At 41.8% G+C, this 72089-nt stretch overlaps 2 protein-coding genes across 4 annotated transcripts; both read right to left on the bottom strand.

Annotated features, from left to right (window-relative positions):
- Positions 1-6650: 6650 nt before the first annotated feature.
- On the bottom strand, positions 6651-20384 carry LOC115008267 (monocarboxylate transporter 2-like). Of its 3 annotated transcripts, none has more exons than XM_029431754.1 (5): positions 20187-20384; positions 19175-19395; positions 15067-15210; positions 12101-12913; positions 6651-8174 (listed from the first exon to the last, which is right to left on the bottom strand). In XM_029431754.1, the coding sequence occupies exons 2-5, from the start codon at positions 19389-19391 to the stop codon at positions 7867-7869; spliced, it is 1482 nt and encodes a 493-aa protein (XP_029287614.1). In that variant the 5' UTR covers positions 19392-19395; positions 20187-20384; the 3' UTR covers positions 6651-7866. The 3 variants fall into 3 exon arrangements, with proteins under 3 accessions (XP_029287614.1, XP_029287615.1, XP_029287616.1); XM_029431755.1 differs by lacking the exon at positions 20187-20384 and adding an exon at positions 19676-19837; XM_029431756.1 differs by lacking the exon at positions 20187-20384 and having other exon boundaries at positions 15128-15210; positions 19175-19339.
- A 2682-nt stretch (positions 20385-23066) lies between these two features.
- kbtbd8 (kelch repeat and BTB (POZ) domain containing 8) lies at positions 23067-29615 on the bottom strand. The gene is made up of 5 exons (XM_029432048.1): positions 29600-29615; positions 27838-28045; positions 27314-27620; positions 24637-25456; positions 23067-23926 (listed from the first exon to the last, which is right to left on the bottom strand). Exons 1-5 carry the CDS (start codon positions 29613-29615, stop codon positions 23463-23465), a joined length of 1815 nt encoding a protein of 604 aa, XP_029287908.1. The 3' UTR covers positions 23067-23462.
- Between the last annotated feature and the right edge of the window lie 42474 nt (positions 29616-72089).

The raw sequence follows: 72089 nt of genomic DNA on the forward strand, positions 1-72089 counted from the left end.
TTCTTGCTAGATTTAGTGACTTCTGGAGAGAGTGCTGCGAGCTACGTTCACTGGAAAAGAGTTGGCAACATTGGGCCAAATTGATCATCTTATTAATGCTGATGAAAGCAGCAGCTTTCTGAGAGAAAAATGGTCTGAAGAGAAAACCAGGATCAAGAATGGTGTGTTGAATACACCTAGCCTTTTTCTCTTGTCGAGTTCTTCTTCCCTAAAGCTCACAAAATCGATGAACCACAGTCTTACTGTTACTTGTTACTGCAAACTCCTGTACAGGGGACTCATTTTCATTGTCTAATTTGTGTTTGTGTAATGTTTACTCCTGATGAGACTGCTTCGCTTCTACTTTAATCATTACATGTAATGCACACTGAAGCAGAGTATATGAGCAACAAAGCGGCTCATCACTGCAAGAAGTTCCTGGTTCTCGACTGGGACCTCTCTGTGTCTACTTGTGTGTTCTCCCCGTGTTCGTGTTTGAAGACATGTATCTCAGGTGAGCTCTAAATCGGCCTGTGAGATTCAAATGTGTATGCTGACGGTTTCCTTGTCACATATGAGGAGCAATAAACAAAGTAGTTGTGTGATGCATCCACAGTGTGAAATAACAAACCTCTGGATGAACTTGAACCCTGCAAAACGGAACATTGTTCAAAAATAAATTTAAATGAAAATAAAATTCTGACTGGCACGCAGAGGGTTAACATATGAACCCCAAGAAGAAGAAAAGAATGCAGATAGCTCATGGTCAGCCAGGACTGAACAGTCTCCATGTTTCTGTAATTGCAAGCGTGGGAGTGAGCATTTTTTTCTACCAGCGTGGCGTTAGCAAATAAATGTAAAGGTGTGTGTGTGTGTGTGTGTGTGTGTTAGGGTCAGGCCTGCTGAATGAAGGTGTCCTCTGATTAGGTCCACTGTGAGGTTGGGGTCAGCGCGACAGACAACTCAGCACCTGTCACCGGCCGAGTCCCACTCATCAGTCACCACCTCCATATGCTGCCCATTAAAATCAGACATGTGGGCACGTGGCTGGCAAAGTTCACACACCTAGTGGCCGTCTCCACATCTGTTGACAAAGCCTTAAACACATGCAGCTCAGAGAAGGGGGAAAGGACAGTCATCTGGGGAAGGAAAGCAAAATGAAAGAGTGGCTGCATTTACATGCAATGACAAGTTACTCTTCTGGACACTAGTAAACTAATTCTTGGGCTATGAGGCTGTACACCTTGTCACCTCATGCTATAATTCAAAAGCTTAATAATTCAGCATTTGGTTTCCACATCTACAAGAATTCACACTCTAACATTACTCACTAGTTTGCTGTCAAAATATATAATATAATTGCCTTTCGAGAAGTCATTTACACCTGTGCGGTCAAAGAGAGGAGAAGAATGTTTTGTCAAAGGGTCTGTTTACTCAAACTACACCGTTTTAAAGGGTGAGGGTCTTATTCTACAATGTTCTACTGTTGACCCATCCTATGAAATGACCAAAACAACAATGTGTCCGTGTCTCAATACTTTCTGACCTTCCTCCCCTGACTGTAGCCCTAAGCCATTCACTCCTTCTGAAGATGTAAAACAATATAAAAACAGGTCTCAAATATATACCTTTATATATATATATAAAGAAATAGAGGTAAATTGTGTATTTTCTGGGGATTACTTTGAACTGTGGATTAATACATTACAGTAATAATACAGTATGTCTGACAGCAGAATGGTTTTGAATAGTCTTTTTTAACAGTGGAGGTCTATGACACAAAGGCTGTTTATCAGACTTTGTCTACACAGACAATACTTGTCATTAACCAAAATAAAATAAATACAAGACGCAACACCAGATTTATTCTTTATAGTATCCTTCTCTGATATTTCTGCCACCACCCAAATACAATTTAGGTGAATGGAATGTAGATTGTGGTGCTCACAGCATTGAAATAGTATGTTTTTCCAGAAACTGTGTTAAACTGCACATAATCCAAAGAGCTCACTGTGAACAGTGGGAGTACGTTACTTATAGCTATCAGAATAACTGTATCGTCAGACGCTAACACTGCTGAATGTAACACAATATGATGTTTTACATTGAAACTTCCTTCGTTCTTTATGTATAAATGTTCTTGTACGTCTGCTGCTGTGTCACTTACATTTCCCTGTCATCCGTAAAGTTTATCTTACCTTATTTTACTTTCTATAAAAGAACAAGCCCGTTTGAAACATGGTGACAGCATGTTCTAGATCCATCTAGTATCCAGAGTAATGGTTACATTGTCACCAGAAAGACAAGTTCCTGGGCAAATAAATCTATCTGCGTGGCTCAATACTGCAAGAGGTAGATAAACATTTGTTATTTGTAATGTGAGCGAACCTACCCCTTTACTGCTTTATTCAAGGCAACAACATTCATTTGCAGTTATAGGGTATAAAGAAGCATGTAGGTGGATTAACCTGAATTAGACCTTTACTGGAGAATGGCCAGTAGCTGGAGTAAGGCCATGCATATAAGTGTAGCCTGAAAGAGAGAGAGATTAAATGAGGGAGTATGAGTTCAAAGTAGATGAGAAAGTCCCTCTCTATAGCAATGACACTGCTGAATGTTGATGTAGGTGTCTCTGCATGCATGTGTATTTTGACGCGAGTTAGTGTGCATTTGTGCATGAGCGATTGTGAGACTAATGTGTTTGTGTTTGTGTGAAAATGCAAGAAAGTGTGCGATCCCACTTGAGTGACTGTGTAAAAGAAATGCAGAGGACATTCTCTTCAAACGGATAGTATTCAAAGAGCAGGGAGTTTCAAAAGGAGACAGCACTGAGGGCAGTCGGGTTTGAACTGTGTTTGTGCAAAGCAGTCTGCCTTTAAAAAAAAGAAAAAAAGGAATTCCTGAAGTGCATTCACTGAGTTTTCTTGGAGGAGGAAGAAAGAATATTAGGAGAAATATAGAGAAAGACAGGGAGAAAAGGAGTTAGGAATAAGAGAGAGGAGGGAGTCGTGGACTGGAAGCAGGAAGAAGAAAGTCAGAGGGAGAAAGAAAGAGAGGAAGAGCAGGACACATAGAAGGAGAACATTGGCCCGGGGCGCTGCTACGTGCTGCGCCTCCTTTCCCCCTTTCTTCAGGAGACTCAGAGAGGAGGAAAGAAAAAGAGAGGAGACGAGAAAGAACAAAAACCCACTTTCCATCTGTACCTTTGGGAGCGCTGAAGCCGGCGGTGCCCCATATAGCTGCACCGATCTGACCTCTGCGCTGCTGGAGGGATGGCTAGTGAATTACCATGTCAGTGGCCCAGTGCCCCGTCATGCAGGCTCTCTAACACACACATAATAAACATACTTCATCACTTGTTTGGCCCAACCACACCGCCCGAAGAGAGCATATTAATTATAGATGTACGTTAAATTACTTTCATTACCTCCTCTGCTCAGTGGACGAGACAGAGACAGGGATGATGGATGGAAAGGGGTTTGCTAAACCTCCCCAAGTAGTAAACGCCCCCTCTTTTACTTTCTCCAACCCCTTTACCTGCCCTTTCAGTCTTTATTTTGCACCAATTTCTCCACATTTTGTGGTTCTCTTTCAGTATTAAATGGTAAACGGACTGCATTTATATACCGCTCAAAGCGCTTTTACAACACCAGTCATCATTCACCCATTCACACACACATTCATACAGAGGCAGAAGTGCCACCTGCTCATCAGGAGAGATAAACATTCACACACACACACACACACCGTTGGCTATGCCATCGGGAGCACAGTCTGTCTTCCTTCCCTCACATGTTCCCACACTCAAACTAGTTTTTTCTTGCTGTGACACAGACTCGATAGTGGGAGGAAACTAGACAGGAGGTGGAGGAGGTGGAGGAGGTGGAGGAGGTGGAGGAGGGGTCCGAAGGTTGTTAAAGGAATACTCCTGTGAGTTGTTGCAGATGTATTGGTGTGGATCTCCGCCGACGAGGAATAGCACTACAGAAATGCCAAAGTTATTTAGAATGTGTCTCCATTAAATTGTTTGTTCACCAGAGGGCAATGAAAAGTAGATTTTTCAAATGTAAAATGTCACGCTCACTGCACATCTGGGTCACACACACAACACATTGATATGGAGCTTTTGATATATTCAGATCTTTCTGGGCCATGAACTATACATTTTTGCGTGCCACCATTAAACTTAAGTATAGTATTTCATACTCGATGGGTGGATGTTTGGTGGAGTATCCCTTCACAGCAATAGCTCAACATTCTGGGAAATACGCATATTAACTTTATTGCCAAGTGTTAGATGAGAAGATTAATACCACTGTCATATCTGTGTGGGAAATGTGATGGATAGCCTCGCTCTATTTGTAAAAGTAAAAATATTCACCTACCAGCATCTCTAAAGCTCCCTTAAGTAGGCTATCCATGATAATGCTCTCATTGTGAGGGCAGGCAGTCAACCTCACATTCAAACATTTTGTTTTCCGTCCTTTTCTTTGCTTATTCATAAACAGATTGTTTTAATATTTGAAAGGAAATCAGAAAAACAAGGCCATGATGTAACCGCACACAGTGCAGACGTGACAGTGCTGGTAGGCTGAACAAATCAATGTGTGACGAAGTAACCGAATCAACTGCATCCGTGAATGTTAGGACATTAATATGGTTCAAAGTTTTCGAGCCTGTCTTGTAAATTCAATTTATTTGTGGAAAACAAACATCACCTTCTCCAAAGGAACATATGATAGATGGAGCTTGATGAAACTATATAAGCTCTCTTTAATGAACTTTTGCTCAAATGTTAATACAAACTCTCCGATGGGAATCATATGATACCGGACATGTACGCGATCTAATGAAGACGTGGCAAATCTGGAAATACCACATTTCTAGCATTATCCCTCAGTGTATTCCCTGAGCAAATAACAAAGCATCACATCTCTACTTCAAATCTAAAGGCCACTGTGTGTGTGTGTGTGTGTGTGTGTGTGTGTGTGTGTGTGTGTGTGTGTGTGTGTGTGTGTGTGTGTGTGTGTGTGTGTGTGTGTGCGTGCACTAGTCCTTGCTTCAAGTTTGATCTCACTCCGGCGAGGGAAGCATTACATTGGTAGCCTGTGCTTACTCAACACCCTGGGCTTATCTAATCTCTGCTGCTCTGGAACATCCCATTCAATTTCTTCTGTTGATAGATGCCAGTGCTCTTTGAGCCCTCTGGGAGCACATTCTTTCCTTCCCGCTTGTCTCCGACTCTTCGCTTGTGTAAAACCACTCCAGATTCCTCAGGTCAGCAAACCATTGTAAACAACTGATATCTGATTCTCACAGATCCAAAGGTCAGGAGAAGGGGCTGATAATCAACATCCAGACACCAGTGTATTGTCCGCACTCACTCCATTCACGTACGAAGATGCTGATGAACAAAAAGTGTTTGGTGCGCAGACGGGATGTTTTTTTTTTTTGACTGATACCCAATTACAATCCCACACTCCCAAGTTGACTACTAGGTAAACAAGGCCTGACAGTTAACAGAGAGCTGTCAATTAGAGTTAGTACACGGTGATACATTCTAATTGTAGTCTTCATTAAGAGATAAGGAAGAAACTCCATCACAGCTCTTCTTGTTGATGAACGCACTTGTTTTTAATTTGCAGACATGGATGCCACTTAGTGTGTTTCAGGCTATTTTGCAATTAAATTAAATTTTGCAGCAACGTGGGCACCCGCCCTTCTGAGGTGTCTTTAGCAAAGCACCGAAACTCAGCATGCAAGGGCTCCTAACGCCAAAGTGAAGGACAATTTCCCTATTGAGGAGGCTCATGTTAATCTCAGGGGAGATGTGACTTTATTGACAGCATAACACTGCAGCCACTTTGAAATTACTACACAATAAAGCAGAATATAAACATACCTGAAGGCATGTTATTCACATTTCTGAATTTTTGGTTTTGGCTCCACAAGAATTGCCGAGTCACCCGAACACCTAAAAGACTCTCTGGAGACGCATAAGCCTTTTTTCTACCATCGAGCATGGAGGACAGCGGTCATGAATTTCATAAAGAACACACATTGTAGGGAGGGCAGGATGTAGAGGAGGGTCAGCAAGCCAAAAGGGAACAGGAGAGGAGAGGAAAATATAATAATGATAAACAGATTTCCGGTCACAGCGCCCATCGCCTCGTCTCAGGGGTACCTTTCCACCTTGTCGTGTCCAAAGACCTTGCCTTACACTCAGCGAGGGTGCAGGAGATAGCACTAACGTGTGTGTATATGTGTGTTTGCGTGTGCATTTCTAATTTATTGGACCACTGATTTGCTGATGTGTGCGGGGCTGCACGCAGCTCAGAGCACTAGCCTGGAACATCCGGGCCTTGCTTCATTAGGTGCTCACGCCCTTAAGCTGCTGACATTTCAAAACTTGTTCCCCACTCTTCTAATTGTCGTGAAATATTGGACACGGCCACCAACATTGAGAAGCTGCGTGTTAGATCTTGATTTTGACGGCATTTCTCTCGAGCCTGAGTGTGGAATGCAAAAACTCTACAATAAGTGCTGAAGGAACAAGACTGGACTATTTGTTCTCATTAGCAGAACAAAACAGATGGGTCTCACTTTACTGGTGCAAGCCACATTTATGAGAAAATCATCCATCAGAATATATAAAAATATAAAAAGCAGAATGAAATAGATAGGAGTTTTATTAAGGTTAACAATATAGGATTATCCATGGTGTCTACGGTACAGTGTCTACCACATGTGTGTATAAGACGTCAGAAGTGCAGCTCTAATAAACGAGTACACTAAAGCGTTCAGGGACACAGAAGCCAAACAGCTGCCATCACCTTCAAATATAACCTCACATAGATTCAGGAATATTTGTAATACACACTCTTTATGTCACTCACTTCTACAAACACATTCATTGACGTGCGCAAATACACAGAATCAAATCCATTCTCTCCCAAATAACAAATGTCACTGCTAAATGATTACATTACTGTGGAACACGCATCATAGTTTATAATGCGTTTCAGCATTAACGTTCAAATTAAATAAACGCTGACGACTATTTAAACGCTTTAGAGGATGTTCAGAAGTCTATATCACACTTCAGGTTGTGTTACAGACGTTAGTAAAGCATCTAGTTACACTTTACACTTTAAACACGTCAATGTCTCTGCTGGCAGCTACAGTATTTCATGAACATAACCAAGTGTCAGTTTTATTATGTAAACAAGTGCAAAATATCTCATGACAGTCTCCTGAGATTACATGCATCACCACAAGAACAATTAAAACTTCATTTATCTGCAATGACCAGCAAATAATCACAAGACAAGAAGTGTTCTTTCATGATCCTGTGAGAGAAACCGTTTCTGCAAATGTTCACTCTCAGATATTGAGGCGTGTTTCAGCCTCCCCTAAGAGTTGTGAATTGTGTACAAACATTCATGGTGCGCACAGGATGACGCCGACTGAATTTTGAGATTCTGACTTTTCCTCAATAGCACCACAAAACAGTTGACATGTGTTTTAGTGAAACATCTCAACAACTATTGGATTGCCATGAGATTTAGTCCAGACATTGATGTTCCCCTCAGGATGGATTGTAACAACTGCGGTGACTTCCTCACGGCAAAATGTTCAAATATATGTTAAAAATACTTGCTCGGTTTAAGAGGAAAAGTTGGTTTAACGATAAGAAGAAAACATAAGGAGAAAGTAACCGTTCTCAAATGTATAAACAAAACAGAAACAGAAATGTCATATGTCCTACAGTGTTTCCCACCGTTCCAGATTAGACTACCGCTCTTTTAATTGCAACATCTTGTTGCGCCCTCTTCTTCTGCAGTGATTTAATAGCATCATGACTGGAGAGTTCAATTTAATTCCCGTTTAATATGGTGTTTCTGCATTCTCCGGCAGTGGATCTCTCTGGGCTCCGTCCGTCTCTTTAGCCTCAGGCTCAGTTCGTTCCATCGCTGCCTCGGGGGTCTGTTTCATCTCTACCTCTGAGGCGCTCACCTGGTCCTGGCTCTCTATGCTTTTTTGGTTCTGCTCTCTGTCCTTTGCTGGCTTCTCCTTCTCCAACATGTGGTAGTTGTAGATGTTCATGACGAAGAGAAAGAGCCCGCCGGTCACGATCACTGAGCCACACATGAAGAAAAGGTACTTGTAGTCACCAAAGATGTCCACCAGTAACCCTGTGTGAAGAAGGGCGCAAACAAGTTATGATATCTCAAACCAAGCAACTGTCATTTGTACCCATTTTATGCCCCATTATGTCTTAACAAAAAACACACTTGGAAATGTTGTACACTATGACAAGCAAACCGCAAATGTGACACTGAATTGCATCTTCATTCGACCACTTTACAAGTTTGAAGGTGAAGAGACCGAAACTCAGATTTGGCTTCTGTGTGTGTGCGAGGGAGTGAGAGTGAGCGCAGCCCAATTTGAGAAGAGCCATGTCGGAAATGACAGAGGGCCATTACACCCTTACTGGCTCTCCCGGCATCTCTGGGAAGGCAATTTGCACGGCTGCTACCAAAACGAATCAGAAGAGAGGCCCATTCTCAGAGCCATAAATATCAAGCCCAAGTCTGCAGAAAAGTGACAAATGTAGTTTAGATCAGATTTAAGCCTCCAGGTTTTCAGAGTCTTAACCGCAGCCCGACCCCCCTGCCTCCAGACATAGATCGATGGGCGAGTGGTGCTATCTCTCTGTCTCAGCATGTATGACGACAGGCTGTCTATTTGTCCATCTCACTATATTACAATCCCTCATTTACAGCCTTTTAGAGCCTTATTGAAGCAGTGGAAGAGCGTCAATATCTGAAACATTTTGAGGAGGAATGTTTTCTCTATGGCCCTTAAAAGTCACCAAACAATATCCAACACACATTAAAATTAAGAGATATCTTTTTCTCAACATCAACCCATAAGAAAAAAATACATATTTTGTAAAAATGATTGAATTACTTCTTTATCACATTATCAACAACTCATCATTTTTCGTTTCCCCCCAAACCTTTATGAGCGGCGGGCTCGATTACTTAACAGCATAGAAGGCGCTTTTATTGCATAGCAAGTTACAGGTTCTTATCAAATCTATCCTTAAATACGGCAATCACCATCTTTACGACAACGATGACAATGTTTGGGTGTGCCTTTACTGTAGGACACTAGGAGGGGTCACTTTGTTTTTGGATGTCAGTGCGGCCTGCACCATCTGATTGATAGCACTCATCTGGCGTGCGTACGACAATGACCATCACCCTCATTAAGACAGCCCTTGATTGGCTGAGCGGTAATTAAGTCCATCTGGCACAGTCACCTCTTTACTTTTTTTTTTATGTATTTACAGCTTAATTATGGCCCAGGTACAGGACTTCAATGAGAGTTTGAACTAAGCTTCATTACACACACAAAGCAAAAGGCTAATTACACCCACATACCTCAATTCCTCCTAATTGGATTGACCCGGAGGTTTTGTGGGTGCAGTAACAAGCAGACTAGTTGGGGAGACATAACGATTGTGCCCTCTGGAGGAGAATGTTAGATGTGCAGGGAGGCACTTATTTACCCTATTAAATGAGCGCCTAAGAAAAGACCAACTGGGGGGCCTATACATTTTCACCTCATTAAAACTGAGGTTGGAGGCAAAGGAACAGTTTGTCAGAGTCCTGATATGTGCAGCTACAGTACTGCACGTCCTCAGTGTATTTATGTAGGATACTAAGCAGGCCTGTTGAAAGTTAACATTTTGATTGATACACAAGCACTAAATAAGAGCTTTGATCGTTTTGATAGCTTTTTTAGTCTGTGTCCAACTGTTTTTAAAGCACATCACTTATTTAACACTGGCATTATGTTTGAGAAAGATACTCTGTGTTAGTGAAACTGCATAACACATACTGTCTGTGTATGGAGGAAGATGTTAGGGGGTCACTGTGCATGTGGTTATTGTAATGGCCAACAAACTGGGCTGAAACTCACAGGGACTAAGTAGAGGATGTCGGAAATGTTTGTTTCCCATAAGGATTAGTGTGCAATCAACCTCAACTAACTATAATTTGTTTAGGGCAGGGGTGCCCACACTTTTTGAGCTTATGAGCTACTTTTGAAATGACCAGGTCTAAGTGATCTACCTGTATTAAAAAGAAATGCTGCGACGGGGGGGTTGCTGGTGCGTAGTTCACTCCACTCCTCTCCTTTCCTCCGCTCTGTCTCTGACTTTAGGTGTGTGTGCGGGAGCGAAACAGTGGTGAATGCGCAAGGCAAGAAAAAAACAAAAAACTTGAATTTCTCGGGGCGCGGGGTTCCGTTGGGGGAATATATATGTATATTTCTTTTAATGGTGCGCAATCTAGCCCGCACTACACTCGCGATTGATCTAACTTTTGGGCACCCCTGGTTTAGGGTAAGGGTGATTTCCAACCAGGAGATCTATAAAAGGGTAGAGGTTGTTTAACAGTATGTTGTACAGTATGTTGTACAGAAGACCTCTGAGGCAAATGTGTGTGTTTGGGCTATATACATAACTTATATACATATACATATATATACACTATATAGATCAAATTTAGTTTTTTGGTAAAAATAGTCTAAAAAATGTCAGAAACTGTGAAAATGGTCTGGCCTCTATCAAAATAGTTTGACTAATCGTTGTACAAGTAACACACTTTCTCAACTTATTGTGCTACATCTTCATTATCAATCCCAAGTGCCATGTTCAGTGACTACATCTCATTTTGAAATGTGAAAAAATAATTTCTTAGGCTTCAAAACGATCCCTGCAAAGCCATACTCAGTTTGCTCCTAATTTCAAAACTGCACTGGCGGTGAGGTACTTTCACTTTTTATACAGTTTGTTACACAACATGTGTCCAGCAAAGGGACATTTCTACATTATTGCACAACAAAGTAGCTACGTCAGCAGAAAGGGTTAATACATTTGCATGAGAGAAGAACTGTTTTTCTACATGTCACTTTGGAGGCTGTTACAGGTCCTGAAGACAACAGCAAGACCTCAATTCAAAGAGTTTTAGTTCTTTTAATGACAAATTGTCAATAAAAACTATTTTCAGAGGCAGTTACGATCATTAGGTTCCATGAAGAGTGTTTTATAGTGGGGTTCAAAAGTGCACTAATATTGAAAATGACAAGGAAGCAGAGAGGGTAAACAATATCCCTTTGATTACACAGTTATTTAGACCATGAAGGTAGCTGTCCAACACTTCAATCTAACGCTCTATCAGAGACAGAAGAATGATGGAGCTACAAGTCATCAAATGAAAAAGGACTTGTTGTTGTTTTTAAAGGTTTGGTAAGCAAAAAGAGCTCAGCTTGTAGGTCGATGCTGAGAAATAGAAACAAGTGAAGGGAGTCTGACCAGTTACATAAATCATTACTCATAACATTAATCAATGGGAGTCACTTAGTTTATGACTAATATTGTCTTAATTATTCTTATGATCATTTGAAGACTAAAGATTAAACCAGAGTAGTCTCATCAAGGTAAGGTGACCTCTGGTGCACATGCCTTTTAATATCCGTCACAAACACTACATATTTTCATAATAGGGTTATTTAAGAAAGGAGCACAAAGCTACAGTTTGTACATCCTTCCAAAATATTTTGGCTCAAACTGAAATCCTGAGAGGCTCATGGAGCCATAACTTAGCTTTAATCATTGGATCCAATGAATGTTGTTTTCAATATCCTACAGTACAGTAATGACACCCTAGCAGGCAACACAATGCAACACAATGCACAGCCCGTGATTAAGAAAAAGAAATCATTTCTCTTTGCTGTAATTCAGTGTGCTGCATTATGTACAATGTGCTAACCTGGCCATTTATTTCTTCTGTAACAATGGAGGTTTTTCATGCGTGTCTGTATGTTCAATATTCTCTTACTATTGACCGTTCAGTTGCAGAAAGGTTCAGCGTAAGGCTAACTAAAGTGAGTTCAAAGTAAATACTTGTGAACGTGCCTGGCTTATCGGACTCAACAATCCAGACCAACATGGAAAAGTATTTTTCTGAAAGGTCTTGTTTTTTCAGTGAGTCAGACTGATTCTCTCATGTGTGTAAATGGATAGTTTGTGGTCAGTGTGCATCGTTACCTGCAGTAGGGGGTCCCAGTAGCATGGGGATGCACTCAATGATGGTGACCAGTCCAACAGCACTGGGGAAGCGTTCATTTCCCATTAGGTCCATCAGACATTCGAATATCAGGGCGAAAACCATGCCGAAGCCCACGCCAAAAAACACTGCATAGGTCACCAGGAAGGTGTAGCTGTTGAGCAGTGGGCACAGTAAGTGGCACGTGCCGTTGAAAACCATGGCAAAGCTGAAGAAGTACTGGATTCTGGGCCGGATCCACTTGCTGCTGGCTATCAGGCCAGTGGCAGGCCGAACAAACATGTCTACAAAGCCCATGATAGTGAGCAGATAGGCTGCGGAGTACTCCTCTACGCCTTGGTCAATAGCGTAGGCCGACAGGAACACAATGGGCCCATAGGCACCGAAGATGAACATCACGCTTCCAATGAGGTAAATGACAAAGCCTCTATCCTTGAAGAAGGTCAAATCCAAGAACTTCTTAGCATTCTGCATACGTCCTTTTAGTTTGGTGTTGGATTTATTTGGCTGTTCCTTCACCTTCTTCTGTGGTGCACTAGAGAATGGCTTACCAGGTGGAATGACAGGCCTCATCAGGGCCCCAGCAACGCAACAATTGAGCATCAGACCCCCGAGGATAAGGAGACTTCCTCTCCAGCCAAACTTGTGTAGTAAATATTGGTTGACAGGGGCCAGGAGACACAGAAACACTGGACTCCCGGCCATGGCTAGTCCGTTAGCTAAAGGACGCTTGACCAGGAAGTACTTGCTGATGATGGTGAGAGATGCATTAAGGTTTAAGGAGAGTCCACAACCTGTGTGTAGATAAAAAAAAGAAAGTCACATTTAAAAATTAAAACAATCTCAATAACAAAACCTTTTCTAAATTCAATCAAGACTGATTCTGCTCATTAAGGTCCCATCTCATTTTACTTTTGCTGGCTAAAATCTCATTACAGAATGCTGGAATTATTCCAGAAATAATTTCTCCATTTAAGTAGAAATAAATTAGATGGGTAATACATTCACTCGCTTGCCTTTTTACCCAAAAAATTCAATTTAATACCACCTTATTTTCTATGAAGTTGAAGAGCCACAGGTAGATTGTGAGGGTGCTATAATCTCCCTTTCCAATGTCAATTTAATCATGTTCTCTGGTTCCCTAAGCACAAGGAAAAAGGTTTTTTCTTTTTTGGGAATATATCAAAGTGGTTTCAAACAGAAGATTTATAAAAATGTACATTTATATGAAGAAAGTGTAGTTCAGCAATAGTTTTCTTCAATAAAAACAATCTTGATTTTACATTATCGTTACATTAACATTTAACACAGGAATGAAGAATTGTTTTTGCTTTACTCTGACTTTAAAATCACAACAATTCACCAAACATTTGTCAATAATTAGTAATTTAATGGCTATTGTAAGGGCTACTTTCAAGCACTGGAGAAGATACTGTGTGTGTTGGACATCTTATCAGGCTTATAGCAATAAAATCAACATCTGAGGACATATTTGGTCATTCAAACATCAAAAAGTGGCATCTTATTTAGTATTATAAAGATAATTTATGTTGAAAGAAAATTGTGAATATAGAAAGTGATGTTTATCATTAAAATGAGTGAAACACAAAGAAAGTCTTAAAACTAATTTACAAAATATGCCTTAGGTTCATTAAAAGAATGTTAACTGAATGATTTGGTTTAATTTACTCTTGTTAAAGGAATACTCAACAGCTTTTCAACCTTATCTCCATGCGTTTACTGGTAGTGTAGATTATTAACACAAGTATGAAGTCCTTCAGCCAGAGTAGCCTCTAATCAACTCTCAACTTTTTGTGTGTTTTCTCACAATCCTTGTCACCGCTAACTCAACTAGGCAGGGGCCCTAAGCAACCAGTAGGACTCGCTAGTGCACGACAGGATCCCTCACCAGCTTCCCACCAGCAAACAATGCCGAAGCCAGAGGAACCACCGCCTGGGATTTGAACCCTGGGTTTCTGTGGTAACAAAACAAATTATAAAACTGACCAATACTGAAGTGCCTGTCAGATAAACCATAGAAGGGCTTCCAAAGGGAGGCCCTATCCTTTCTACATCCTTGTATACTGACATTATAGCTGACCTGAATGTTCATGCCTACTTCAGAATGACAGTCCCTCCTACAAAAGGTACAGAGATACAAAAAAGAAAGCCAATCAATTAAATGTAAATCTGGGCAAGGATCTGCTTCAGGATTAGTACTTATTAAAAGCTTCTCATGGAATCTGTGGTGTTTTTTGAATCTTTTTGCCTATGTGTGTGTATTTGTGTATGCATGTGTGTAAGCATATGTCTGCACGTCTGCTAGGTGCGCCAGGGCACAGGGGAGCAGAGCAGGGCATACACATGCCCCCGGGCCCCACACATGGCCCGGCCACTTGCTGGGCCTATTAATCCTTCACAGCAGTCCTTGGCAGGGTAATGAGCCTCGCAGGGTGGCAGGGAGACCCCATGTGACGACCATGATCGGAGCCTACGGGAGAGTACAGAGGGCCACAAAAGACCATGCCCTCTGGGATCAGGGACGGTTCTGTCTTAATTACCGTCCTGGTCCCCTTGGTGCTCTAACTGCACCCCAGGAACTGGGGTAGATGCCCTGGGCCTCGACAATCACCACGACAGCCCAGTCAATGGAAGCAGATCTGGCAACCCAGAGATTCTGAAAGGATATGAAAAGATGCAGACTTTCCCCATCTCAGAGGGGCTTAACCCAGGAGGATAGGAATGGTAAGCAATGAGGTAAACAAGTCTGGGATCCATATCATCGAATTGGTTGGCTTATTAATTTGATTTTAACCACATGGGTACCTTGTCTTCGTTTTGGGCTGTGATCAAATAACTGTCTCTGGAAGGCAGTATGCAAATGGTAAAACCCATCAACCAGCAGCAGTGACATAAGATATAAAATATAAAAATCCAAGAACTGTACCTCCAATGACACCAATGCAAAGGTAGAGGTAAACCATGGAGTTTCCAAAAGAAGCGGTTACCATAGACACCCCACACATCAGTCCACCCAGTATGACTATTGGCCGGCTTCCAAAGCGATTGACCAACAGACTGCTCACTGGTCCTGCAAAGAAAAAGACAGAGAGAGCAATTTATAATCACATTACATCTCAGTATAAAGTTCTTGGTTAGCAATTAATTTACCCACTGCTTGTGATCAAGGGTTTACACAGCAGTTCTCACTCCAGGTCTAAACCAAGGGCAAAAGGACACAGCATCCACACTTTTGAGTCAACTGCGACACAACTTGGCCACTCATTATACTCTTCCCATATAATGTAAAATGCTAAAGTCTGTAATCAATCAGCAATTAAACAGCGTTTTATATGCTGTCAGTCTTCCCTGCATTCATAACCTTGCTGAAAGAGTGACATTGCACCACCAGTGCTACTGCAGCACGACATAATGAAAACTTCTTTCTTCTCCTTGCTATACAGACCAATCGTTTGAATATATATTTATTTGATTCAATCTAGACAGAAAAATGGGGAGAGCATCAATCAAACTGATGGTCTGCCATGATTATTGAAACCTTAACATGCAGCAGCTTTTCAATGCAGAGGTGGGAAGTGCCTGTGTGGATGGTAATAATTGAAAACAGCCCGGTGAGCTGTAAAAGGATTACATGTTTACCAAACACCTACTGTCTTCAAGAGCAAGTTTACCATGGCTGATGATTAATTCCTCTCTGCAAGAGGAAACAGTTTGATACTATGGAGGGAAAGTATGTAGCTTAAACTGAAAATGTGTGAACAAAAGTATGTTCCTTCAAAAGTGGATACATCTATATATCTATAGTTGTTACAGTCATGAAGGATCTGTAGGACCACATTCTTTATATAGGACTTTTTAAGGATTTGGCATCATGACAACATGTTTGTCAAACCAAATCAGGAGTACATAGGCCAAGCTAAGAAAAACAACATTTCAGATCGCACTAAAACACAGCTTTCCATCATCAAAAGAAAACAACATCTTAAATGTATTTCCCATGCTTTGCTTTTCCCTCAGGCCTCTGTATATCATGAAGCTATTTATTACTACACTGCAGTCTGTTAGCAACTGTGCCTATACGCTCGTTCTGATGTCATCAGGCTGCAGTGTACTCAACTGGTTCTTCCACTGACAACTACACTGTAGTTCCAAGATACACGGCTGCAAATAAAGCTTATTTTCATTCTAAAATGAATCAATTAATCGTTTGGTCTAGATAATTAAAATCATTTTGGGAAAAATCCAAAAGAACTTCAGTCACAATTTCCTAAACCTGAGGAAGTGACTAACAGTACAAAACCTAATGATATTTCATTTACTATAACATTTTTAATCCTCACAATTTAGACCCTGGAACCAGAACAAGCACATGTATTTTTAAACTAATGATTAATATAGTATAGTATAGACAGTTCCCTTTTTTAAAGGTATGTGCTTATGTCATTAACTGCATACAAAAAAAACACATATTAATGCTCATCTGCATAAAAAAAACAGTTGCATGTTCAAATTAATCACAACTCAGTCCCAATGAAGAGTTCTTTAGTGGTTTTATCTTTCTTTCTCGCTTCAAGCTGAACTGTCCTCAACAACTGTACCTGCTGTACCACTTGAACAGTACATGCAATAAAAATATCCATCCCCCAGTTTATACAGTTAACCAGGTGCCTGCGGGGGTCAAAGATAGATCATCTCTCTCACTGTAGCTGTGTCACAATAGGGCATCTCCTGCACTACCACCATTTCTACTTCCATTATAACTTTATCATTCGGACTCCTTGAGTCAGAGGTTCTCTGAAAAGGCTGTCATGTGTCTCCCATGGGGCCCTGGTGTCAGACCCAAGTGTGCTGAACCTTCCTCTGATATATTCCCCCTGTCTCTCTCCTCCACTGGGTGACATTGCTGAAGCCTCGCCAAGGACAATATGATAAAGCCCTGTGCCTGAGCCACAGAGGGGAATATTTCACCAGTTAGGCCTCTCTGAGTTGAGTGCAGGTGAGTCACACACCCTGTTTGTCCTGTAACCTTGAAAGCAGCTACTGAAAGCTTCCACAACACTTTTATTGTGTCAAATGTTGTTTCATCTAATGAGTTTTCCAAAGTACTGCACTCCACTTTGGAAAGGTCCTTTCAGATTTCACACTTTTGTTTTGCCTGTTTTAAAAAGCAGTGATCGGCATGTGCATCCTGTGTGACATGGGCCCATGTGGCTCAACAAGTAATATATCTAGCTGGAAGAAACGCACAGAAGACACCGACAGGAACTAGTAAAGCTGGGCTTGCGTAGTGCCAACTATAAAATATGTGAGGTAAGCAGTAGGAACACAGTAAACCCATTACAAAGTAATCTACCAAGAATGTGCAATTGCACATCTTTGATTGGCCGACGCAGCTCTCTGGTACATATTATTGCAGTGAGTTCCAGCAAAAGTTGAAGCAGGTACAATTGTTTTGGATTAGCCCTCAGTCACCCTCATGGTGCAACCATGCAGGCGTGCCATTCAAATGAAAAAGGGGGCTGCACTAATTTGTCTGCCTGAAGACAGCCGTAAGCGCTCACAAGATTTATCTGGTGACGCAATAGTAATGTTACTGTAAGAAAGGGGAAACTTCTTCTGGCATCAAACCCGGAAAAGCAAAACTACTCATAAAATACTCAAAATAAATTGGGTCAGTGTGGCTAGTCACATTTAAGTCAGGTGAGCAACACATGCTAACATCATTCTTCTTATTAGGCAGCCTGTGTGTGGAGAAACTCATGTGAAGTCAATTTATCAATTATCTATGCGGTCCAAGCTATACAGAACAGCTGACCCTTTCTTTGGAGAGAAGACAGACAAAAAAACTAAAGGATTTTTTTTATTTGCTATAAAATTGCAATTTACTTCTCTAATTTGAATGTCTATTCTAAAAAGGTGTGTACGTCTGCAGTCGACTGGCCATTAACTTTAGTCTTCGTGGTGTGTTCAAGTGCAACTTTCAAGAGATGTGAGGCAATTTAAGGAGTGTTTGATCAGCAGACCATTATCTGTGCTAGTTCTTGGAGGTGAACTTGAGGTGTAAGAGCCCTAAGGGAACATAATATAATACAAAAAGATAGCTCAGCCTGGTTAACCCGCAGGCCAATATTTAAGGCATTCTCTAGTCGTGTAAAGAGTATTGATTCAGAGGTGTTGACTACTGAACCTGAGATGGCTTGAAAGTACATGACCTCACACTGAATTCAAAAAAGCTCTGCAGCAACTCTGGATTTGAAGTTATTGTATTCATGGTACGCAGGTGGTTTATTGATACAGCATATATCTGCGGATTTAAGCTGATCACATGTGCACATGTAAGCGTAACAGTGGTTATGAGTACTTAGAAATTGCAGTAAGGGTATGCCCAAAGATGCCATAGATACGTTTGAGGAAATGGTACCATTTGCTTTGAGGTCTCGAAAAGCGCTATCTAAATTCAATTATTATTATTATTATTATTATTACTTTGTCCATCAGAGAGAACTGTTTTCAAATGTAAAATGTCCCTCTCAGTACGTATCTTCGTAACAAGTTTTTGATAAATATTTAGATTTGCACATATGTAGTCTACATTTCTCCTTCTTTCTTGTCTTTATCTTATTTATTTAAAGTCATTACATTTTTACCATTGCGTATACAATTCTCCTGATAGATGTGCTATATCAAACTTCAATCCAATCAGAAAAAAGCAACAGTATTTTTTTTTTATTAGGTGAAACATATTTTGAATTGTACTGACCACAAGATGACCTCATTTACTATGACTGTACTGGAAACGCAACACATTTCAGATGTATAGGGAAATAAAATGGGGACAAAAATTGGTTAAACTGAAAGTCATTGTATTTGGAGGGGAAATCTAGTGAAAACACTGATCAATATAAATGCTGTAGCATGAATGACAATGTGGCCCAGATTGCATTTAATGACAAGGTAGTCTGTGTGGTACCTCACTAAAAACGCATCGTGTGTGTTGTGTCGAGTTCTAACAAAGTCTGATTGAATCAACTCACCGCCTGCATACATGGCAGCTAGCATGATAGAGGAAATCCATGCTATCTCACTGGAGCTCGCCCCTAAATTCTCTTGGATCTCTTTGAAGAAAATGGAGAGGACTTTTGGTGTGGAGTATGCAAATCCAATGGAAATGTGGGCCCCAACCACCACCATCCAGCCCCAACCACCATCAAGGGGCTTGTAGCCCATCTCTTCTGCTGGAGCAGGGGACATGTTCCTGTTCAAAGAGAGGAAAACTGAGATGATTAAGTATATAATTAAAAAAATATTAATATATTTGAATGCAGACGTACTTAAACTGCACTGTCTGTGCATTCAAATGAGTTGCAATATTTCAAAATAAAGGACTGAACAAATAACTTTCAAATTAATTGGAAGGTATTTTAATAAATGGACTAAGAGTATTGGCCTATGCTAAGTAAATCAAAGTAACGCTGCGAAAGTTTTGTTTACATACATTTGAATAAACCGGTTATATATGGTCGTTATATACTCACTGCGCCTTTAAATAATGTGTAGTAGCCCACAGTTGAGTTCAGTTTAGTCTCTAGCATGTGACAGTGTAACAAGTAATGTGGCTCACTACGTTGAGGAAAAAAAGTGTAACATAAATCGTATAAATGCAGTATAAAGAGCTGAAGTTTCGGTTGTATTTGTTGAGTAGTGAGTCAGACAGATAGCATCCTAAGTTGTCAGATATATAACAAATAAGCGACAGACGCTAACGTTACGACGTTGTGACTGTCCTATCTAGCTTCCCCCTAAAACTGTATACGTTTACAACTGTAACACTAGAGGAGGTCAAGTCATCCTAAAAATCTACGTTTTCAATGAAAGAAAGGCTCGTGCTGTCTGCCACACGAAGTCGCACGAGAGGAAATACTTCACACGTGGACAAGGACCGTAATCGTTGATAAGACGGCACTGCTGCGTTAAACGTGTAACTTTCAAAACATTAAAGTCAGTCACGCTAATAAACATATTGTTCAAAGTCGGAGTACACTTTACCTTTCATTGAGCGTCTTCGAAGCCCGTTTCAACAGTTGTCTTTATACATCCATGGTTGCAACCTACTATTTGAAGTCACGTGTCACACTGATGGCTTCCACGCAGTTTTGTCTAGTTTCGGGATCATTAGTACAAGAGCTTTGCCTCCAAGTGCTCTAGCCTAAAGGTCAGCACTGCAGTGTCGGACCTTGTTATAACATCCTACACCGCTGTAAGTCAAGACACAGTGGGTACTGTCTTCACACAATACATGTGCACTTGTGGCTGTGGCTGCTGACTTGGGTGTGACAAAACATTAGCATACAAAAAAGGAAATAGACAAAACACATTTCACTTTTAATAGTTTTATTTTCAAATTATGTGCAATGTGAATTTCACAGTTGAGCTCAACCACCATTATAACCTGAAACCCAAAACATACAAACCAGCGAAAGGAAAGCAATAGCACCCTTAAGTGATGCATGTAAATGACCAGAATGGAAACTCTTGAACACAGAAAGCAGTTTTTAGCTTGTTGTATTACATGACTGGTGTTTGAAACGTGCCGTAACAATGTAGTTACTTGATCTGTAATGCTTAGTTTCGGTGAGATGTTACAAAAAGAACACTACTGTACTACTGAGGGGAGGGGGGGAAAAAAATCTAAATGCATCACTGGTGCAGGTAATCATTTTTTTCTCAACAGAGCAGGATACCATAACTACCATACTATCTACCATAACTAAATTAGGTAATTACATAAAGAAAAGAAAAAACAGCCACTGGAGACAACAAAAACAAAATCACATCTATTTTTTTCAAGTTATAAAAGAAACTGAAGAAAAGTTTTAAAAAACTGTGCAAGTACAGCAAACCTATAGTACAGTATATTACACATAACAAAAACATTTAAATACAGTACTGTGTATCAGTAGAAATCCTGAGAGTTCTCCGTTCCTGTTTCTCAAATGGCCGTCTGTAGACATGTGGATGAAGCTCAAACCTTCTCTCACACTTGACAAGGGCTGTATTGAGAGCATTGTTCAAGCAGGGTCAATTAAAAATGAGTCTGTCAAAACAGTGGATCTTCTCTTGGAGAAGTTACGTCATATCCTCAAGTCCTTACTGAATGTGACTCTTCCGGTATTAATTTCCATGTAAATCTCTTAGATGATTGCTATGTGGTTACTAAAACCTTTTTCGTGATAGAGGGGTACACTTTGTTAAGATAAGATACAAGAGAAATGTGTAGTGCAAAGATGACACAGGAACCTGCATGAGGAAATTGACAGCACTGAAAATGTCACACTTTCACAGGGAACGCCACTCAATGGTGGTATTAATTCTTCTATACAAGATTGTCAAAAAAAAAAAAAAAGCAGCACCAACAATTTGTCTTCTGTGTGATGGCGTGTGAAGACGGATTCATGGCTGTTAGATGAATTAGCACACAACCCGAGAGCAACCCTCACTTGTTCATATTGTCTGATTTTTCAGGAGGGTGCTCCGGAAGGTTTGCAGTTAAGGACTGCTGAAGTGGAGAGCGATTCAGTGCAACGCTGAGTAAGACTTTTCAGATATTCTTCATCACGAGCAACAGTTTTTGATACTGATGCCCCTTTTTTTCAAGCCACAGGCACATTGGCATCCCAAATGATCTGCACTAAATTACGCATCACTTCAAGCCTGCAACAGCCACACAATCATTGTAACTACTGTGACTTTCACGAGCAGAGACAAGCACACAAAAACAATTAATGCACTTTTACTAAGGTAATATAATGCAATATAGCCTAATCACAGTTCCATGACTTATTGCTACCACAAAATGATTTTACTATGTCCAGATCAACTATAGCAAGACCTCAAATGCTTTTGTTTTGGCATTTAAGAGGAAGGCTCTTTCAACCTTTTTCAAATGATTATAATCCAATGTTGAAAAACAACTTCAACAGAGCTCAATGCTGAACTGAGCTTTTCACACAGTTGCTTCATCAACACTATGGCATGAAATGTCCCTTTTCTCCTAATCAAACATATCTGAAGTGTCTGAGGTAAGCCTGTTAGTTGGTCTGAACTTTCCACTTAGTGTTGCCACAAAATTGACTCTGTCCTTATTTCTCCAATGTGGAGAGTGAGTATTCTGACATTTCACTTAAGTTGTCTTTGCATGTGACACAAAATGGATGTCAACTCAAAGAGTGGGAGGTATGAGCCCCTATGCAACTGGAATCTCAAACAAAACTTAAAAATAGCTCACATAGTGTATTGTTTGACACACTGACGCAAGTGAAGGAGTGGGGGGGGGCTTTAAAATGATCATACAAGCTTTAAGCTTCAAAAACACTAAGGTAATGTAAATAACCAGCGCACTTCAAATTAAAACTTGTCTATAAAATAAGCTGAAGAGACTTGAGAACAGAACAGAACAAAAAAAAAAAAGAAACACAAAACTCAGAGCCAGCAACCTACTAATGAGCAATGGTGATCATCTTACCCGTATGAATATATAGTTTATATAGTCATTTATATATATATATATATATTTTTTTATATATATATATATATTTTTATATATATATATATATATATATATAGATATATATATAGTCATTTATTTATATATATATATATATATATATATATATATATATATATATTTTTATATATATAGTCATTTATTTATATATATATATATATATATATATATATATATATATATATATATATATAGTCATTTATTTATATATATATATATATATATATATATATATATATATATATTTTTTTATATATATATATATATATTTTTTATATATATATATATATATATATATATATATCTATATATATATATATATATATATATATATATATATATAGATTTTCACTTTATGCTGACACGGAGCATCCATATCTCCAGAGGGCACTTTATCTTGCCAATACCCTCGTTTGCATGCTTATCATTTGTAAAAATCCTAGCCTATATGTATCTAAAACAAAAAATAGAACAACATGGCTCAACATCAAGCAAAAAATAGGATAATTGCACTTATGATTCATTGTACTGTTTGTTAAACAAGCATCCATGTGGGTAGTTGGTGCCATCTGAAAAAAAAAATACTGCAATCTTTAAAAGCACCCCCAATTTGATCATGTTAAATCAAAGTTTGAAAGACTTAAGACTTAACCAAAAATGGTCCTTGTGGTGTAAACCCAAGGTAACACCAGGCACAAGGCAGGCAGGACCACACTACTCCCTCTGCCTCAGAGATTAGGTTCACAAAACCAGCGACCTCAAAGCACTTTCTGTAGACATTGTGGGTACAGTTTGGCCACAACACATTCAAAATGGCGACCCAGATCCCAGAGGCGGTCAGGTGTCTCGTAGACTTTGGTCCATGCATCTGCCTCGTCGTCGTACTGGTAAAGGGAGTTCTTGCGGCTGGTGCGAAACACGTACTCCTCCACCATGACCTGTGTGGCTCGTACAAACAGGTGCAGCTTGCCTTGCAGCAGCATGGCCTTTATATACGGGCTTGTGGCTTGGTCAAAGGGCAGATCTCTCTTACGGCTCCATGTGTTCTTCTCAATGTCGTAGACCTCCATGGTGAAGGTGCGCTGGTGGTTCCTGCAGATGCCGGCAATGTAGTAGATGCAGTTCTTATACAAGGCAGCTAGACCCTGACTCCGAGGGACACTCATCGGGGCAAGATGACTCCAATAGTCCTTACGGGGATCAAAGCAGAAGAAATACTCACCTGCGGAAAACATAAACAAAAAATGTTATTTAGAGCAGTGGGCTTTAGAAAGGAACAGTTCACCTCAATATCAAAAATATCTACTTTTCCTTTAACATGTAGTGTTATTTATCTATTCAAAATGGTTTTGGGGCCTTCTTTCGAATACAACGGAACTAGATGGCACACTTGAGCATAAATACATTTGAAAAACTCATCATCAATGTCTCTTTCCAGAAATAAACTCAAGATAATCCACAGTGCTTGTTCTAAGCAGTTTCATGTAGGAACTATTTTCTAAATTAAACTGCTCGCAACAAGTTCTGAGGATTATCTTGAGTAACCGGGTCAAGAATTCTGGATGGAGACATTGCCGTTGAGTTTCTCAAATGTCTTATCTTGGCGCTTTGAGCTCCGCAAGCCGAGTGCCATGTAGTTCCATTATGTTAGAGAGAAGGCAGACATCTCTACGGCCAATATCTCCAACACACAGCAACTCACCAGAACATAGATTGATTAATAACATAGATTGATTAATAGCACTACAGGTAAGAGAGAAAAATATACTTTTTGATTTTGAGATGTCTCTTTAACATACCTGCTCATATATCTTTGTCATAGAAATGTCAAATGCTGTACATAGTTGCATAATATTTTTGAATGAATGAAAAATCTGACATCACATCCTCTTCAGTAGAGATCACAGTTTCACATAAGCAGCATTAACTCACCTTGGAGGACATAGATGCGGTCCCTGTACTCCACAGCACTGTGAAACTCCATGGCCGCTGGCATAGCACTCACTGCTGTCCAACAGTTGTCCCTGGCATCATAGCACTCTACTGACTTTAATGCATTTCGCCCATCACCTTCATATACTCTGCCTCCCAGTGCATAAAGCTTCCCATAGCAGAGCAAAAGCCTGCAGCCTATCCTCGCCCTCAGCAGAGGTGCGCGTGGAAGCCATCGGTTGCCTGCGTGTTCGTACTGCCAGAAGTCGCTCTCTGCCCGATGGTCTATGGACACTTCACTGTTGCTCGGCCTGTAACCTCCAGCAATGTAGAGGTCATTCTCTGAAGACACCAAGATACCGACCTCCCGGAGATCATTGGGTGGTTTGCAGAGCTTGAACACCCTTCCTGTGGCTGTGTCCAGGCAAGGCACTGTCTGCTTCTTCCCTGAGTGTTTGTGAGCGGCATCGAAGCAGATGACCATCTCAGAAGCAGTCATACCCAGGCGCTGTGGGCAACCATTGGTGCCAGTGAGGCGGGCTTTGGCCTCAGCCGCGTCAGTAGACAGGGATAGGGCACAAGCGAAGGGGGCAGGTACCTGACTTAGGAAGGCCTCATCCAACAAGGGCAGACGAATGCATTGGGTAAAAACTTCGGCTAGGTGGGCCTGCCGGCCAGACAGATCATGCTCAAGCCAACGGACAATGCTCTCATAGACATGCTCTTCTTTCTCCACGTTGAGGTCATCATTGTTTAAAATGCTGACCAACTGCTCCTTGGTCATCTGGAGGAACTCTTGCTCCCATGACACACACAAGAACTATCACAAAAACATAAAGAAAATTCATTAAAATCACAATGCAAATAACTAGGGGTGGGTACGGACACGCATAATTAAATGGGTCCCCCGGTCTAACTCATTAAAGATCAGAGTATTGATAAACTCTGACATCACCAGTTGTTTAAAACCTCTTACTGTGTGGACGGCCCACCGGCGGGCCCAGCAGGAGTTTTATTTTGCCATGTGTTGTGTACAGTCCACCATGCTGGATGTGGTACCTATGCTACATCTTTTTAGAAAGCTTAGAATCTCGTCTATTTAGATTTTGAGATCACAATCACAACAGCAGGTACAATCAGCTCCTCAAACTAGCAATTCAACTCAAAAATATAAATCATAACTTTGAGCCAACTCACCTATGAAGCCTCATAATAATCCTGTAATCAGTAATAATCCAAAAGAAAATGATCTTTTCTGGTAAAAAGATATCGATCACCAACATCGTCACGTCCATAAAAGCCCATGAACAGCTGTTGCAATGTTTGAAATCAGCTGATCGATGTGTGAGATATTTTGTTTATAAACGGTAAAAACTTTACTCCCGCTGCCTGCACCGCCAAACGCCGGCTTCCCACGTGTAGGGCGGACACTGAGCGTTCGATTTGAGCCAGTCGGAGCTTCCATGCGTTATCTACAGCCATCAAGAGCCAATCAGTGTCAACTTGATAAGGAAGTGCCAGCCCTCTTCTTTTGTTTACAGACTGAGCCAATAGCAACCGATTCTCCCGATGACTGGCGTAGCCAATGAATGGCTGAACGGTTTGATATGTCATTTCCTATGTTTTCTTTTTACAAATGTTATTTATTTTCAAAATTATATTTATTATATTCAAGTTCAGTAGAAAATACAAAAAAAACCACAAAACTATTACAAAAAAAATAGTTTATACTTCACTTACTCTGTGTCATTACTACTAACAGAGAATATGGGTATATAATAGTTATTTATGAGCAATACAAATAATATTTTATTAATAAACATTATAATATCTCCAAAGTGCACAGCTTGTGAACGCCTGGTGTTACTCTTAGAAAAACCTGTCTAATAACACTAGGTGCTGTTTCTATTGTGTTTTCCAGCTCACCACCACCAGCTATACCCATCTTCAGGCATCTTTGTCAACAAAATAATTCAGGCGGAGTGTATTCAAATTTCAAATTCAAATTCAGTATATTCAGACCACTATTACTCAGTGCCAGAAGCACTTGGGAGTGATTATTCACTCTTTTGCAAGCACAATAAGAGAGTCATCTTTTGAATGAGAACAAAACCATGCATCTGGTGCAAATGGTTGAAGAGCAGCTTTCAATATACTTTGGGTATGTCGTTTGTAGGTATTTTCGGGTAAATTCCCCCACACTGTAAGAGGTTAATCTGTACTTTTTTTTTGAAGTTATATTTTTGGGCTTTTCATGCCTTTATGATAGTACAGTGCAGATTGTGAAAGGGGGAGAGAGAGGGAACGACATACTGCAAACGCCACAGGTCGGACTCGAACCAGTGGCCGCTGTGGGCAAGCCTTTGTATATGGGACACCTGTGCTACCGGTTGAGCTACCTAATCTGTACTTTTGAATGTTTGTGTCATTTATTATCACGCTACAGCCTTTCCTCTGCTATATAGTGACATTGCTGTTTGTAATTATATTTAAAATATAAATAAATTCAAATCCTGTTCTGAATTCTTTTTTTATAATATATATTTTTTTAAAGCAAAGTAATAAAAAAAAATGACTGAAAGATATGAGTATCGATAGGAGTAGTGGTATTGATAAATTCCTAATGATACCCATCCCTACAAATATGTAAACAATCCTGTGCTCGTGTTAAACTGACCTTCTTGCGGATGTAGTCCTGTGAGCTTTCCTTAAGCTCCTGATGTCCATAGGCATCAGCGAACATGTAGACCCCAATACAGTTCTGGGGGTCAAGTCTGCTGATCATGAACTGGGCACACTGGTCCTGCAATGCAGGAATCTGGAAAATGCTGGCTGCAGTGAACAGGGCCTGGACATTACACTCTGAGAGCGTAACCCTGGATGTGTAGGCATAGTCTAGGACGAGGTGCATGGATTCAGATTCCACCCCAACAATTCGGACCTCACGCTGGCTGCTCTCTGTAAGGCCACTGGTGAACATGGACCTGGTGGTGATGGTGGAGAAAACACAAATGCTATATTCAAAACTATATTCATCAATTCTCACGCAAATACGGCATTATGTTTGAAACATGCCAAAAACTTGACAAAGTTATATTTTAACATTAGTCAGTTAACCCGTAGCCAAGCTGACTGTAGAACCACGTAATGTTTTTCAGCTACTAAATATTGAAAATACCAACATTTATAAACATTCCCCACCTAAAATACGGGCTGATTGCAGCAAGGACATTTCGGTGACATGAGAACGTCTTGCCATGGTCCACTTCTACGTCGATGTCTGTGAGCTGTGCTTCATCATACAAGGCTTTGAGTTGTTGAAGGATGTTACAGGCATGGACAGCATCTACCCCGTTGTAGTTGGTGCTTGGAGGTGTTCCATTTTGTACTTGTAACAGCTTCCCTACCTCTGAACAAAACAGTACAAAGAGAGAAAAACGTCACCATATAGCCCTTGGAAACAGTGTGGACACCACACAAAATATTGAAAGACTTGTCCAGACTCCTAAAAAAACCAAGTGATTTGACAGGTCATAAAATACTACCTGTCCTGTCAGCATTTTGAGAACCTTGATTCAATCACCTTTATATAGGTGTGCTGTTGTACAAAATAATAAACATAGTTTGATAATAACACCTGTACTGTGTCATACATTTTGGACAAAACACAAGATTAGACAAATGGCAGAGTTTGAGATAATGCAAAGATGACTATTTAAAAATACTGACAACAGTAATTATAAAGCAACACAATGCAAAAAAAAAGTGTTGTCAAACAGGTTTACTCTAAATGAATACTTCAAAAAGGTTAGAGACAGTGTTTTAAATTGAGAAAAGGTATAGGATATATTCTGGTTTTGTAATAAATTATAAAATCAATGTTCATTTAGGTATTATGATTTTGTGTGGATGAGCCAAGAGTATATTTGGTCCAGTTACATTAATGACTGTGGCAACTACAAAAACTTCTCATTTGCTTTACTTTCTTTTAAACTTCTGGTTGTTTCCAGCTTTGAGCCAAAGTTGTCCATGATCTCACTGACCGACTGAACTTAACATATGGGCCTTTAAACTCGTGGATTCAGTGTTTGCAAAGTAAACAGGTTTCTTATCACGCGTGTTATGGCAAGTCATACAAGTGGCAGCCCGACGTCATGCTTTCTGTCGTCTTATATCATCAGTTGCAAAGGAACTAAAACTTTTCCAACAAATACCTCGTGTTGTATGACGCTAACTCCTTGAAAGGACAAAGGCTCGCGATGAGTGCATAGAAAACTACTGTCTCACCAGGTGGTAGCTAGCTTGCTAATATGTCATCGTTGCCCGGTGACTGCAGTAACTGTGTGGGTGACTAAATGGACTGCAAGGCAACTGGAAGAACTATTTAATAGTTTACGATGGTTGGTCGGAACGACTGAGTATCAAGGATAACAGCAATGTCCGCGGTTACGTTAGCTAGTGGACAAGCAAGCTTAACTTTTAGCAGACAGCTAGGCACCAAGCTAATGTTAGCAAGCTTTCTTTGACACAACATTGCGAGAAAATAAGGGCGATAAAAACTCAAATGCTTGCAGTCTTAACGTTTCAATCTTAGTGAAACAAAACCGTATTTAGTGCTATGTCTCGTGTATTCCTACTGAAAACAGTAACTATAACCACCACTTGTCGAACCTTTGTCTCTCGTTATAAACAAGTGTTTACACAATCAGCTGTGGGTAGCAGGCTAACCGGCCGAAGGTTAGCCAGACAGCTAACATTAGCCGCATAGCGAGGCTAACGATAACCAACAGTTTTGAGGAGTCGTTTAGAGCCTGACCTCTTTTAACGAGAATGCAACATGTCACGACTCGTTCTGTTACTCTATAAGACGATACTCTACGAACATTTAAACACACAAATTATAACTTTAAAATATGTTATTTAAGTCTGATTACTACACAAAACAATGAAGATTTTTGCTAACCTCCACTGGCAGCCATTCTCTCCAGTCTATCTCGGGGCAGACCGAGAAACGTCAGTGAGGGCACAGCGGGGCCCCGGAAACAAGAAACAACCAATCAGAAGAAGAGCACGGATCTCACAGCCAATCATAGTCATTCAATCTGAAATAGGAAAAAAGTTGATAGCCGTATGGGTAAATTATTCACAGCAACAGAATCACAGACACCACTCGATAATCAACCAAAATAATCAAAGCAGCCCATCTGTTGGATAGAGAGTAGTTATAAACAGAGAGCAAGCTGAGTAAAGCAGCTGTGTGGTATAATAAATATATTGGAGCACTGGAGGTAGATTACAATCCGGGAGGAATCCATTTTCTTTGCATATGTCCCTTTATACTTAAACCCCATTCACACATGCAGTGTTTCCCAAAGGATTCTGAGAGGCTGTTGTGGGTGGACCTCGGACACTCTAGGGGGGTCTGCGGGTATGTTCCACTGAAGAAAATCGTATACATATTAAAGTTAAATGCATCTGGTACATGCACACACACGCACGCATGCACTCAGACATTTAGCTACTCACTGTCTGCAGTGAAAACAGTCTGTTTTGCAAAGATCTCTCTCTATTATTCGATATATAGTATGTAGCCTATATATAGGCTATATATAGGCTACATAATGTATGTATGTTCTTGTATTTATTAATTTATACTTCTTGTTTTTTTGTATACAGGGTTCAGAGTGAAAGTTAAATTAAGAATATAATTGTACAGGGAAACTTGTTTTCAACCGTGCATATGAAAATTAACACTTTGACTTGATATGAATGGTGATGACACAGTAAAAAAGTCACTCTCACAAAGCATGGATCAAGACAGGGACCGTGTTTCAAGATCTGGTTACCGACATCGCCTCAGATCGCTGACGCACTGAGAACAGTCCGGCCTGTGACGGTCACGCCAGGAGTAGGGGTCCTGTCACCCCCCCGGCGATGGGTGCTGTAAAACTGATAGCTGGAGCCGCGAGTCACTTCAACCCGGGCGGCAAGGGCAAGCCAGCCCACCGATTCATCGATTCATTATGAAACTCTGGCGGGACAAAATAGACTATGGTGGGCCACCACAGTCAAGGTAAGTAATGGGAAACACTAGTCTATCCCAAGAGGTCATGTGTGACCAGGGATCGAAAATATGTACCCCCAATTTCCCACCTCAAGTCATAAAGTGAGAAACTAAATATAATCAAACGGTTTCAGAATTGTATTTTATAATGAATTGGTGCTGACAGTTAAGTCCTTTCAATTGGCCTTTGGGACTGAAATTAGCCATTTGCACTTGTTGTAGCCTAAGCCAAGCAAACAAGAGTAGACAGTGCAAGCAAGAGTAGACAGTGCAAGTGTGTAGTGTAGTCCTTTTTAGCCAAATTTTGAGATTATATGCCAAGGGAAGGTAAAAGTCACTATGTCGTATATTTACCGGAAAGATGTTTCAAAACTGGGAAGCTCTTACTGTAAAAGTTGTCTGGCCAAAATATGTTTTCCTGATTATATTTTAAAGCCGCAGTGGGAAAAAGTATTCTGCTAAGGTACAATTTCAGCTTTATGGCGACACTCAGGTATTGCCAATCACAACCTTTTATTAGCATAGTGTGTTTGTGTTGCACATTTGGCAAAAGCACATTAGCACCACTCCAGTTCAAAGCTCAATATCCACTACAGGCCAATGAATTATATGTCTTACATAAATTAATGGTGCTGTGTTCCAAGGACAGTTTTAACAGGCTGTCAGAAGAGCTTTACCTTGATTGTGTTCGCTTGAAAGGCTCAGTAAACATTACTGTATTTCATATTGTCAAATATTATATAAATAGTTTTTAGATTAATTTATTCAGTATGGCATCATTACCCTTACCTCGGAGAGGAAGGTGCATTTTTGAGTAGCAAGACACTGACAGTGGATGGAAAATGCCCTCTGGTCATACCAAGCCAATTTATATTTCCTCCTGACTTTTTCTTAATTATTTATTTTACATCTTTTCTGTTTTGTGTATGTCAGAATTGACCATTACACCCGTGTCATGAGTTACATTAATAGGCTTATTTAACACAATTGTTATGGAAATTGTAATTGTATTATTTACTGAATGTCTTAAAGTTATTATTATTTTTCCCTAATAAAACATCCAAAATGCATTATATTTAAATGCCATTCTCTTGTCCACTGGACCTGTATTCTATGACCCCGATCCCCGTCATATGTGCTACTACAGTTTTTTAAAGATATTTTGTTAATAAATGAATTAGGCTTGAATGATAGCAGAACATTTAACAATACTGGCAAACATCCAACCCACACAAGTTACACTTACTTTAGCAAGTGGCATATCCACAGAAGAAGTAAGTTTTAGGCCAACATTTAATTATAATGTAAGTCAATACCATGCCCTAATTTATTACATAATATGGTCAACAGATCAACAATATACAATAACATTACTCACTTAAGTAGATGTACAGGAATGATTTTGTTTAAACAGAAACAAATAAGCAAGTGTTATTAAATGTCTCTATCCGAATGGAAAATGTAAGATTAAATATTAATAGTTGCTACGAGGAACATGCATTTTTCATCGACCAATTAGGTCAAACTTGAATGTTTCATTTGAATTCTCTATTATGTTGATTGCATATTTGAGGCTCGTCACACAAACTGTCAACAATAATGAGGCAATAACCTTTGTGGCGACGGCAGTTGATAATTCATTGCAATTTGAGCTCTCTATCAAAGTCGAGTCGGGAGTTTGGCTCAAGTGGTTCTTTTGACATTTACATCATGCGGGAGCACCTACAGCCTCATGCTGTCGAGAGAAATAGACTAATTACTGTTTATTGAACACTATGATTGTCATGTAATTTGTTGTGTTTTTACGTGCTGTCATCTAATGTCTGTTGCTTTTAATCAGAATTAATTTATTAATGAATTTGTAAGAATAATTACACAAACCTGTCTGCTGATTTTAGCATCACAAATTGTCCCTTAATATCTACTGTCAAATATCCAAAACATTAACCTGCTGCTTCATTTTCTTTGCCTGTTTTCCAGCCCAGAGTTCCACTGCTTTCATCTCTTATTATTTAACTGAGAGTTTCTGCTTTCACTGATTCACCTCAACTCCTTTCAATGCTTAAACTTCAAACAACGATTGAAACCCTTTCAGGTTTATTGTCTTCACTGTTGAACAAAGCTTCTTCCGCTCTTCCCACAGTCCCATAACTTCCACTGTTCAAACAATTCACTCCAACTGTTCTAACACTTCAACTGACGTCATCTTTCAGTTTATACACCTGAACTGGCACTAATTTCTTTCAGGACTGACATTTCTAGCTTAATTTGTCACTTACACTCTGTCAACGTCAACTTCTTTCAGTACTTCACTCAGCACTTACAATTAAATTGACACTTTTGACACCTTCATTCAGTGCTTGGACTTAAACTGAAAGTTCTTACAGCTCTGCCATTTTAACTGCCATTTCAACTTCTTTCAGCAATTGTATTTTAACCTCCACCTTCAGCCTCTTTTACAATTTCAGATATTTTTAAATGTTTCATCAGCAATTCTTTATCAGAAAACTCATAATTTTCTAGGTAGAAATATACAATTTACAAAGCAGTTTATAAATATTTAGACTCAGATTAAGCTCCATATTTCATTTTAGGATTGAACAAAAGTGCACAAAAGTGCGCTTCAGTCTAACCTTATTAAATCAAGGAACCCTGTATCTTCAATTTGATGGTAACAATTTGCATTATTCACTGTTCAGGACATGCTAGTTGGCCAGTCTTAAAGGTACTTTAATCAACATTCAGAGTCTGGGCGGGGATTGTCTGCACATGGCTCTTCACCTCTGACGTCACAATCAAACATGGAGGTGGTTGAGCCCAAATGTCTAGCAGTGCTAGGGGAAGCGATGCATGCACACACGGCCGGCCTAGCTACCAAAGCATAGAACAGCGAAGCTCATATTACAAGTTAGTAGTTAGAAGTTAGTTCAATGTAAGTCGCTCTGGATAAGAGAGTCTGCTAAATGACCTGTAATGTAAGGTAATTACAACACACACACAGAGGGACACTCAGGACCCCATTACTCCACTATTGTCACAACAAGTCGATGGTGGACCCAAGTGCAACACACAGAAAACCAAGGATAATCGGTAATGACTTTTATTAGTAGTCAGCAGCAGGTTATAGCTGAGTAAGCAGATCCACAGCGAGATGATAATAACCCACAAGTACCAACCAATAGGTAGCAGGCAAGGGGAAGTCGGGGCCGGGCAGAGGGTCGAGAAACAGGCGAGGCAGACAGGTCAGGGGCAGGCAGGGTCGGCAACAAGAGAGCACTGCAAAGACTTGCATGATGCTGATACTACCTAAGCTTAATTGTTTACAGCTGAAAGAATCAAATGAGCTGCAGAGGGGGCGTGGCTAGCAGGTGAGTTAGTTGAGTGGCACACTACTGGCTAATCAAGACTTAAAGGAACAGAACTGTAACAACTATATCTTTACATAGCAAAGTTGTTTACGGCTATATTAGTGTTCTGAATGTCGTACATGGAATATTTAATATCCATCCATCCATCCATCGTCTACCGCTTATCCGAGGTCGGGTCGCGGGGGTAGCAGCTCCAGTAAGGAACCCCAAACTTCCCTTCTCCGGGCCACATCCGCCAGCTCCAACTGGGAGATCCCGAGGCGTTCCCAGGCCAGTGATGAGATATTATCTCTCCACCGAGTCCTGGGTCTTCCCCGGGGTCTCTTCCCAGCTGGACGTGCCTGGAACACCTCCCTAGGGAGGCGGCCAGGTGGCATCCTTACTAGATGCCCGAACCACCTCAACTGGCTCCTTTCAACGCAAAGGAGCAGCGGCTCTACTCCGAGTCTCTCACGGATGGCTGAGCTTCTCACCCTATCTCTAAGACAGACGCCAGCCACCCATCTGAGAAAACCCATTTCGGCCGCTTGTACCCGTGATCTCGTTCTTTCGGTCATGACCCAGCCTTTATGACCATAGGTGAGGGTAGGAACGAAGATCGCCCGGAAGATCGAGAGCTTTGCCTTCTGGCTCAGCTCTCTTTTCGTCACAATGGTGCGGTAAAATGAATGTAATACCGCCCCCGCTGCTCCGATTCTCTGGCCAATCTTTCGCTCCATCGTGCCCTCACTCGCGAACAAGACCCCAAGGTACTTGAACTCCTTCACTTGGGGTAAGGGCTCATTCCCTACCCGGAGTAGGCAATCCACAGGTTTCCTGCTGAGAGCCATGGCCTCAGATTTTGAGGTGCTGATCCTCATCCCAACCGCTTCACACTCGGCTGCGAACCGATCCAGTGACTGCTGAAGGTCACAGACCAATGACGCCATCAGGACTACATCATCTGCAAAGAGCAGCGATGAGATCCTCAGGCCACCGAACTGCAACCCCTCTCCTCCACGACTACGCCTCGATATCCTGTCCATGAAAATTACAAACAGGATTGGTGATAAAGCGTAGCCCTGGCGGAGGCCAACATTCACTGGAAACGAGTCCGACTTACTGCCGAGTATCCGGACACAACTCTTGCTTTGGGCGTACAGGGATTGGATGGCCCTCAGAAGTGACCCCCTCACCCCATACTCCCACAGCACCTCCCACAGTATCGCCCGGGGGACCCGATCATACGCCTTCTCCAGATCCACAAAACACATGTAGACCAGTTGGGCATACTCCCAGGCCCCCTCCAGGATCCTTGCAAGAGTGAAGAGTTGGTCCGTTGTTCCACAACCTGGACGGAATCCGCATTGTTCCTCTTCAATCAGAGGTTTTGACTCGGCCGAACCCTCCTTTCCAGCACCTTGGAATAGACTTTACCGGGGAGGCTGAGAAGTGTGATACCCCTGTAGTTGGCACACACTCTCTGGTCCCCGTTTTTGAATAGGGGAACTACCATCCCCTGTCTGCCACTCCCTAGGCACTGTCCCAGACTTCCACGCAATGTTGACGAGGCGTGTCAACCAAGACAGCCCCTCAACACCCAAAGCCTTCATCATTTCTGGACGGATCTCATCAACCCCTGCGGCTTTGCCACTGTGAAGTTGTTTGACTACCTCAGTGACTTCCAACAGGGAAATTGACGATGGTCCCCCATCAGCTTCCAGCTCTGCCTCTACCATAGAGGGCATGTTAGTCGGATTCAGGAGTTCCTCAAAGTGCTCCTTCCACCGCCCGATAACCTTCTCAGTCGAAGTCAGGAGGGTCCCACCCTTGCTGTACACCGAAAGTCCTTCTCCATAGCTTCTCCGAACTTCTCCCACACCCGCTGCCGCCCTTCGAGTCTGTCGGTACCCTGCAACTGTTTCCAGAGTCCTCCCGGATAACATAACCCGGAAGGACTCCTTCTTCAGTCGAATGGCTTCCCTGACCACCGGGGTCCGCCACGGTGTTCGAGGGTTACCGCCCCTTGAGGCAGCTAAGACTTTGAGACCACAGCTCCTCACCGCAGCTTCAGCAATAGAGGTTTTGAACATCTCAGGTTCAATGCCCCCATATAACAATGTTTGTTATGACCATTCCATGACTAGCACAGAAGTCCAACAACAAACGACCGTTCGGGTTTAGATCAGGGAGGCCGTTCCTCCCAATCATGCCTCTCCAGGTGTCTCCATCGTTTCCCACGTGCGCGTTAAAGTCTCCCAGCAAGACTACGGAGTCCCCTACTGGAGCCCCCTGCAGGGCTCCATTCAGGGTCTCCAAGAAGGCCGAATACTCCGAACTGCGGTTTGGGGCATAGGCACAAACAACAGTCAGAGTTTTCCCCCCCATAACCCGAAGGCGTAGGGAGGCGACTCTCTCGTCCACTGGGGTGAACTCCAACGTAGCGGCGCTCAGCCGGGGGCTTGTGAGTATTTTTTTCATGAGGTCGTTTTGAACCATTCTTAGTCTGGCCCCCTCGCCTGAGACCAATTTGCCTTGGGAGACCCTACCAAGAGCACAAGGCTCCAGACAACACAGCTCTCAGGTTCATAGGGACACACAAACCTCTCCACCACGGTAAGGTGATGGTTCCTGGAGAGGATATTTAATATGTTATGTGTTATTAATGTTTTCTATGAAAGTGTTTCATTACAATCAATTCCACAAAAGGTGTACAAGCATGTGATCAGAGCCAACACTAGCAGCCGATATTAGCCTTACATTCCTAATCAGATTGTATTTTCTGCATGCAGAGGGAGATTGTTTCAATCCTTAAGGTAGCGCCTTTACTGCAGTGCGATTATCAGTGCTGTGCAGGCTGGGAATGCACTCTAAAACTGCATAACATTGTAAAATGACAGAAGGGGAGACAAATAAAAGTACAACTGCAATCTAAGCAATCTATTTTCTTTCCCCAATTTCTTCCCATTCAGCCACAGTGTGGCCTGTGAAATTGAGCCTACCTACTGTTGAGTGAAAGAAAAACGCTTTGCTGCTATTTGATGATAGCTCTGGTTTCTGTTTACTCCTCCAAAGATGTCCCTTTTGATACAGTGGAACTGATCACCTGATATCTGCACATTCTACTTTATCCCCATCTGGCACAAAATGTTCCAGCCACAGCACTCTGAACAAGAGGTGTATTATTTGTAATTTGAAAATGTGTGATATATCTAAATAACTTATTGCATATATGAATGTTTGTGTTCTGTATAATATGTATATACACAAAGAAAGGGTTTACATGTGTCCTAAGTGTTCTCATCTTCTTTCGTTTGTGGATCCTTCTCTTGGTAAGATGAGAGAAAGACTGTGCGGGGGGTTAAATGGTGGAGTTCCAAGTTGGCAACGTTTGAATTGCAGAACAGAAGAAGAAGAAGAAGAGCAGACTAGATGGGATGCATGAGGAAGAGGAGGCAGGGGGTGTAATTGTAGTTTAAATGTGTATTTTTGTCAGAGATAGAGGTAATGGGTTATTATATGCTTTCGGGGGCCTGTATAAGAATGCCTGCAGATGTTGTGAAGAGCCACGGGCTCCCCCACCCTGTGACTCAGGAGGAGACAAATAGAAGCGCTATGGGAGGCTGCTAGATATACAGACCTGGAGGTCCTTCTCCATGTTTAAAATGTCCATTTCTTGTTCTATTCCTCTGGCTTTCTTTTTCACTAACCCTGCCTGAGGAGCTGATGAGCAGATGGTCTGAGTCTCCCCAAAAGCCCCTTAATTTCCGCACAATCCCACCTCAAACTCAAACTGCTGACACTGCTGTTTGCTGATGGTAAGTCCAGATCCTTGAAGTTTTCCTGGTTTTGTTGATTGTAAATAAATAATGATGAAAATAAATTAAAAACATTTTTTAATACTTAGCTTAAAAGACTAGTTTAACATTTTGGGAAATATACTTACTTGCTTTCTTGCCGAGAGTTAGACGAGAAGATTGATACCACTGTCATATCTATACACTAAATATGAAGCTAAAGCAAGCAGCCTCTTAGCTTAGCTTCGTATGAAGACTGGAAACGGGGGCAAACAACTAGCCTAGCTCAATAAATAACAACACCTGCATACCAGCTTCTCTGAAACCTACAGACTAATATGTTATATCTGTCAAATCTAATCTAAATGCTGGACTATTTATTGGCCATGAACAGTTATGAACCACACATAACCCCCTATAAAACGGTATATGTCGTTTTAGACTCAGTTTTAAACTAAATGTAAATGTTTTGTCAGTGATATTAAGAATAGCTGTTAAGTGTAGTTTTACTTTTGGACCAATGTGGGAACTCATCAGCTATCGGTCTGATAACAATTACAGCAAAGGGCCACAAGTTGGATTTGAAACTGGACTACTGCGGTAAAGAGCATCTTTACCTGGGCCGTCTACTCTGCCAGGTGAGCTGCAGAGGAATCTTGTTTAGTTTGCATCAAACCTCATTGGCACCAAGGAGTTGAAAGGTAAGCGATAAACATTTATATTTACAATTGAATAGTCCAAACAAGACACTGCCAAGAATTCATCAAGATTGAGTTTGTTTGAGGAAAGATAAGACAGTACAAATATCAGTTTGTTTGGAGCTGCCTGAGTATTATTCAGTCTGTTGCAATCATAATGGGTGGTCTTTTTATGTTGTGATAATAGCCATTGATGCTTTCATTGCTATCAGATGGAAGGCACACTCTCAGGGTGAGCACAGATGAGCCCATAAAGGAAATGTTTCCTTCTCTTGTGCTGAAACTGTGCCGAAAAAATGTAACCGCACAGATAACACTGGATCAAAGCTCGTGTGCTTTGATCTGTCTGCCAAAAAACCACAGTGGCTAGTAGTAAGCCGAGGTTCACATTGGGTCTTTGGCAACTTTGGGGACGATTTCAGTAAGCTGCTGCTGGGTGACCGTGCATCGTCTGCCCTTCAAGTTGTAAAAGCAAACAAATAAGGCTGCGCTGCCTCCCACTGTGAGGTCGACTCATTTGTTCCACTTGTCCGGCTGATGGATTTAGTTTAATAAAATTTGGCTTTTTTTAGCCTCCCGCTAATTAGTTAAGGGAGAAAAAAAAAACATGCACTCCGCACATTTTGTCCAATTTGACAAGCCTCTTTTTTCTCCTTCTAAATCGTTCTCCTGTGGTCTTCTTCACAGACCTATGTGTCCACAGCATGGTTGAGCTCTCCCTGTGTCAGGGTGAACCTGAGTGGCCGGGGGGCTCAAGACACCCAGCGGGGAGGTCTGGGGCTCTAATAGCAGAATCGGATTAGAGGACTCCCCCGGTGTGTGCTGCCACGCATCCGTGTGTGAATGCTCTGCCTGTCATCAATATAGAGGCGGTGGCGCAGGGAGATCTATCAGCAAATCCGATTGCACGCAGAGAATTCTGAGGTCCTGGCAGAAAAGGCTCGGTTGGGCTTTTTTCCCCCTCTCTCCCACTTTCCTTTTACATTATTTCAGGCCCCAGGAGAGTATTCTCCATCATGTCAATGTAATGTAGCACACAGAGGCAATCATGCAGCCTCTCTGGCCTCAGGGCTGCCTGCTCCGAGGAGAAAATGCAACTTTAGCACTTAATCATCTCACCCATAGCTGCCGCGCCAGTCTATGGGAAGGTTTTCCACACAATATGAAACCAGATCCCTCATGGTGGGCATGCTGTTGTATATCCCCCATGGTTGGGGGCTTTCCATATCCCCCCTAGCCATGTGAAGATCAGCGAATTCTCTGCCTAAGACCTGTCTTTATATGTCAATTCAGTCCATGCGGAAAAAGACCTCAGTTGGGTGCGATGTTACCTGTGGACACCTGCTGAAACATTTGGATTCATGAATCCCATCTCCACACTGAGGAGTGCACGGCAATCAGAGTCATTCTAGTGTGATCAATGACGTGCCACAGAGGAAGACTGTGCAGGCCAGAGCAGAGTGATGTGTGGTTTTATTGATATTAGCTTACATGCGTACCAGACGTTACTGCTTCATGTTTCAAGGCCACGGAGTTCACATTTGATAGGAAACAGATACAGTAAAGCTCTAATGTGATTGTCCAAGCAAAGCAAGAGACAGAAAAAAGTAGTAGTAGTAGTATGTGTGTGTGTACATGCATAGAAATGAACAGGGAGAGTGTGTGTATTATCAAGTGATTGATCGGCTGCACGTATGGCTCCAAGGGAAGACATAGGGAGAGGTCAAACAAGACTGTTCCAAATAGACCTGTCGGATTCAGCCTCGGGGAGGCCTAACTGGTTAGACAAGGGCGATACTTTTTTACTGCAAGTGCCCTTGCTTTACTGTGCGTGGACTGGACAAGCCCATGTATTATTCACTGGTCTCACTGGGTGATGAATGGGAGACCTCCGTTGCAGAAGCAATGGAATATTCACCAGTGCTTATCTCTTTTAATCCCATCACCGCAGGCCAAGTCACTGAATTAGTGGACAAGCAAGGCATAACAGTTCTGCTTAAACTGCAGGGGCAAGGTTGTTTAATCAGGAGATTTATCCAAAAGCTATTTGTTTGACAAATAAGCTTGGTGATGTTGGCCGACAGTGTTTATAGGACATATTTAGAAGATATAGAAGTCTAGGATTTATGCTAAAGATGAATTGCAGTCATGACCATACACTGTATATTTTCTGGAAACATTGTTTTTTTTAACATCTGCACATTCATTAGTTTCTCCTCCCAATATGAAAGCAAAGCATTAGGGCTAGTGAATGGCTGTGTTTTTAAGCTGTGCCTTCAATACAAATGTTATGGCAATATGTTAATAAATAAATCACATCAACTCACATTTCTTTGAGTGATTTGTTTTTATTAAATTTATTTTATCCAGGTCTTTAAAAAGCTAAACTTCACACAGTCAAGTAATTGGATTTCATGGGTCTGTCGTGTCTAAAAACTGATCATTTTGACTTTGTTTTGTGTGAAATTGTGTCTTTTATTTAATTCTTTCATTTTACTAGATGCCACTGAGTTGACTGTATTGTGTATGAGTCTGTTTGCATAAATGTAGATGTGTAATGCACTATACTGCATCAGCATTAGTCCAGATTTGTACAGCTTTCAGAGGTTTATTTTACTTTAAGATAAAGCTGGTAATATATGCTTTTCTTATTGCCGACAAATCCTACAAAAAGACAAAAACAAAAGCTGTGTTAGTCAGTCCCTCAGCAATTTCTGAATCCCTCTGTTGTCTGTGGCTGTCCGCCGTATATCCATTCATTACACTGAATAAGTATATTTTACAATAGCTCACATATATATATATAGTTTTATTGTTGAAAAAAGGGCTAAAAAAGACAGGTACTGTAGATTTCTTGCAACAGTGTTTTTTAAAAGTTTGGGAACAACAGTGAAGCTCTATGGCACAGGATGAATTCATTGCTGGTTTTGGTCTTTCCAAGGGGTTTGTTGAGAATATAGAATATTACCAGATATCTCAAGTGGCAATAGACAAGGTTGATTACTCAATGAAATGGCTATTGAATAATGATACCATCGCCTATTGGATTGATTCCCTATAAGCCTCGCTTTCACTACCACCGGGTACGATCGCCGGGGAAAATGAAGGCTCGATTTACGGGCAAAGTGTGTCAACTATTGTGCAACGAAAACAGGAAGCGGATAGCACTTTTGTTTTCCTCAGTAGCTATTAGTAGCCATTCCCAGTTACCAAAGAGAATCAATGTACGTTCTCTGCAGTTACTAACCCAGTTGTGGAAATGGAACAAAATGCAGTGTGTCCTGTGCTGTTGGTAGTTGCTAGGCAATCTGATTGTCTTTGTCACTTGGAGACCCTGGTGGGGAAAAGTCAAAAAGTTGTCTATTTCCATTTCAGTAAGTAGTACATCAGTATTTTGTATATAAAACCTAAGTAACTTGAATCTAAAGTTTATAAATATATTTAGAGAAGTAAAAAGTACAATATTGGTATATCATAAAATGGAGATATTAAGTACAAGCACCTGACAGTTAAAGTGCAATACTTGGGTAAAGGTGGCTTTAACACCCTCTGAGACACAGGCCTTAACCATAGCCCTTCAATTTAAACATCAAGGTTTCTATATACTATCTAGCTGTTGATGTACTTTTCTACGGGAGTTTCCTTTGAATTCTACAACTCGTATTGCAGAGACAAATCCCCCCTTCTCCTCAGCCCTCTCCCTCCATCCTCTGCTCCGCCGCAGTCAATTTGGAAGAATCAGAAATCCTACAGTACAACTGCGCCACCAGCCTTTGTTTTCCCCACACAGAAAACTGGACGTCTGCCACGGAGCTTTCTAGAATACTAATGAGGGTGGTTAGCGAGTCAAAGTTACTGACCTGAGGTGTCGGGATGGAGAACAGACCAAGGAGTGGTGGGGCTGAGTGCAGCAAAGACACCGTCTGCCACAATAAGACTGGAAATGTCATAGTTTATTACCTCTGGCTCGTCGTGCCCTCAGTAGGTTTGTGCTGATAGAAAACTGCACTCACGTCTCATCGGCTCTATTATGGGGATTTTTTGGGATGACGGAGGGAAGCTCGAAGACTTTGTTACACCTCTATCACTGCTGCAAGAGAGATATGTTTTCTATTATATCTCACTTACTTTAACTCCTTGAAATGCATACTGTAGTTTCTAAGGGACATATTACCTGTCATGCTGACACCACTCCACCAGTGTGTGTGTGTATGTGTGTGTGTGTGTGTGTGTGTGTGTGTGTGTGTGTGTGTGTGTGTGTGTGTGTGTGTGTGTGTGTGTGTGTGTGTGTGCGCTCTTTAATTAGGCGTTCTACCCCAGAAGAATCCCCTCTGCACATCAGTGGAGCAGGAGGATTTGAACAGCCTCTGGAAGCGATGTCTCTACACTTCTCTCCGTCTCCTCTCGTCTCTTCATCTGCTCTCTTCTCATCTTGTTTTTTTGCTTCATTTTGCCGTTGATTATGTTTCTGTCAGCACGTATCTCACATTTTTCTCTGCCTATCGTTTCTCAGTCTCCTAACTTTTCCAACTTCATTTAAATTCTGTTCTACCTCCTTCTCTCTCCGTCTCTCCACAGGTGGTGAGGCCAGAAAAAAAAAACATAAATAAATAAAAGAAAAGGACTGATCTCCCTTTCTGCTCCTCATGCCTTTCCATTAACATGGTAAGGGTTAGGATTATCTGGCATTGAATGTAGCTCCTCGTGGCTATGAGGAGCCTCCCCATTATAAACAAAGCCTATTTATGAGCTGGGAGATAACCCCTGTGCCTTCATTTGTATCTGGGGGAGAGTAATTACCCCCTATGCAACTAATCTATCTCTACAGCCACAGATTCACCTTCTATGTGGCAACTCTTTTAAGAAGACATCCCCCATTTTGAGAGTTATTTGATCCCTTTTTTCTTCTAATCTGGAAGTTTTACATCCTCATAATACACATTCCCCACCATTATAACTTCAAGTGTTTCCTTCATTTGTGTTTCTCTATAACAGTATATTTGCCAAAAGTGCATTCTGATGGGCTTAAATTGAACAATTACTGAGTAAAAATGTTTACAAGAAGCAGCTATTTGAAAATGTACCTCAAACCATCCAGGGTAGTGAGTGGTTTTTTTCTGTGGAAGAGCAACATTGCCATCTATCACTGAGAAACAGAAATGCAGATAGACCACAAAGACTGACATTGAGCTGCTGGAGTCAAATGTTGTAATAATCTATAGATAAATATTCCTAAAACACAATAAGATTTATTTTGACTGAATGCTAAAACAATCTTCTAATGCTGTTCAAACCATTCATTTAAACAACAATGAAGGTCAAATGTAGTCAATGGGATTGCATGAGTAAATCCTGAAAACCAAGCAGGTGAAAAGTGACAGAGAATTCCCAAAAAGTAGATCCTAAACAAGCCAAACATGGTCCCTTCCTCCTATCACTCTTACTATGACTGACATGCTGATGGTCTACTGACTGACATTCCTCATGCATATAATGCTGCCAGCATGGCCTTGTATGGGGATTCTCCACCGTCAGCAGGAGATTTATTCCTCAGGCTGATGCTCACGTAGTGTATTTGCATGGGATGCGGTGATCCTGCCACATTTTCGAATGATAACCCCGCTTTTCTGCCAGTCCCAAAAGTCCTACCGGTGCCTCGTGTGGATGTGATTTAATTTCTCCCGGCTAATTTAGTGAAGAGAGTAGTTTATCGAGTGGCCCGTCTGTCTGTGTGAGAGATTACAAGTGAAGGTGGTGTGGGTTATTAAACATGTGGCTGTTGTGGCGGTGTGTTTGCTCTGTTGCTGGGATGACAGCGGTGACATCAGAGTGTGTGATGCATGACCTTTCTTCTCTCTTTTTTATTAGCACACATGCAAAACATATAAAGTGCATCCATCCACACACAGAGACATGATGGTTGAGAGAGATGGCTCCTTTCTTAACCATTATTTCATGCATAACGTCACAGATCGGGATGCTGCCCCTGAATCCTAATTCCTCATTCAGATTGGTTTATTTCTGAGACGCCTCTGCAAATCATGCCCCTAATTAATCGAGATGATGCATCGATTCCAACTTCCTTCTTCCTTTTTGCTGCGCAATTTTCAAGGGCTTGTGAGGAATGCACGAGGACACAGAAACACAATCAAAGCAGAGAAACTCCCCAGAAAAAGAGTTTGTCTATTTCAGATGTAGCATTTGATTACAGCGTTGTGTGCAACTGGCTATCATTTCTGCAATGCTATAAATCTGCAGAATAGATATTTGAATCAGACTGCCTCTCCTGCTCTCCTTTCTCTCCCTCCGTCCTTTGCTCTTCAGCTCTAACAGCCCTTGACAGCTGGAGATGAAATAGAAATTTTGATATCAAGCACCTACACAAAGGAGGGCTGACCTTTGATCAGCACGCCGTTTGATGTTGTGACATGAAATTTGCATCATGGGAGCCCGGGCAGCGGACGCAACTGCAAAGGGCTAATGCCAGAGCCCTGTCAGGTAGCCGCGAAGGTCAAGGGCCTATTAGGAAGGAACAAGCCCTCTAATCCCACACAAGGGCCCTGCACAGCATTTGATGTTCAATACACCGAAATAGAATAGAAAATTGAGCCCTGAGAACAGAGCAAAGACAGTGGGAGTATTCATTAGGTATTAGCCCATGAGTGAACAGGGAAGGAAGGGTATTATGGAATTATTATTAGATATGTGTTTAAAGTGAGACATTCATAACCTCTGCTGGTCAAACAAGATGATACTCTAACAGGCCTCTTGCTAAAAGAAAATGTGATGCTCCGATTTGTTAAATGATTTCCTCACCCTTAAAATTAATATTTGAGTATCAGTTACTCACCACGTGCTACCTTCAATTCTTGAAGAGAACGTTGTTTTTCTGCATTCCTCATCGGTGAATGGAGAATCTGAAAACGGCGAAAAAAAGAGGAAAATTGATGATTAATTGCAGTAAATGGAGGTCAGGTTTAACAACAGCAAAGCTCTATCCAAACATCTTTTTACAAACTCTCACACAACTGGTACAGTATAATCCAAGTCTCATTTATCCAGTTGTATTGTCACTACTTCCCAAACACCTCTTCACTAAAACCTTAGTATTTAAAACACTTCCGCTGTTTTGCTGTTGTTAAACCTGGCCTCCATTTACTGCAATTCATGAAGGATTTACTCTGTTTTCAGATTCTCCATTCACCGTGGAGGCATGCAAGAATGTTTTCTTCAAGAATTCAAGGTAACACGCGCTGAGTAATTGATTTGCAAATGATAATTTTAAGAGTAAAGTATTAATTAAATTTCATAACTGTTAAGCGGCTCCTTGCCAGGAATAAAATGGACATCCTCTCTCAGGTTTGTGGTGGTATGGGGCCACTTTAGAACATATGGCACTCTCCATCTGAATGTTGTCTATTGATCTGTGGACAGGTGGATCAGTGGAGATCTGAAGCTGTTTAATTATTCAAGCTGGCATGTCATTTTTCATGCTTGGTGCTATTTCAGAAGACCAAAAATAAACCCGTCACTCCCACTGTTCATCTTTCATCTGGCCATCAGCTTGCAGCCTCATTACCTACACAGGACAGATGAGGGAAGGAAAGGAAAGAACAGAGGAGAGGGGAGAGGCAAAAACACACTTACATACTTTTTATCTCTCTCTTGCTCGCGCTCTTACACACAAGCCGCACACATTTTTGAACAGGTCTGTAGCACTATGTCAGAACCATTTGATCTAATTTCAGGCAATATCATCATCTTTCCCCTTTTCTGTAATCAATATTTCAGTTTGATTTTTGGTCCCAAAGTGCAGTCGTGATACATTGCAAAGGGTTTTGTAATTCAAACCGTGGTTTGTTAATTTATTAAAGTTACTCTTTGACAAATTGGATGTACAATGAAGTGTGTATCATTACTGTGTTACATGTTCTCCCAGTCATTCCTATGAAATACTGGTAATCATTAATCCATGTTTGTGTGATCATAAACCAAGGAGATATCACAGTCCACTTTGCTACCTCAAAGAAAAATCTCAAATCGGTCATTTGGGTAAATGTGCCGTGAGACTGAGAGAGCTTAACATGAATTTGAAGCCTGTAAAAGTACAGGTTATGATTCAAACTATGTAAGCATACTTTAATGATACATCAATACATTCTGACGATTAACATAATTTATATTTATTTATATATATTTATTATATCTGACAGTTCCCAGTTTTCATTACGGTAACTTAACAGGTTAAAGCTCAGCCCAGCTTTACACCTGAAGGATGATTTTTTGAGTCATGTGGTGAGGTTCATCAAATCAATTCAATAATTTAGAAGAAGAGCTGCAATCTAAGGCTAATTTATCGTAACATCTCTTTAACGCCAACACAGACGTGAGTTATTACACTACATGCCGTGATATTAAGTAATTAAGGTAACTGAAAAGATGAAGCACAAAATAACTTTTAAGAAAACACACACAAAAAATGGAATCTCGATAGTAATGGTATTAGTTTCTTTTATGTCTCCAACATTTAAAACAATAAGCTGACATTAGCACATTTTATTTTAAAATAGTTATAATACAACAAATGTCATATTCACAAATCTTTCCTTTTCATGCCCAAGGCGAGTGAAAGAAAATGGCGAATGCCAAATTCCTCAACAAGCATGTTTTCCTTGGTGCCAGAGTGTTTACAGAAACATGTGTTGAATACCAAACAAGACTAAGAGTCTGCTGTGTGAGGCTGTATTTAGGCACAGCAGTGCTTTGAGCTAATGCTAACGTCAGCATGCTAACGTGGCCACAATGACAAAGCTAACATGCTGATGTGTAGCAGGTAGGTAGGTTTTCTCATTAGTGTAGAGTTTAGAACCAGCACCAGAACCACAACACGTCACTCTAAAGACGTAGCTTGGATGCCATTGAAATTACAGCGTACATACACTCCTAAATACCAACTGTAACTATTTGTAAGCTAAGGCGCTTGGAGATAACACTATTATAATGATTGCATTTTCCTGTATCATTACTCAGCATCAGTTACACTCAGCTAGTACTTTTGGATAACCTGCTTAATGATTTAATCTTACTGTATACTTTGCCATTTGCAAAATGTATAATGCACTTCTATTATGACTTACTAGTGCGCTAAACTGGCACCATAATCACTATAGATAACCTTTTGCATTCTCTTGCTTTGATAACCGCCCAGTGGAAATCAGAAATCATTCCACTAAAGACAGATATCTACTCCAGATGAATCAAAGATCAAAGTTCAAGAACCTTTTTCACTTCGAGACGTTCTTTATGAGTCCCAATCATCTCCCAGTTATGGTCCACTGTAGTGCATTACCTCACTCTCCATATTTCCTGAGACAGTATGAGGTAAGACCTTTCGGGTCAGACGTTTTTAAGACTCAGGAGTTTGCCGGCCTGATCAATAATTGTGTTCTCTCTAATTATCTCCCCATTGCACTCATTAATTACACTTTCAAGGCTCATTTCCAGTGTTGGCCACAGATGCCCATTCTGTGGGAGCATTCGGAGAGGTGAGGGTGTAGAGGATGAGGGGCAGCGGAGGAAAAAGCGAGGCCTGATTAATACTCACTCTCTCTGTCTGAGGTTGGCTGCCACTCGCAGGGGGTAAAATGCAAACGCTCTGTCATCTGAGACACCAAGTGGGAGCAAACGAGGTCTTTGGCGGCCAAATCGATAAGTTCCTCTGATGAGCCAAATTTAGAGTGTGCTGCTTCTGCTTTGAAGTAATCCACTAACACCCCGGTGTAAGACTTTTCCAGAGAACTTCATGTGTAGCCTTTTCTGAATGAAGGATACATAACTTTGCATCGAGAAATTGAGAGAAAGGTTATTTGAATCAGTGCCTACTGTATAGTTATTCTCAACATCCTGCTTGTCACACAGTTTTGTACAGACATTCATGGTTCCCAGACAATTACAAATGACTTTGGTGACTCCTCTGACCTTTCCTATAGAGCCATCATGAAGTCAAAGCTTTAATTTTTCCAATACTTTGGTTTATGACAAAATACCTACAGTACCAATGACCCCATCAGCCTCATCTGTACTTTGTGTTTAATGCTAATTACCAAGAAGGTTATTTGTTTGGACGGGTTTATTTGTTTCTCAACAGCCTTGCGGAAAGGAAGAACCCATACAATTTTAGAAAGGATCCAAATCACTTGCTGGCTACACAAAATACTGTCTGAGTAATAAAATATAATACATCTTCTTTGTGGCGTCCATGTTGTTTCCACATGACAACTTAAAGCTCATGAACACACAGAAGAACAACTTCACTTCAAAACTACTGCAGCTACATCTATGATGGCTACTTTTTGAACCATAAGGAAGCAAAGAGAGTTAGTCCGTCCATCTGTGTTCCCTCACTGGCTTCATTCATTTATCATTTCTCCACTTTCCTATTCTCTTGAAATGTAGAAATAAAACGCTGCCAGTCCTGCTTTTTCGTAGGGAATGATGGAATGAGTTTGGCTACTAGCAAATCCGGAGTGATGTGTCAACCTCTCCATCTGTCCAGGAGGCGTGGTTGCCAGATTTGCTGAGTAATTTCACAAGACCCAAACACCTGTCAGCTCCCATCTACTGCATGTTCCCATGACAACACCTGGATACAGTGGGCGGAGAAGTGGAGAAGCTGAAATGGTTCTTGATTAGGGGTAAATCCAGCAGAGGTCAGTATCAGTTATAAATTCAGCTCCTAATGTCCTCAGAACAACCTGAGCAAAGCACCTAGTCAGAGCTCAGCTGAAAACACACTGAGAGGTCTGGCACACTGATGCCATCTGCCGTCTGCTCCCCCAAAACTGAAGAGAAAGTATTGCTTGCCCACACACTGTATGGGCAATTATACAGTATATGATATATGATAAATGTTATTAGGGATTTGTATGCCAATCCCAAACAGGCTTACACAACAAAAAGAGACACGAAACCAGAGTAGCAACATAAACTACAAATAATACTCAACAAAGAAAACATCCCGACATTTCTTCCAAGCTTTTAACTTATAAGCATTCCAATGATATAATAAACAATTATGTCATGGTCAGTGGACGAAAACATTTCTGGATTCTGGACATTTTATGAAATGTAAATATTCATCATAATAAGGAAGAAAATGTGATTCATTCTTAACTTCTACTTCGTATAATTCACACAACCAGTTGTCCGCCTTGATGTTTTTTTTAATCTGCCAACATCTAGGGCCAGAGGAAGGACATTTGACTCCTTTATAAGTTTGCTATATCATAAGATTCAGTGCCATAATTGCCATAACATATTCAGTACATTATATGTGAGATCTTGAAACAGTGTTTCATTAGTTTCAGTTACGTATGACTCGGAACGTGTTAAAATAAGTCTTGTTTTCATTAGAAATAAGCAATAATTTGCAAATAATTGGAAGCGATGGTGCAACTGTTCTCTAAGTAAGCGTGGCATACATATGGATGCATTCTGAAAACCATATAATTGTTTGGTGGCGGAGAGGGCAAGTGCGAGAGAGGCTGTTAAACTGAAATATAAGTGGTTTGGCATGTGGCTGGAGGGAGGGGCAAAGAAGAAATGGAGGGAAGAGAAAAACGCAGGAAGAGGAGGAGGGTTAGGAGAGGAGAACAGGCTGGGGTTGTACCTTGAGTCAGGAAACAGCTGCAAGCACAGGGGCGTGCATCGAGGCTTAGGTCAGACCAGGGCCTGAACATGGAGCAGTTTCACGCCTAAGCTGCAGAGAAGGCAACTGGGAAACAGAGGGCTAATAAAGAGACTGGGAGCAGAGGATTGTCTGCAGAGCATTTCCCCACTACAAGTCTTTTTTAAAGTTGTGGGACTGGTACTCTATGAATCTGTGGATATGTCTAAGCGTATTCTATTCTTCTTCTTCTTTTTTTACAACACCATATGGTAAAAGACAAGGGCCTAATCCTGACCATGACAACAGAAAACAGATGGCTCTCTGTCATCCATGCAGCACAGCACAAACAGGTACGACTCTCCCGACCTGCAAGGTCCAATAAAAGCAGACAGCCTTTGGCAAACATTGCTTGATGTAACTGTTTTGAAATTATCTCAGGAAATTTACATCATATTAAATAGATTTTACATTGCCCAAGTGATCATTATTCTGTTTGATTTTGCAGACATTCTGGCTTGGTTCACTGGAGGTGCTATCATCCTCCACAAGGGGGCAAACTCTCTCCAATGTTTGCATGTAAAGCCATGCGGAGCTGCCGTAACTGGAGTCAATACAGTACACTGCAGTTACTCAAACAACAGATCTGTCTTGTAAGTATGACAAAAGTGGCATAATTGTTTGGCTTTGCCTGCAGTTTGAGTCTGTTTTTCAAACAAGGCTTCAACAGAGCGACTCCTTTTTTTTCTTCAAAGGCATGCATGCCTTTCCTTTCACCTCGGAAATTAATTTCCCACCCTGATATACAAACTTGGCCGTTTCATCCTCTTTTCAGTACATTTTTTTTTACTTGCTCGAGGCAGGAAACGAACACAGGAGGTTTTGTGCTAGGCCGTGGTGGGGGTTGAGACCCCCCACCCCTCCCGGCGACTCAACTTGATGTTGGGAGATGAGACGGGAAACAGGTGTCACCCATGACCTTCAGTGCTCAAACACTACAGGCCTCACAATCAGGGGCGCTCCAAGGAGGGTGGAAGGGGTGTGGGCTGATCTCCTCACAAGCTACTTTAACATTTTGTTTCTCTTCGTTTTCTCCCTCACTGACAAATATTAGGTAACTCCACACTCCCATGTTTGTCGTCAAAGATTATTTCCATCAGAGTCGATGAGCGTTTAGGATTGTTTGTCTAACATCAGCATTACCCAGGTAGACGGCGTTTCTCTTGTGTTCACCCCAGTCTCACCTCGACTCAGAAAGATGACCCCTCGGACAAAGAAGGGAACACAAAGTAATAACCTCTAAATCCCGATGACTGGCTTATGTGAAGTCGGAGACGATTGGGAAGTCTGCTGCTGAGAGGGATAGATGTGGGAGCTGGCGGTGTCTGTGTCCTCAGCGTCTGTCAGCGCCGCTCCTATCAGCCACTCTGTTTTACTCATAAGAAAAAGATTAATTCTGCAGATTATCAAGCTTCAATAAAGTACTTACTGTTAACCAGTAGTTGGGAAATGTTGATGCCTTGTCCAGACGTGCACGATGGGCGGTCAAACAGAGGTAAAGGACACAGTAGACACATATACACCTTCAATAAAGCTCAACAGCGTTCTTTAATACACCTGTGAACACAACAACATACAGTTTCTTAAAAGGAGGAGGGGAAAAGACATAAGGGCTCAGGTATAAAGCCATTAAAACAAATAATCAGACTAAAGAAGGAGTACACCTAAATGTCAAGTTCGGCAATTAGCTGAAATAGTGACAAGTGGCACCATGTATTCATGATACTATAAGACCGATTATAATATTTCTTTAATACGGTCGTGCAATTTAGAGCTTGCCAAGTCTTGTTGCATTTTGCAAGAATCGTTTTCAGAATTTCTGAAGATCTCCTCAAATGTATATTTGTGCCTGTGCATTTAGTGAAATTTCAAACCTATATTAGGTTTGAATGGTGTTCTGTCTGAAAAGAAACAGGAAGAACAAGACAACTCCAGCGCTCCTAAATATAACAGCAACATTGAATGTTTCTTTAGGAGAAATAATAAAAAGCAAGTAACAAACTGACAAACAGCCCTAAAAGCAGTACAGTCAGAGTATTTGGGTCATTTCTGATGACTTGCGCTAGTGCTGAAAGAGCCCGCCGCATCACCTTATCCTAGATGATCCTCAATAAGTCACTCAGTTATTCTTTGACACATAAACAAACCCTCCTTGAAGGCATTTTTTCCTGATTTCAGTTCCACTTAGCCTGTCTTTCCCATTAACAGCTGTATGTCATATCTTTTTGGCCATTATCTCACCACAGACATGACCATAGAAATCCCTAAGCATTTGTCTATAGAAGGGCGCCTGTTTATGGACTAATGGTTATCCTGGTTGTGTGTCTATGGCATGAGCCTGACAGCCAACTGTTTGACACTGAGGCCACAGAGACAGATGGCAACCAAATGCCTTTTATTGCTGCCTTTACCACTTGTGTGTTCCGATCACATCAGTCATGGACACTGCAGGGAGGACATGACATGAAGCTCTCCTCTCTCTCTCTCTCTCTCTCTCCCTCTCCCTCTTTCTCTACCTCTAACTCTCTCTACCTCTACCTCTACCTCTCTCTCTCTCTCTCTCTCTCTCTCTCTCCCTCTCTCTCTCTCTCTCTCTCTCTCTCTCTCTCCCTCTCTCTCTCTCTCTCTCTCTCTCTCTCTCTCTCACTCTCCCTCTCTCTCTCTCAATCTACAAAGCTCCTCAGGCTGTCAGCCTATCAGATCAAAATGAATGCTGTGATACAATCAGTGATTTATGCTTTTAATACTTAATCCTGCTGTATTCTGTATCTGTGTGTACCATTTCTTCTGTATGTGTCTATGCATCTATCTGTGTGCACATAAACCGCGTGTGTGTACGTACGGAGAATGTTTGTGTGTATGTGTGTGTTTGTGCTTCGGAGTGTCATATTGCCACACTATGCGCTGACACAGCGCCTAGAGCTACAAGTCGCACCTGGTGTGTGAGAGCAGTTCACCAGCTGTTGATGCTTGCGTGTCAGATGCTCACACACACACACACACATGCACACACACACACACACACACACACACACACACACACACACACACACACACACACACACACACACACACACACACACACACACACACACACACACACACATTCATAGCGTATGCACACAACTGTATATTTGTTCATTCCATTCTTTACACATGTGCACATGTACACACACTGTTGCATTGACATGTGCTCCTTCGTGTCACGCACAGCATATAATGCATGAATGTATTCTGTATGTCTATTTTCAACAGAGAATGACACGCACGGCTCTTCCTTCTGAATGCACTCGGTGACATGCTCTGCACTAAAACGCATTTAGTGCATTTTAAAAGTGATCAATATTCTTTATTGTGGTATCAATTTTAATATAGTGATATACAAATCAAAAATCCACATAATTATTCATTCATTAAATGTGCTTTATGGAATGGTCCCGTCAGAGAATGTAACTGTTGACTGCAAAAACATGTAAAGGATGTTTGGCAAACGATTGATAGGCCCAGTGTGGAATTATTTGATTCTGTGACTCAGTAAATAGTAGGTAGGTACACTTTAACAGTGTCTTTAACATTGTGAATTATCCACAGCTTAACCCCTGTTATTCTTAACTTGATCATGTTCCTCTGGCTGTTTACTTTGTCCCGGCCAAGAATCAAGCCACAAGTGTTGAGGTTTGTACCCGTGCATACAGCTTTCCACTGATAGCACGTTAAGGGAATTCACACATTGTCCTGGCCGCTTCAAACAAGACCCGCAAGATCAAAGACTGTCTAGACTCCTGACTACCACAGGACTGTGCTGTCAGAGTAAAGCGCGGAGTCGCCTGACATTTGGTTGAGATAAAACAGGCCCGTCACGATTCCTGAATCAAACAGCAATTTGCCAAAAGTGTGTGACTGAAGTTGGAGATAAGGAATCAAAGTCGAGCTGGCACCAGTTGAGCCACCGTTGGGGCTTGAAAGGTGACGCTAGCAGAGCTACTATCACTTTCTTCCAATTCAGGCTAATCTAATCAGTTGTATTACAGTAAAGACAGACTGGAGGTGAAGCATTATAGACGCCAGAAGCCCAACACTCCAAAGATTAAACTCACATCAGACGAGACTGGAGACAGTCTACAGAAAGGGCTATGAAGTGGCACTTTCAATGCACGTACATGAGATATTAAAACTATTTGTAAAATATATTTAATTGTATTTTATGTATTTTGCATACCAGCTTTATATTTTTGCTAAAGGCGAGACACTACAGGCAAAAACATCGTTTTTTCATGCACTGATCAATTTTGAGAGGTTGGGCTGCTTGGGTCCACTTCTTTTGGACTATAGGAGAACACATCCAAAATACACATGTAGGTGTTTATTTTACTAAATTGTGTCTATTTGCATTAGTAAAAAATTTCTAAATTTACCAAAAGTTAGCATTAGATAATGCCTCATTTACATATTTAAACATAAAAGTTCAGAAAACTTTTAATACAAAAATGTATTGTCTTAATGTACGTAATCAACTGGGGAAGTTTTACAGGGATATCTATTAGTTACAAATGTTTACCCTAATTACCTGTAGTGTCTCCCTTTATACAGCCTTGTTTATTAAAGGGCCAGTGTGTATTACTTAGGTCCCCCACTAACTTCTCATAAGTGTATAATCATCTGAAACAAAGAAATGTGTTTTCTTTACCTCAGAATGAGCCTTTCATATCTACATAGGGAGCAGGTCGTCTTCCACAAAGTTCGCCATGTTGCACTTCCATGTTTCTACATAGCTCAGAAGAGGGGAACCCAAACTCTGGCTCTGGATACGGTCTCTTTGCGTTTTATGTTACCTGGAGGCCACTGAGTTCTCGGACATGCTTGTAAAACTTCGGTAATAACAGCACCTGAATTTTGTTGATCCTAAAGTAATGTTATGGTAAGGTCGGCCTCTGAAAGATACCACAACGTTATCATGGTGTTGTTACCGCAGTCTTGTAAAGGACGGGGGTATTTAGTTGTTTGCTATCTGAACCCACAATGCTAGATGCCGCTAAATCCTACACATTGTCCCTTTAACTCAAACTGTGCCTGTTTAACAACTGTTGATTCACAGAATAAAATGTTCAAATAGCAGGCCTGTTTTTCTCCAAAGGAATTTCCTACATGCTCAGTTCTTGTTGACACATTTTCGTTTGTGGTGGGTCAGGGAGGAGAGAGGAGGGCGAGGTGAGAGGCAAGGAAACCATCATACCCCCTTCTGAGATGGACAAGCCCCTATTATCCCCTCGTCCACCCCCCTGCTCCTTCTCTGAGTGGGGGCTCATAATTGGACCTTTGTGCTGTGTGTGAATTCTTCGCCTGCACACACTTTCCCAGACCGTGTCCGGCCACCAAACAGATGGGGTCTGTATGCAGAGGACACACACGCGCACACACTGCCCACAAACATCCACACACACAGTGCGTTGGTCCACGGGACATGTCACACACCCATGCCAGACCCTTCTCATGCCCCATTAATAAATAAAAAAAGTAGCACAATAACAAGAGAAGGAGCTTGAGGAGCCCCTTTGCACCCCTGAATCCCTGGGTCTGAGACGGACTGAACATTCAATAATGTTTTTTGTAACTGGGACGTTTGAAGCCATTGAGGGAGAATGCATAATTTTTTGGAAAAGGGGGAGAGAGAAAGGCAATGGTCAAAGGTCTATTGTTTGGCTTTTCCTTGGCTTTGTTCACATTATTGAACATTGTGGCAAGTAGCATGGCTTGGAAGAAAGCAACATATTGCCAAGGCAACCAGAGCCTTTAATTGTCTGTTAGTACTTTAGAGCTTGCAGCTGCACAGGCTCTTCTCCGAAGTAGCCCTGTTTTGGCCATTGATGATAATAGCAAGGAGAGGGAGTTTGTGGAGAGGGGGTGGGGTGTGTGTGTGTGTGTGTGTGTGTGTGTGTGTGTGTGTGTGTGTGTGTGTGTGTGTGTGTGTGTGTGTGTGTGTGTGTGTGTGTTTGATGGGGGCCTTCCACTTTTTCCGTCTTTCAGAAGCATCAAGCTTTTCCCTCCTTTTTGTCCTCTTCCTTCTCCACACCTCCAGTTAGTTTCTGCCACTGGTTCACTTTCCCACCTCATCTCCGACTATGTCAGAAGCTCTGTCACATGGCCTCTTTATTCTTTTCACTCATTCTGTCTCCCCCCCCACCTCTGCATGTGACAAGATAACCATGCGTTGTACATCCGATTTGCTCCATAAGTCAGCCACTTGTAAGGCTGTCGGATTTGCTTCGTTTAGACACTTCTATCCATCAGCAAACAAGCTCTGTGATCCATATCTGAGCCAAGCCCATTTAGTGTCATCACAGTGAAAAAATAAAACACCACCTATTCATAGTAAATGCCCGTATTGTGATTGTTAAAGACAAGAGCATATGATGTATGTTCCAGGACAAGGTATCAGATAGCAGTAAAATGTTGATTTGTTTGAAAGAGACAGAGATAGATTGTAGAGCAGGGCAGAAAAAAATAGTTGTTCAATCGGTGTGTGCGTTTAAATGCACACGTTCATGCGTGTCTACTATGACAAATAGGAAACAGCTTCCAGCAAAAGTATATCCGCTTCCCGCCAATTTAAAAGCAGGAAAAATTGGAGCGTAGTGCTTTTGCAATTCAAAGCAAACAACATGATGGATTCTGGCAGGAATTTCCTCCAAACCAATAGTCATGCTTTTTTGGATGGAATGTAGCTGGAACATCTGCTGCCAGAGGTCCAAGCAACAGGTGCTGCAGAGCGGCACAGTGTCGTGAGAACACAGAGCCCGCTGGGAGCAGGGCAAGGCCAGGTGCTCCAGAGCCATGTTCATCTGCAGGGGGAATCCACTTTATTAAAGCAACCAAAACTGTAAACTTGATCGAGGACAGAGCAACGATTATCACGGGGCCAGTTCACCCACGCAGGCTCATATTGCCTCATGAGGAGACGGGTTACTCACCAAGCTTCTTCTAACTCCTTCAAATCCCTGTCTGTCACAACAACCACTGTTGATGCAAAGCAAGCAAGAAGTTGTACAGTCTTTGCAGGAAACGTGGAACATGGCGAGGAAAAAAACTGAAATATTTGCAGGAACGTGGTTTTGTCTGGCCACATAGTCTGCATACTAGGGGGAAATATACAGAGGGAAAGCTATTCAGGAAGAAAAAATTACTGAAACGACACTTCACCCAGAAATGTTTGTTTTTCCCATTTTGGCGGTATTGACATAGCTGTTCCTTCGTTCCGGCCTGTCCTGTCCTTTCACAAACACACCCAGCCAACCTTGTCGCTGCAAGCCTTCACCACGGCAACAAGCCCAGAGGAATTGATGATTTTCAACACTTCACCCTCAGGGAGTGTGTAGAATGCTGACGATGGGGACTGTAAGGTGTGTCTACGTCAATGAAAAGATTATTACACACACATAAATGAGATTAAAAACAGGGTTATTGTGGAATTTTCTTGCATCAGGCAGAACATTTCCCGAACATAAGGATTTTCACACAGCCTTGACAATTGCTTGTTCCTCCGAATGTTGGTATTCAGACACACTGAGCAAATCCTTTGTGTTAATTTGTGTTTCAGTGCCAGACATGTGGTGTGATATTTCACTGAGAGGGGTGAATTGTTAAGTCCAGCTGTTGGGTTTGACAGCTTTAGTGCATAGTTGGTCTCGGTCTGTTCATGTGTGTGTGTGTGTGTGTGTGTGTGTGTGTGTGCATCTGTAGGACTGGGTGGATGGATGTGGGTTTGTATGTGGCTGATATGCACGTATAAGTGGGCATTACTTATCCAGTCGCTCATATCCGTAAAGTCATATTCATTAAGTCCATTTTTCTTAATAGCTGATGTAATGAAGTATGATGTTCACCAATTAATTGGACCTTTGAAATTATATGAGTAAGATTGAGAGAGACTGGAAAGAGCCGTGATGAGGTGTGAAATCACTGAATGTGTAATTATGAATATTTGATTTACCCAGTAAGATTTGAAAGATATTTTCTAACCATATTTGCGTTTCATCAACCCTTCCTCTCCTTGCTCTGACCGATGGGACTCCAGTGGATGGATGGAGGGACGAAGGAAGGATAAAGTGAGGTAAGGAGTCCCATCCCCTGGGTGTGGTGGGGAGTTAGATGAGCCTTTGCTGTACCCCACAGGGATCAAAGGCAGCACAGTCAGACCCAAACACTGTCCTCTCTTCTCTTCCCGTCTCCTCTTCTCTCCCCTCTCTTCTCCCCTATTGTTCTCGCCTCTCTGTCTTATCTGATCGGGCATCCACTCACTCCTATTTGCAATTCTAATGAAAATCAGACACCTGCCCTGCCAACCTTCGCCCCTCTCTGCAGATCCCTGCCACAACAACAAGGAGAAAAAGACAGGGAAGAAAAGGCAGAGAGAAAAGCGAGTGAGCTGTAGAGAGTGGGAGAGAGCCCCTATCAGAAGAGGGATATTATGTTACTGCTGGCCTGGTAGATTGGATTGTCAGATGGCCAGCGAGGGGAGAAAGAAATGGTCTCTTTCATTCTGGGTTGCAACGACAGAGGTCTTCTCACACAGTGAAAGAGTCACAATATGATGTTGGCTGTCGGACAGGTCGGGGCCACTTTATCACCCCCATGGGAGGTCTGACATCAGGGTGATCTTGTCATCCCATTCCATGTTGGTGGAAGAGGTGGAAGCTTCTAAGGTGGTGATGTTATAAGTCCTCAAGGATTGCAAAGCCGTCAACGCTGATATACATCGACAAATTGAAAAGGAGCTTGTTTTCAGTTTGGCCCAACCTTCAGACATCGCCTCCACAGTGACATTTCAATTGTGTCCCCTTAAAGCTTTATTTATGAGCTGGTATCGGTGAGGATAAATGCATAGCATATAATGTTACAGAATGTGTAACACTAGTTAAAGACAGTGTTCACTCTGAACAAGAGTTTACTGTGTATTCTCCCCATTCCCTTACCTCATCTATCGTAATACACAATCTGCACCTCTCACTGGCCCTCCGTTGCTGATAGCCAAAGGTTGAGAGTATCAGCAGCCCTAAATGGAACCTTTAACAGCCAGCAGAATAAAGAGAGGAAAAGAAGCAGGTGGGGAAGGAGGGAGGTCAGCACGATGCTATCAGTCCATTACAGACCCCCGAGGACAAAAGCAGCTTCTCTCCCTTTCAGTCTGGCCTAGTTGTGGCCAATGCAGGGCCACTACGCTCCACATATGGGTACCTACACAAAGAGGTCTTGATGCAGGTGTCAAGAGGAGCCAGTCATTTTGACTGGTCTGTGTGCTGGGTTCAACCCTTGTTTAAGGTTACTTTCTACAAAGGGACAAAGCAACATAGGCCCCAGAAGGCCAGTGATTCTTCTACCTTTGCCATTCAAAAGAAATACATTTTAGTAGACCACCCAACATGTTAGGTGGATGGTGTATCAGAATTTAGATATTGTTTGTATTTATATTGTGATATGTTGTGACATTCAGCATTTGCTGTAGCCATAGAAAAGCATGTGTAATAGAAACAAAAATGTTACAACATTCAAATTAATTTCAGCCATGACTTTAACTAACCCCTTGGTTTGTTCGCTTCCCAGTAACCCCAGTGCTGCTTTGCTGGGACAGAGACAAATGTTTTTGTGTGGGAGGGCCTAGGGGACAGCTAAGAAAAAACAACACACACCTGTTTTCCCTCCCCCCCCCCCTTTTAACACCTTCCCACTCCCTCCCCTTGGAGTAGATTGTACCGGTGCCTAATCCAGACGGGCGAGGACAGTGGTATTGTCACCCATTTAGAGGGTGCCGGGGACACGTGGCTCACCCTTTAGCACGCTTGAGGGAGTATGGATGAAGGCAGGCTGCGGGCCGCAGTGGCAGGTGCTGTGACGGATGTCTCGTGGAGTGCCAAAGCAAACACAGGGAGGCGAGGTGGGGTCAGGGTGGGGCAGTCAGAAGGGTAGAGCGGGTATGGGGAGATTAGTGTGCCATGGCCCTGCCCTTTAGAGAGAGGATAAGGGGAGTTGCAGGGGAGGGGAGGTGTGGGAGGTGTGGGCAGTGAAAAAAATAGGTGTCAGGGCACAGGGTCACATTCTGCTGCATCATGTCTGTTTGTTTTCAAGCAAGGTGCCGAATGAATGACCTCAGAATGGAGTTCAGTTTGAAATAATGCAAGGCAGAAAATGAGAAATGTCCAAGTCGGCTTTAATTTCCCGGCCAAACAAATAGGCAGTGTTTGAAGGGCAATCAACTCTTCATCTACTTGCACTTGTTAGACAACTTTGAAGTCCAGCTCCAACTTGCAGCAACAGCAGTGGGAGGAAGTATGAATCAGGTAGGGTTTCACTTGCCTCATGTCCTCTAATGGCCCACCCAATCACCAGGACATGAGCGTTACACAGAACATGTGCACAGGAAGCCTGGAGGTATTGCTGTTACACAACAGAAACTCGATACGCCTTGTTCGCTAACCTTGGGTCCCTGTCCTGCCCTCAGCCCCCCTCCTTGTACCATTATGAGAGCGACGAAAGAAGGGCACAGAGAATGTGTGAGCTTCAACCTATTCTGGACCGAACACTGGTGGGCAGGTCCATTGGCTGTAAGGACATATTTGTGGATGAAAGGTTGCATGGAGGCTGTGGACAGTTTGCTTTGTTTGCCAAATGTCCTACACATCTGGAAAAGTCTTTAATGTTACCATGGCAATGACATGCAGGGGGGTGGGACGTTGAGTGAGGGATAGGGTGGGAGAGGAGCATGTGCACTAAAGAAACCAAAGGTTAGCCTGCAGGGTGTGATTCTAATCAGGCAGATCTAAGGACCAATACAACCTGTCTGTCTGAACTGGGCTTTTGACAGTGGGCCGGTCAGACCAAAGCTGGACATTGAATTTAAAAAGGATTGAAGAAATAATCTGATCACAAGTGTGTAAATACAATGGGTTCTCTACTAGTTGAATTGCAAGGGCAGTGATCACAGGGGGAAACAGGAATGAGAGTAGCAGGTGGCAGTATAACTTCCTGTTGCCTTGACCTGACCATGGACTTCAGGGAGCCTCCTACTCCAGTAAAACATACATTTTTTTACCTGCCTGCTGTCATAGACAGATAATGGCACACTTTCAGAAAATCTTTTCTTCGAAGACAATCATAGTGTTGCCCTCGTTTGTACATACACAAAGTGACGGATGTCACTGTGTGAAGAATGAAAAAAGAGAGCTTGCTGCCCCGACCATTGCTGCCCCGACCATGGCAGCGATTGTCTGATTTTTGGGGGGACAGGGTTTCAGATACCGTTCAACTACCAGCACATCAGTTGAACCAAACTGATGCTCTTACTCTATCTTGTATACATTTTCATTATGTATCCACTGTGCTGTTCCAAAACCAGGGCAGAGATGTCTAGTCAACCAAGCAGTACATGAGCGGTAAACATGAGCCGAGGAATGTCTGATAGAAGTTCAGAGGTCAGTGCGAAGCATGCCTTGGCAGGGACAGAGGGACATAGCCACCTGGTCATCTGGGTTAATTATAAATGTAGCAGGCCGCAAGGGGGGAAGATGAGCTGGACAGCTGTCTCTCCAGACACACATATAAACACACACACACTCAGGATCACAGCCCATATGCATGGTCCGCTCCACTGAGCACCAGATCCCAGGGGCCCATCGTCGCTGAAAAGCCCTCCACCGCAGCCAGGTGGAACTGGGGAAAAGTTCAACATCACAGCCGCCAAACTCTTTTTCACTCTCTCTCTCTTTTTCGGTCTCTGTTTCTCTCTTAGAGCCTCCCACGGAAATACAAGATGAAGTATGTTCCCTGGATTCGTCTACACTAATTCTCTGGTATTCTCATGACTATCCTGATAGGAAATATACTGCACTTGGAACAGAGAAATTACTGATTTATCAGGAGTTAGACATTGTGGATTGGGTGGTGAAATTAGCAGAGTGGATATCAGTGCTCAAGGGGTGAAATTCTTATTATTCATGCCTTATGAAGTTGAAAAATTCAATCTTTTGTTTTGAGGATAATTTCAACCAGTGTATGGAGAATTCATTCAGTAATGTATTTGAGGAGAAGGCTGTACCTCCTTGTCCCCAGACTCCTGTCACAGATAAACAAACACTGAATATGTTCATAATAGGGCCTCCTCCATTCAAATGGTAATTTGTCACCCCCTCCCCTTAGCTCAGCCCTCGGTGCTCTGTACTAATAGGTTGTGCTCGGTTTAATTGTGAAATAAGTGTTTCTCCATGCACAGGCAGGAATCCGAAACCCCACAGGTGCGACTGCGAGACACACACCAGCACACACACGGTTTGATCGTGAAATGATGACGAGCCACAGTAATAGAGAGAGGATGCAGGGGTACTGACAGAGAGAGAAATAGAGAGGGAGAAAAAAAAAAAAAATGACGGGAGAAGATGAGAAATGGTAAAGGTGAAAAGTGATGGATAGGGATACGTGTTAAAGAGACACCAAGAGAGTGAGAAATATGAAATTGAAAATCAAGCAAGAAATAGAGTAGGGGTGATCATTTGCCAAAGAGACAGATACCAGTCGTATGTCTTCCTCACAGGTTATGAAACTGGACACATGTCGGATTATGACCATCAGTCATATTTAGCACCTGTGTTTTTAACTTGATAATGTTTCACCGTCTGAGTGTTGATGGAGGTAAAATGATAAGGTTGATTATTTTTTGTTGATCTTGCACATAAAGCAGAGCGCTGCTCGAGACATCAGACACTGAAAAAGTATACTGTGGTCCCAGCTGATAGCAAGTTACATGAAATATGTCTTCCCCTGCCAGATACAAGAAATCTAGAAAGCAGACAGAGCAGTCTTGAGCTTGATCTTTGGGAGAAGCATTGTCAAAAAAGCGTTGACAGCACAGAAACAGCCCCCTCTATGAAAGAGCTTTACTGTATGCAAGTGTCCAGTCACTGGAAAAGCCATTGCAGTAAAGAGGAGGAGTAATCCTGGCAGGGCCTGTCTTTTCACTTAGTAAACCCATTAGAATCCAAGCCCTGAGCAGAATGCCTCCCCTGACGCCCATATCTGAGATAGCAGAGACAGCAGTCGGGCCACTGTGTTTGAAATAAACACAAAGCGTGTGTCCGCTGGGCACAATAAGAGTGACGCTGGGATAATCACTCTCAACAACAAGAAAATACTTTCTTTACATTGTAAAAAGGTGTGTGTGCGTGAGTGCTATATGTGTCTGAGATTTCAAGCAAACCAGAGTGCACATTTGAAGGATACATGAGAGCTTCCTCGTTCAAGGACATATCACATTAATATGATACCCTTCTTCCAACCTTCTCGTAGCGTGAATGCCAAACCATAAGGAGGAAAGAATCCACCATTCATTTCCACCATTCATTTTGTGATTGTCATATCAATCTGCTTATTTCCAATCCAAGTCCAATCCATAAGACTCAGCACACTTCACTCTAATGTTGTTTGTCAGATCCAAGCACAGGAACATCCTTAGCCTTTCATTTCCAGCCGCACAATGACAGCTAGAGGCAATCTGCCATGTATCAACCATGCCAACCCACTTCTTCTCACGGGCATCTGCCATTGAGAAACGACAATGTCACCTGTCACTCTCGGGCACCATTAAACCAATTAGTACCCCCAGGAGATCTGATTAGGTGGGCCTGCCGGCATTTAACTCACTAAGAAAATAAGATGCCCTCCTGTTGTCCCTGCTTACCGTGGTGGACATCCTGCACTCAACAGCACACAGAAGTTGACCAGAAAGACAAGATGGATAGGAAGTCTCAAGTCAAGATGTGGTCTGACAGAAATGTTTCACTGATGCATGGATTAGTTCTGAAATGTATGTGGGTTATGTTAAATTGTTCAGTAATTACTCAGACAGGATCGATAAAGTAATTTACTTAATGGTAAAACAGTTTTCTCTTTTATGACTTGTATGTTATCCAATTTTAGCAATAGTAACAAAGTTATGAAAGAGCAGCAAGGTGGAATGAAGAGTCCATCCTTCAACTCAGACATATGCAGTTTCCACACTTGAACTCTGGTCTTGAAATGAACCGGAGTTTCTCTTGCACTGAACAGGATGTTGTCCGTATCAGAAGCATTAATAATAATATTAATAATAATAATACTCCGTTTGCTTTAGGCGAAGTGAAATTCCCGAATCTCGTCGTCTTTCCAGGTAGACATTTTCATTAGCATTCTCGTGTAAATAACCCTTTTTATTCCTATCCTAGGATGTTTGGTTTCTTCGGGTTTTGCGCCATGAGCTTAATCGGACATCACACGGACTTTGTATTAGGTAGCAGGGTAAAGACCGGTTTGAATGAATCCGACATTTGGGTTCTCACATGCAGCTCCTCCGGGTAATGTCTAGATAATTTCAGGGTTACAGTGCATGTGTATGTCCAGTTGACGTTGTTTCGTAGCAATTCTTTGAATTGCACCAAGCTTCAAGTATGCACTGTAATTGGACCTGAACTTTGAACTTCCCAGAGTGTAACGAGAGTTTTAATTTACAAATCCTTAATTTTTATCTAACTTTAAAAATGAGCCATTTGGTTGTGTCACGTCTAAGTCTGAGACACAACTTTCTCTGGACGGAGAAGTTGGCCTCGGTCCCCTGTCACCCAGCTACAGCATCCAGCCTCAGCCAAACAAAGCAAAAGTGCCGATCAGCTGCAAGTTGAGCCCAGCTGTTGCTGGGGCTCGGAGACATGGAGCAGAGACCAGGGTGGGGTGGCGACTAAATGTCCAGTTCAGGGAAAAGGGAAGGTGGTGGTGGTGGTGGTGGGAGTGCAGAAAGGGAATATAGGGGGATGGAAGGGATCAGGCTGGAGTGCTGGATGAGGGATCGGGTGGTGTTTGGCCAAGGCCTAAGGAAGTATCATATGCGACACCTTCATACTAGAAGGTTACTTTGGGCTGAGGCAGCCTTCTGGACCACAGGCCTCAGGAAAAGCTGACGGATACACATACACAGGTCCACACAGACAGATACGCACACATGCACACATGCACATACACACAACAAAAACACACACACACACACAGATAAACACTCTCACATTCACACACAAATATTCAAAGAAGAAGTCGGGCTCCAAATCCCAATCTCAGCAAAAGTGCCGTTTGCCAGCACACACACTCATTGATTAATTCATATGGGCTAGCACAAACACAGCAGCTTCTAACAGCTGAGTGGTGAAACTGGAGGGCTCCACCCAAACAAAGCTTTGCAGGTCACAATCAGTTCAATAGTCTGCTGTCCCTCGCAGGAACTCTGCACCATGTGCAAAACCCCAAACAATCATTTGTACTCTCATCAAACATCAGACATTGCCGTCATGCAAATATTTAAGCTGGAAATAATAAGATAATATAAAACAGAAGTCTCTTGGAAGACAATTGAAACATTTGGCATATCAAAAGATAAGCTTTCCATGTGATGCAGGATGCATTCTTATTGCTACAAGGATAAAAGAATCCCATTAATCTCTGGTGTCAGGTCAAAGGCATCCATCATCATGCCAAAAGATGAAAAGGACACTTTCTATTTTATCTATATATCGGTCACTCTTTCATCCATTTATCCATACTGAATCAGCTTTACATTGTGCATTTATCACATAGATAATTCTGCTGAGCTCACAGAAACTTCTTCCCCTCTCGGGCAAAGTGTCCAATCAGCAGGTGGTGGTCTGGAGATTGACATCAAAGCGAGATGTGATCACAGATAGCCCTCCCTCTCTATTCCACCTGGAACTGGCCCGGCGCTCGTGACTGACAGCTCTGCTCTTAATAATTCATCTGGCCCTGGGTGTCTGAAGGTCAGGAGATCATCTGCTTGGGCACTGAGGAGAGGTGGCACTGTCATCAAATATTTATTGACCTGCTGTACTCCCAATACACTCTCAAAATACACAATCTCTCTTCGCTAAACACAGCACAGATTCGCACCCAGCAGCTTCAGCAGAATGGCAACGGCACTGATACGGTTTGACTGTGTGTGAGGGTTGCTGGTTGTGGAAGTGGGGTACAGAGTAGTGTGTGTGTATGAGTGCTGTTTTGCATAGTGAGCTGGGAGCATATGGATTATGAGTGAGTAAACAGACGTACTGCTGATGAGACAGTATGTTATCCTGGTTTAATTGTATAGCCAGATTGAAAATAGCATTTACTGCACAAACACTCAACATTACAATGCTGTTAATCCAGTATTTTCTGCAATCACAAGGTAATACCATGAATGAAATTGCATTTACTGAAAGGGATATTATAGTGTTTGTCTCACATTTTTGTCCCATTATCACTATTGGTCATAACAGTTTACTCACTGCCTCCTTTGTAGCACATTTGGGAAACGTGGCAAAGCTCCAGTGAGAATGGCGGTACTCGTGGCAAGGAGAATGTGCTTCCATCATCTTTTTTAAAAACTTGAGTGTAACAGAGATCATCTCAGTCCAATGAAAATCCCTTCAGGTGTTATAGCAAACCGCATAGCTGATCCACTCCCTGGTCAACACCAGTTTGCTTCTATTAGCATGAAACCGTTCCTTGCTTTCAAATTAGCTTGTGTATATGCTCGAGAAGTAGTAGTAAGATAAAGTCCTTAGTGTCCCCAACTTTCCAAACTGCAGAAATGAAATGTTGTTTTAACTCACTGCCAGTATACTATAAAGCAAGACTCCAATTGCAGCTAATTGCTACTACCACCATACAGTTTGTTACAGCAGCTACAGGGATTTTATCTGTGTTCATGTGCTGCATAGAAGTTTTTTGGAAAGCTGTAGAAAGCTGATTCTCCCTGTCCCGATTGATGTTGTTCTTGCTAGAGTCTGTGGTTTTCCCAAAGCTCTACAACAAAGGTGGTGAGTGAAATCTTATATTGACCAAAGTCAGCATGGACTAAAACATAAGAATATTTTGACAAATACTGCATAGAAGTGCACAATCTGTAGGCTTTTGGAAGCCTTCTAGTTTCCGTTTATAGTCAGAGAAGTATTGACCAATCACCTTTTAGCTGGTTTTGGTTGTATGCAGGTAAACAGTCCATGTGAAGATCAAAAGAGGCGTAACGCATTGGCCGAAATGCAATCTCGGAACCCATCGGATATCGTCTGACAAAGATTTAGCTTTTTACTAGCTTAAATTGAGCTTGTAAACTGGCTTCTTGTTAAACAATCCGTTCAAAGACGTCTCAACTCCAACACCTTCATCGTGTCTCAAGTTGCTAATCGGACAGTAAACAATAACCAGTGCATGGAAGAGGAACTAATGGCCCTGATACCCATTATCCACACCAGAAACCCCCGAAATGTTGGCTGTTGCTCTGAGAGGCTTACCATTATCAGACTGATAGACGATGATTGTTGAGAGTATAATAAACCTCCAAAAAGCTGTAGTCAATCATCTGACCTATTACAACCCAGAAAGTCACATTTATGGTTCCAATTCAGAGCAAAGTGCTTTTCATATGAAATGTTTTGTGAGCAGAAAGAACCTCCATATGTGGACATGTCTCCACCAGTCAAGCCCAGCAGCTGTAGAGACGCCAGCAAAAGTGATGACCTAATGCTAGCCCTGATTCATCATGATCACTCCTGAAGGAACACACAAACACATATCCCCCTCACTGAAGCCAAGGCATTACGCTCTACTCACTCTTAGATTTCAGGCAGGTGCTGCTGTTGTTTGTCGGAGGGCTTGGCAGAACAGTCTTGGATTGCAGCATTTCAGTGCATCTGTATCAGCTTGATACGAGCAATTACGTGTTCCTAGTGGTATGCTGCAGACCTAACTCACAGGGACTAACTGTTCCAGGACAATGTTTCTCAATCTGAATGGGTAGTCTGGGGAGAACGTTTTATGCCTCTTAGAGAAAGACTGTCTGCACATGACAGGATGGTTATCTAACTGCACTCAATATCTTTGTGTTTGTGTAGAAATCTGCATATGTTTATTTGAGTGTACATAGAGTATATGTGGTCATTTCTGTGTTTGTACCACATAACCTCGGTGCGAAGGAAAATAGTGTGTTTCCTCAAGGTTTCCGAGAATGAGCTAAGCAGCAGCATTTTGAGGCTCTGTTGCTGCACATAAATCTGCATATCACACATTAACAAACCACACAGAGGGAGTCAGGGCATGGAGAGAATATTGATACACTTAGGTTTGGGACTGGAGTAAGAAAGTGTGTCTCTAGTGTGGTCGTAAGAAGTTTCCAGAGTAAATTACAAAGTTGATTATTTATTTTATTCATGAGGTTAGACAGGGATTGTTTGTCATGCAGTAGGTGAGTGAATATGTGCCTCAGATTGAGTGCACTCATGCGTGAGTGTGGAGTAATTTTCTCCCAGTTAGAGGCTGATGAGTTGCACCTGTTTGACTAGAGGAGGCACAACGGAGGTGGATGTGTCGACAATGACACAGTTGGTGTAGGGCCAGGGAGTGGAAGTGGTTTTGTGGAGAAGAAAGAATTGGAGGAGTGGAGAGAGTATACTTAGTCCAGATGTCTTGTGTTCACAACACAACCTGCCTCAATAAAGCTCACATCTGTATAGCTTTAATACCTTTGATCAGCTCTCTGAGTTGTGTATTTTTTCGTGAAGGATTGTCATCCCACCTATTAACATCAGCCAACACAGCTCTGTTCACACCTTTTACTTAAAGGAATACTTCACCCCCGAAATGAGCATTTGAAAACCAATTACTCACTTCATGCAACCTTGAATTTGTGAAGAAAAAGTTGTTTTTCTCGCATGCCTCCGTGGTGAACAAAGAATCCAAATGGAGAAAATTCTTGATTTTCTTAAATTGAAGTAAATGCGTGAGAAATCGGTTTTTAAAGGCTCATTTGGGGAGTAAAGTATTCCTTTAAATATTTGTGAGGCACAGTTTAGATGTTACAAACTATCTAAACATCGGAGTGTTAGGCTGATGTTTCTTTGCAGCATGGCACAGTGTGATTTATTGTGTTCTCATTTTATATCAAGGCCATATGATTTATGCCTCTGCAATTTAGTCACATTAATTAGTCATATTAATGAATCAGAAATGTTACTTTAATTTACTAGCTGGTGATGTATTTTGTTTTCTATTTGCCAACCTGCTGGAGATGCTACAGTTACATTATTTGGCTTGATGAATGAACTAGAAAAAACAACAAGAAAGCAAACAAACAAATCTATTTTAAGACATACAAAAAGACAAGTTCACTAGAGCACAGTGCCGTAAATACTAACGAGGTCTGCTTGAATATGTAATTATACATCATACATATAATGAATGTGTTTTATTTGTGCTCTTGTTTTTTTAGATCTGAAAATCCTGAAAAGGCTAAGCCAGATATCCCTCATGTAGCTTTTGTCAGTCCCACAAAAAACAAATTGTCACTGCATTCAGGTGTCCAAAGAACAAGCATGACAAACGACTGCACATTGTGTGAGGATATACGGAAGATATGAGCAGTTGTGTTGGAGCTCAACGGATGGAGCCACAGGTGTTAAACAGTTAAGCGCTTTAGCTGCTCCGGGGGAAAAGATCTTATTGAACCAGGAAGGCTTCTCAAACAGCCCCTCTCTGCAGGGCAGCTCAAAGCCCGGTGGTCAAAGGTCACTGTGAGAAGCGATGGAAGCCATTTGTTTGATTGTCATGGCTCAACAGGTGAGCCATGGGTGGGGGACCAGGTTTCTCAAAACATCTCACCCGGCAAAAAAAAAAAATAGCGCCACAGGCTCAATATCAGGAATGTCCACCACACACGGTCACTCAGTCACTCGGCACACACGTCACAACAACCCGTGTTTACCCTTATTCCACCCCGTGTTCACACTACTCTGTTTGCTTTGTAGCTTTGTGAGGGGAGTCTGCCCCAAAGAAATGCTGAAGCAGAGAAAAGGAGAAAAAATGAAAAGAATAACCATGGCTACCATCGGTGCACAGCTCAGTGTTTGTTTTTGTTTGAATGTCACAGGGTCGAGTTTTTTAGTTTTTTTAGTTGACGGAGACACCAGAGCTGCACCTGTGCTACAAGTGCCTCCGGACTGGTAGCCACCCTCCAGCTGGGTTGTTTTGTATAGGATCCAGCCTAATCATCACATTGAACATGTTGCTGCACACATTCCTCCTCCCTTCAGTCTATTGTACAAACTGTGTGGCCAGTGAAGCCTTTTCTATAGAAGCTGCACAGCTCATTTATACAAGTCTTGGGTGACTTCCATGTCTTCACAATGAGGCGTGATTGCTCGCTGGCCACAAGTCATTTAAAGCTAATTTCTAATTATGTCCTACATTGATGGGAAAATGATTTTGTTTGAATAGTTTGAGTGTCCAAATGTAAGTATATCAAATGATGCACACACAATCTTTAACGAGTAGACAGCAGTAATGGAAACAAACTACGTACACTTACTCAAGTACTGCTCTTAAGATATCAAGAGTTTACTCACAAAATATGGTGCATTGTAATAGATTAAACAATTCAACACTATATAAAGTACTTTATAATAACAATTAATGCTAATTGCATGTTAATTAATCAATAACCATGCATTAGAAATACTTTTATTTTGGATATTTAAACCTGCACTAATCAAGATGTTGATTAACGATAGATTTAATAACTATGTGTAATGTGAAAGGGGTTGCTCTCATTGTCAGACCCACATAGTATTACAAACTGACTTTGTAGTTCCCCAGAGTTCAGAGAGTTTTAGTGTTTTAAAGCTCATTGTTTTGTATAGGTATGGGATGCCTACTGGTTAACTCACCATAGCCTGTTCTTTCAGACAGCGGATCAGTCTACTAACAAGCAGGAAGTTATGGTTCAGAACACGACAACGCATTAGATGAATTATCAGAAGGGGCCGTGGCTATTTTAAAGCTGTAAAAACAAGGCGGTACACACAAAAATATCTGTTGTGTGTGTGTGTTAGTGAGAGAGAGTGAAAAATATAGCAAAAAATATGTGGAACGTCATCGTCTTAATTTTACCAGCACTCCCCAGGCTCAGCAGTACATATGCAAGCGAACACACACACACACACAGATGTCCTATGTCGTCCCGTCTTGATGGGCTCTGCAATAGAGATAATTATGTTTAAATGCAGCCATTTAAAGATAAATGAGCCATAGTAAGTAATGATGGCTTATTTCCCATCTGTCTGCGCATCGCTCGGCAGCTGAGCCTTGTGAATGAACAGCAGTGTTCTGAATGCACAGGACAACTTCACAGCCTCAATTTATCTCACCCGCTACAAGCAGTTAATACCAGGCAGTTCAGAGGCCGTGTTGCACCCACACAACCATTCCAACAGCTATTAGAAAGATCTCCCCTTGACAGAGAAAGACAGTTATTTCACACTTAAATAATGAGGAGCAAACACGAATGAAAAGCAGAAAAGGTGTATCTTTGTTACCACAACAGTCTTTCTGGTTCTGACTCATGGTCCTGTAAACCAGATAGTGAGAGGAAAGTGTTTAAGGAAGACTTAATGCTTTGCAGGCTGAGTGTTGTTGGGTGATTTAAAAGGCAACTGTGCAGAGGGAAAATAAAAGAGGGTCCCGGGCCAAGCAAGAGAGGCCCTGAGAAACATCCTGCATGTACTCTAACAGAAAGTTTACAGCTTCTCCCAGAAACAGCATGGGACAAAATGGTTGCCTGGAGCCTCAGTGCGTCAATCGGTTATTCTGTTTTTGTTTTCTGTTTTTTTTTTTCCTCTTTCTCTTCTTGTCATGCAAATAAATACCACACACACCAAACAAGTCCAGGGCATGCAGGTGTGAAGGTTGTATAAGCAACTTATCCCAGGTGAG

Source organism: Cottoperca gobio, chromosome 5 (genome assembly GCF_900634415.1).
Source record: "Cottoperca gobio chromosome 5, fCotGob3.1, whole genome shotgun sequence".
Lineage (NCBI taxonomy): Eukaryota > Metazoa > Chordata > Actinopteri > Perciformes > Bovichtidae > Cottoperca > Cottoperca gobio.

Excerpts from the sequence above, each read along its gene's own strand:
- LOC115008267 (XM_029431754.1), bottom strand. The coding sequence starts at position 19,391 with ATGTCCCCTGCTCCAGCAGAAGAGATGGGCTACAAGCCCCTTGATGGT. Across the intron at positions 15,211-19,174 it reads AGCTGCCATGTATGCAGGCG|GACCAGTGAGCAGTCTGTTG; the intron begins GTGAGTTGATTC and ends TTTTCTTTGCAG. Across the intron at positions 8,175-12,100 it reads ACTGGGACCCCCTACTGCAG|GGTTACTGGTGGACATCTTT; the intron begins GTAACGATGCAC and ends TTCTTCACACAG.
- kbtbd8 (XM_029432048.1), bottom strand. Across the intron at positions 27,621-27,837 it reads GCAATCAGCCCGTATTTTAG|GTCCATGTTCACCAGTGGCC; the intron begins GTGGGGAATGTT and ends CATCACCACCAG. Across the intron at positions 23,927-24,636 it reads CCGCATCTATGTCCTCCAAG|GTGAGTATTTCTTCTGCTTT; the intron begins GTGAGTTAATGC and ends TGTTTTCCGCAG.